Source organism: Papio anubis, chromosome 7, assembly GCF_008728515.1.
Source record: "Papio anubis isolate 15944 chromosome 7, Panubis1.0, whole genome shotgun sequence".
Taxonomy (NCBI): domain Eukaryota; kingdom Metazoa; phylum Chordata; class Mammalia; order Primates; family Cercopithecidae; genus Papio; species Papio anubis.
This window is the reverse complement of record NC_044982.1, coordinates 124,108,035-124,179,941: the sequence shown is the minus strand read 5'-3', so window position 1 is coordinate 124,179,941 and position 71,907 is coordinate 124,108,035. Positions and strand designations below refer to the sequence as shown.

The 71,907-nt window shown below is 44.0% G+C and overlaps 2 protein-coding genes across 3 annotated transcripts in view; both read right to left on the bottom strand.

Moving 5' to 3' along the window:
• Positions 1-6,026, bottom strand: part of PDCD7 (programmed cell death 7) — a 17,609-nt gene extending 11,583 nt beyond the window's left edge. The window contains exons 1-2 of the mRNA XM_003901067.5: positions 5,004-6,026; positions 917-1,055 (exon numbers count right to left, since the gene is read on the bottom strand). Of these exons, the coding sequence (XP_003901116.2) occupies positions 917-1,055; positions 5,004-5,876 (1,012 nt within the window). The 5' untranslated portion in view covers positions 5,877-6,026. The remainder of the gene's footprint in view (positions 1-916; positions 1,056-5,003) is intronic.
• Positions 6,027-28,156: 22,130 nt separating this feature from the next.
• Positions 28,157-70,002, bottom strand: CLPX (caseinolytic mitochondrial matrix peptidase chaperone subunit X). 2 transcript variants are annotated; one of them, XM_003901068.5, is made up of 14 exons: positions 69,538-70,002; positions 63,981-64,141; positions 62,873-62,990; positions 49,324-49,478; positions 47,016-47,175; positions 44,476-44,517; positions 40,261-40,437; positions 39,114-39,278; positions 38,217-38,305; positions 37,059-37,223; positions 32,747-33,046; positions 31,519-31,611; positions 30,386-30,492; positions 28,157-28,611 (listed from the first exon to the last, which is right to left on the bottom strand). In XM_003901068.5, the coding sequence occupies exons 1-14, from the start codon at positions 69,614-69,616 to the stop codon at positions 28,452-28,454; spliced, it is 1,971 nt and encodes a 656-aa protein (XP_003901117.2). In that variant the 5' UTR covers positions 69,617-70,002; the 3' UTR covers positions 28,157-28,451. The 2 variants fall into 2 exon arrangements, with proteins under 2 accessions (XP_003901117.2, XP_009208675.2); XM_009210411.2 differs by lacking the exon at positions 44,476-44,517 and having other exon boundaries at positions 28,405-28,611.
• Positions 70,003-71,907: the final 1,905 nt, after the last annotated feature.

The following is a 71,907-nucleotide window of genomic DNA, read 5'->3' as shown; positions in this document are numbered from 1 at the left end:
AGTTTTCATTTATATTTTAAACAACACAGGAGAAATCATTTGTTAAAGTGGCATTTGCTAATTTGTACACTCTCAAATACCTCTGGTGAATACCAAAGGCCTACAATCTACTAAATAAATCAGCATGTGGTCCAAAGCAGGTGCAAGTGAGAAGCAACAGGAGGTTACTTCAGTCCAGATCAGGGAAGGATGAAGGATGCTGCACGTGTATTTGGTTTTGAATAGTGAGATCCTAAAATGGCGAAGATGGGACTGAGGGCCCTCCAGATGAACAGAATGACAACAGCTAAGATCCAGACAGGCAAATGGAAAGCACAACTGGGTAACTTCTAGAAAGCCAGAATGATTGGAACAAATTTCTGTGGAGAAGCTTGAACTGCCTGGCTATAGTGTCTGGTGCTTCCTCCAGAGGCAAGAAGAGACCAGTTACATGCAGGGAAGGTGGGGAAATCCACACAGTCTGCAATCCCTGCCCTGTCCAATCATTCATACCTCTTCAACTAGAAATAATTCATATTTAAAATGTATCTGAAGAAGCATGCCAAGTTTTCAACACTTTCTGGAGCACCCAGTAAGGGTGAAAAGCTTTCACTTCGGCACAAGGCAAAGTTGACTAGCCATGACAAGCCCACTAGGAAGAGTGTGGCCAGAAATGCCCGGGGTAGGAATGATAAGTCAACAGAAAGACAGTGCAGTGGGTTCCCACACTTGCCTCTCTTTTCAACCTGGGCTACCAAAAGCTAAACATCTTCTGAGGCTTCCTCCTTCAGAAGTTATGACTTACTGCTGACAAACCCAGCTACCCTACAAGGTGAAAATCATGAAGTTTCAAGTATTTTTCCCTCAATAATATTTGGGGTGGAAGGCACTAAAGAAGGGGAAGGGAACAAGGAAAAAAATGCAAAGTCACAGTTACCTTTCCTTGCTGCAGCCTCTTTCCTCAATTTCCTCAATTTCTCCAAAGCCCGAAGAATGTCCACCATTCTTTTGGTATCTGCTTGTTTTTTCCTCACTTCAGATAGTACGCCATCAGCGGCTGCTTTGAGTTCCTGCTCCTGGAGGAGAAACAAAGCCCATGAGATCTCGTATTAGGAACAAACTTAGAGCAGAGAATAGGTGCCCAGTGGTTAGATTTTAAAGGATCAGACAGTTTCCAGGTTAAGAGAGACTCTACTGAATCTACATCCCAATTTCCTAGGCCTTGCACAACTCCTCTCTAGCTAAGAGGTTATCCCCCTCCACTGACGGTACAACCTTCATCTTAAAGAGGAACCTCTCCTCTCTGTATCTTCCACATAGCACTGGTTTTGTTTCTTCCTCAGTGTTTCTCAAAGTGCAGTGCAGGGAGCAGGTGTCCAACTTACCTTGTTAAGCTTAGACTCTTGTTAAAAATGCAGACTCCCTAGACTTGAAGATTCAGATTCCCAGGGAGGATAAGGAATGTGGCTGGAAAGGCTGAGACCTCTACAAAGGTCTCTTAGTGACAACCTATGTTTGTGCTCCACTGCTCTGAAGTCCTAGGAATCTCTTCCACGTGACAGCTTTTCAAATATCAAAGATTGCTATCCTACTCTTGACTTAGTTCACATACAGACTAAACAACCCCAGTTCCTCAAGCCACTCCTCATTAAGACTCTGTCTCCAACATCCTCATCATGGAAGCTGGGCATAATAACTTGTGTCCCTAGCTATTCCTACTCAGGAGGCTAAGGCGAGAGGATCACTTTGAGACCAGGAGTTCAAAGCTACAGGCTATGACAAACCTACTGCACTCCAGCCTGGGCAACAGAGTGAAACTTTGTATTTTTTTTGAGACAGGGTCTCATTCTGTTGCCCAGGCTGGAGTGCAATAGTGTCATTACAGCATCACCATGCCCAGTTAATTGTTGTTTTTTGTAGAGACGAGGTTTCTCCATTTTGCCCAGGCTGGTCTGGAACTCCTGGGCTCAAGTAATCTGCCTGCCTCAGCCTCCCAAAATGCTAGGATTATAGGTGTGAGCCACCGCACCCACCCCCAACCCTTTTTTTTTTTTTTTGAGATGGAGTCTGTCTGTCGTCCAGGTTGGAGTATAATGGCGCCATCTCGGCTCACTGCAACCTCTGCCTCCTGGGTTCAAGCGATTCCCTGCCTCAGCCTCCTAAGTAGCTAGGATTACAGGCACCCGCCACCATACCCGGCTAATTTTTTGTATTTTTAGTATAGACAGGGTTTCACCATGTTGGCCAGGCTCGTCTCCAGCTCCTGACCTCAGGTGATCCATCCACCTTGGCCTCCCAAAGTGCTGGGATTACAGGCGTGAGCCACCGTGCCCGGCCCTAACCCTGTCTCTTTAAAAAAATAAAATAAATAAAATAAAAAATCCCCACTGTGGGTGGTGGAGAGAATCCTCCTGCCTAAAGTGCTCTCCCCCATCTGTCAAATAAGTGCCTGTAATTCCACCACTACAGCCAACACCAAGCTGTTTCACTTCTCTGTTTGGATTACTCTGTTTCCCTGGAACTGCATCTATTACCTTCACCTGGTTGATTTTTCCTTTAAGACTCAGCTTATAGCCAGGAGTGGTGGGTGTGCGCCTGTAATCCCAGCTACTCAGGAGGCTGAGGCAGGATAATCACTTGAACCTGGGAGGCGGAGATTGCAGTAAGCCGAGACCACACTACTGCACTCCAGTCCGGGCAACAGTGCGAGACTCTGTCTCAAAAAAAAAAAAAAGAGGCCGGGCGCGGTGGCTTAAGCCTGTAATCCCAGGACTTTGGGAGGCCGAGACAGGCGGATCACGAGGTCAGGAGATCCAGACCATCCTGGCTAACACAGTGAAACCCCGTCTCTACTAAAAAATACAAAAAACTAGCCGGGCGAGGTGGTGGGCGCCTGTTGTCCCAGCTACTCGGGAGGCTGAGGCAGGAGAATCACTTGAACCCGGGAGGCGGAGCTTGCAGTGAGCTGACATCCAGCCACTGCACTCCAGCCTGGGCGACAGAGTGAGACTCCGTCTCAAAAAAAAAAAAAAAAAAAAGACTCAGCTTAGTGTCATTACATCATTTGGGAAGCATTCCCTCAGTAAATTACATGTCCTTTCTTGGGCTTTTACAGCACCTACAGTTGAATTCCTAACACACACCACGCTATACTGACATGATCTCCCGCAGATCTCTAAGCCAGGGGTCAACAAACCCCAGGTCAAGGATGGAAACCAGTCCATGGCCTGTTAGGAACCAGATCACACAGCAAAAGATGAGGCAGGTGAGCAAGTGAAGTTTCATCTCTATTTACAGCCACTTCCCATTGCTTGTATTACCGCCTGAGCTCCGCCTCCTGTAACGGGAGCATAAGATGCTCATAGCAGCACAAAAAGGTGAACTGCGCATGGGAGGGATCTAGGTTGTGGGCTCCTTATGGAGAATCTAAAGCCTGATGATCTGTCACTGTCTCCTATCACTCCCAGATGTGACTGTCTAGTTGCAGGAAAAAAAGCTCAGGGCTCCCACTGTTTCTACATTATGGTGAGTTGTATAATTATTTCATTATGTATTACAATGTAATAATAATAGAAATAATGAGGAGGAGGGAAGGGAAACCCAGAGGCACTCAAAGGTAATGAAAATGCCTTAGACTGCCGGGTGCAGTGGCTCATGCCTATAATCCCAGCACTCTGGGAGGCAGAGGCAGGTGGATCACCTGAGGTCAGGAGTTCAAGACCAGTCTGACCAACATGGAGAAACCCTGTCTCTACTAAAAATATACAATTAGCTGGGGTGTAGTGGCGCATGCCTGTAAGTCTAGCTACTCAGGAGGCTGAAGCAGGAGAATCGCTTGAACATGGGAGGTGGAGGTTGTGGTGAGCCTAGATTGTGCCATTGCACTCCAGCCTGGGCAACAAGAGCAAAACTCTGTCTCAAAAAAATAAAAAAAGAAAAAATTTTAAAAAAGAAAATGCCTTAGAGAACTATCTGAACAATTTTCAGTTTTACCCTGGCCCTAAAGAGGCTGAGATCAACACGCTTTGAAATTAGACAACTTGGGATCAAATATGGGAAACTGCCACAAACTGGTTGTGTGACCGTTGGCAAGTTAACCTCTCTATGCCTCAACTTCCTAACCTGTAAAATTAGCATAATACTTCCTACTTCTCAAGGCTGTTATAAAGATTCAAGATCTGGTATATGTAACGACCTTAGCACAGCTCCTAGTATATATAGTAAATGCTCCGAAACACTATTGCTGAACCTGGGGATACATGGTTTGAAACTTGTAAACAAAGGAATCCTCGGGGAATCACTATTGCCCCATCAGCTAATTAGAGTATATATATATTCCTTGAGGTAGGGTCCCAAAGCTCTCTTTTTATTTTTTTTGAGACAGTCTTGCTCTGTCGCCCAGGCTGGAGTGCAGTGGTGTGATCTCAGCTTACTGCAATCTCCACCTCCCGAGTTCAAGCGATTCTCCTGTCTCGGCCTCCCGAGTAGCTGGGATTTCAGGCGCCCGCTACCAGGCATGGCTAATTTTTATATATTTAGTAGAGACGGGGTTTCACCATCTTGGCCAGGCTGGCCTTGAACTCCTGACCTCGTGATCCACCCGCCTCAGCCTCCCAAAGTGCTGGGATTACAGGCGTGGGCCACCGCGCCCGGCCTATATTTTGTATTCTTAAAATCACCTAGGGCAGCACAAGACACAAGGAACTAGACACTTACTGGTTTTGAAAGTAAGTGGACAATGTTGGAGCAGGATAGAGGAGACCCGTCATTCGTGCAATGCCACTGTGTAATCCTATACTTTGTGTTTACAGGACTTTACAGTGCACCTGAACTTTTGTGTACATCATTAACACAAAATTAACACGGTGGTATGAGGTGGGAAGGTTAGCTGTCGCTTCATTTTGCGCCTAAGGACAGAGCCTTAGCCCTGAGAAATGGAAGTTTAAAGCCTCCTGGTGCTCCAGGTTCCAACCACCACCACTCCCACCACCACTCCCACCCCCATGCGCGGCCGCTGCTCTCACCCGCTTCTTCTCCTCCACCTCCTGCACACACTTCACCCTCCAGCGGTCAATCTCCTGCTCGCGTTCCACTGCCCGCGCGGCCTCTGCCTCCCGCTCGGCCTCGCGTTCCCGGGCCCTCTCGCGAAGCCGCAGCCGGCGGCGCCGGACCCTCTCCAGCCTCCTCCGCGCCTCGCCCACATAGGCAGCCTGGCTCAACGGCTGTAGCCGCTCGGCCAGTTCCGCGCGCAGCGGCCCCGCCTGGGAATACAACAAGGCCCAGGCCGCGCCGTCGGCTTCGGCCTCGCGCAGGGCCTGGCTCAGGCCGCGCAGCCGTCGCACCAGGCGCAGAGCCCCGCGCAATCGCGCTCGCACTTCGCCAAGGCTGGGCCCAGCGTGCGTGCGCTGGGGCACCGGACAGCCCGCCCGCCGCGGGGTCCCGAACACCGCCTCCAGCCACTGCCGGTCGCGCAGGCGCTGGAGGGCCGCATCCCCGAGCACGTCGGCCGGCGGCGGCGGCGCCTCAGGCCAGCGCGAGCTCCAAGGCGGCCCCGGGCCGGGAGGCGGCGGCCGCGGTCGCTCGCCGGCGTCGGTCCCCGGGAAGGGCCGGCACTGGGGCGGCGGAGGAGGCAGCGGCGGTGGTGGCACCGGGTAGAAGGCGCCAGCGCCGCCGCCGCCGCCGCGGGAGGCTTCCGCGGAGGCTCGGGGCTGCAGAGCCAGCGGAGGCTGAAGGAAGGGGGCGGAGGTCCCCGGAAAAGGGCCGGGCCGCTGGGGGAGAGGAGGCGGGAAAGCCGGGGAGGGCAGCGGCGGTGGCGGACAGCCGAAAGGAGCAGGAGGCGGCGGCTGCGGGGGCGGTGGGCCTGGGCGACCCTGGCCGAAAAAGGGTGGCAGAGCCATGTTTTCGACGGAGATGCTTTGAGAAGTGATAGGAATCTGAGTGGTTCCTCATGAGAACCTTCCGGCGGAAGTGACGTTGTTACGACGCGCGGCGTCTGTAGACTTGTCCCTCCGGAAGGCTTCTTGCGTAAGTGGGCAGTGGTTAAACATTCGGTCGTTCAGTTCATAAATACTGTTCTTACTGAGGATCGTAGGTGCAGAGCTACCCGCTGCGCATACAGTGAGACTGAGAGATACAGATCTTCTCTTCATGGAACTACCTGCCTAGTATAACATACTAATCAATCATGGTGAGTATCTTCGAGAAGTTGGAGGTTATCCTGAGGAACTGCAGCTGCAGCTGAGATCTGGAAGATAAATAGTTAAATAGAAAAAGAGAGGGAAGCACAGTGCAGATGGGAACATGTGCAAAGGCCCTAGTAGATAGTAGATTTTTCTTAGAAAAATGAACTATTTTTACCTTTCTCGTTTCCCCCCACCTCCGACTTAGCTCTTTAGGAATGCAATTATAGGGTGGGCGCTGTGGCTCACGCCTGTAATCCCAGCACTTTGGGAGGCCAAGGCAGGCAGGATCCTTGAGAACTGGAGTTTGAGACCAGTCTGGGCAACATAGCGAAACCCTGTCTCTACTAAAAATATTAAAAAGTAGCCGGGCATGGTAGCGTGCGCCTGTAGTCCCAGCCACTGGGGAGGCAGAGGTGGGAGGATCACCTGAGCCCTGGGAGGTAAAGACTGCAATGAGCCACGATAGCGCCACTGCACTCCACCCTGGGCGACAGAGTGACACCTGTCTCAAAAAAAAAAAAAAAAGGAATCCAATTAACCTTCACCTTCTCTGCACCACAACTCTCTACACTGTAAGCTTATCTAATGTGTTTGCTTATTAGTTCCAAGGACTGAAGCTTAAACCAGGCACCTCTGGAACTTTCCCATACCAGGGGATTGCCTGGGGACAATTGTCAATTTACAACCTAGCTCTGTCCCCCTCCCCCCCACCCCTGCCTTCCCCCCCCCCCCCCATGCCCCCACCCAATCACCAATCCATACATCAGACCCAGTCCCCATAGTCCTAGCACCTCCTCGGTTTCCCCTCCCGCCCCCCCGCCAACCCCCTTACATGCCATCCAGGTCAACCAAGTCCTGCGCCCCCCCACCCTCTTTTTTTGAGACAGAGTCCCTCTGCCACCCAGGCTGGAGTGCAATGATGCGATCTTCACCCACTGCAACCACTGCATCATGACTTCAAGTTATTCTTGGTGCCTCAGCCTCCCTAGTTGCTGGGATTACAGGCCCCCGCTGCCACTCCCGACTAATTTTTATATTTTTAGTGGTTTTGTATTTTTAGTAGAGATGGGGCTTCGCAGTGTTGGCCAGGCTGGTCTCGAACTCCTGGCTTCAGGTGATCTGCCCACCTCGGCCCCCCAAAGTGCTGGGGTTACAGGTGTGAGCCACTGCGCCTGGCCCTAAGTCCCCTTTTAAGCCTTCACTTTCTGCTGAGAAAGCTGAAGCGGTTTCCTTAAGGCAGGAGACTGTACTGCTTCTCCTCAGCTAAGCTCTGGAATAGTCTTTTTTTTTTTTTTTTTTTTTTTTTGAGGTGGAGCTTTGCTCTTGTCATCCAGGCTGGAATGCAGTGGCGCGATCTCAGCTCATTGCAACCTCTGCCTCCCAGGTTCAAGTAGTTCTCTTGCCTCAGCCTCCCAAGTAGCTGGAATTACAGGCGCACACCACCATGCCTGGCTGATTTTTATATTTTTAGTAGAGACAGAGTTTCACAACGTTGGCTAGGCTGGTCTTAAACTCCTTACCTCAGGTGATCCATCCACCTTGGCCTCCCAAAGTGCTGGGGTTACAGGCATGAGCCACCGCACCTGGCCAGTCACATTTTCGTTTGTTTGTTTGAGACAGTCTCCCTCTGTTGCCCAGACTGGAGTGCAGTGACGCGATCTCTGCTCACTGCAAGGTCTGCCTCCCAGGTTCATGCCATTCTCCTGCCTCAGCCTCCAGAGTAGCTGGGAGTACAGGCACCCACCACCACGACCGGCTATTTTTTTTGTATTTTTAGTAGAGACGGTGTTTTCACCATGTTAGCCAGGATGGTCTTGATCACCTGACCTCATGATTCACCCGCCTCGGCCTCCCGAAGTGCTGGGATTACAGTCGTGAGCCACCGTGCCTGTGGCCAGTCACTTTCTTTTTGCCTCTTTCGTGCTTATTTGAATTTGCAAGCTACAGGGGACTGGACCTGCCTTAGGTTACAGGACCGTGTCTAGCGGGAAGACTGATAGAATGCCTGTTTTGGCCTGTAATCCCAGCACTTTGGGAGGCCGAGGCGGGTGGATTGCCTGAGCTTAGGAGTTCAAGGCCAGTCTGGGCAATATGGTGAATCCCTGTCTCTACTAAAATACAAAAATTAGCCAGGCATGGTGGTGCGTGCCTATAATCCCAGCTACTAGGGAGGCTGAGGCAGGAGAACTGCTTGAACCCAGGTGGTAGAGGTTGCAGTGAGCTGAGATCACACCACTGCACTCTGGGTGACAGAGTGAGACCTTGTCTCCAAAAAAAAAAAAAAAAAAAAAGTGCCAGTTATGGAACTCTGAGAGGAGTCTGGTGATCCTGTGGAAGTGAAGTCCTAATGTCTGGGGTCTCATATCTTATGAACAATCGGAAGCAATTGGTTTTATTTATTTATTTTATTTTATTTTATTTTTTTTGAGACGGAGTCTGGCTCTGTTGCCCAGGCTGGAGTGCAGTGGCCGGATCTCAGCTCACTGCAAGCCCCGCCTCCCGGGTTCACGCCATTCTCCTGCCTCAGCCTCCCGAGTAGCTGGGACTACAGGCGCCCGCCACCTCGCCCGGCTAATTTTTTTTTTGTATTTTAGTAGAGACGGGGTTTCACCGTGTTAGCCAGGATGGTCTCGATCTCCTGAACTCGTGATCCGCCCGTCTCGGCCTCCCAAAGTGCTGGGATTACAGGCTTGAGCCACCGCGCCCGGCCAGCAATTGGTTTTAAACAAGAGGTAAAGAGAAGGCTGTGCCACATGATTAGATTTTTTAAATTAAACTATTTTGAGACAATTGTAGATTCATATGGAATATGAGAAGTAGTAATACAGGGAGATCCTGTGTACCCTTTACCCAGTTTCCCCTAATGGTGACATCTTGTAAAACTGTAGTACAAAATTGTCATTGTCAGAGGTGTTTGAACCAGAGCGACTCCATCTTGAGTGAGGGCTAGGAAAAGTGAAGCTGGGACTTGCTTGGCTGCATTCCCAGGAAGTTAGGTATTCCTAGCCTCTAGATGTTTATGGTTAAGGGAACAGGCTAATAACGTTTACTAAACAAACCCATACTTAGGAGTGTCCTGATACCCTGATATTTTGAGAATAGAAGCGTTCCTAATTTTGCTTTAAAGATAGTAATACTGATTCTTGCAAAATACAGTAATTTCAAAAATTAGGCTGGGCGCGGTGGCTCATGCCTATAATCCCAGCACTTTGGGAGGCCGAGGCGGGCAGATCACGAGGTCAGGAGATCGAGACCATCCTGGCTAACACGGTGAAACACCATCTCTACTAAACAAAAATACAAAAAATTAGCCAGGCGTGGTGGTGGGCACCTGTAGTCCCAGCTACTCGGGAGGCTGAGGCAGGAGAATGACATGAACCTGGGAGGCAGAGCTTGCAGTGAGCCAAGATCGTGCCACTGCACTCCAGCCTGGACCACAGAGTGAGACTCCATCTCAAAAAAAAAAAAAAAAAAATTCTTTATCACAAACCCTTGTGGCAGAGCACATATCCCCATGATCTTTTTTTATCCTATATGTAAACAAGCATTGTACCTAGGTCCTCCTCTTACTTTCGGGAACGCCCTACTGTCTATGGAGTAGATATTCTTTCACCACTTTACTTTCTTAATAAACTTGCTTTTGCTTTGTACTGTGGACTTGCCCTGAAATCTTTCTTGCACAAGATCCAAGGACCTTCTGTATTAGCCTGTTTTCATGCTGCTAACAAGACATGCCACCTGTGAGGGGCCAGGCCCGGTGGCTCAAGCCTGCAAATCCCAGCACTTTGGGAGGCCGAGGCGGGGTGGATCCGAGGTCAGGAGATGAGACCATCCTGGCTAACATGGTGAAACCCGTCTCTACTAAAATACAAAAACTAGCGAGTGGTGGCCCGAGCGCCTGTAGTCCCAACTACTGGGAGGCTGGCCGAATGGCGTGAACCGGGGAGGCCGAGGCTTTGCAGTGAGCGAGATCGGCACTACGCTCTCCAGCCTGGGCTGACAGAAGCGAGACTCCCGTCTCAAAAAAAAAAAAAAGAACATACCTGGGGGCTGGGTAATTTTATACAGGAAAAAGGTTTAATGGATTTACACTTCCACATGGTTGAGGAGTCCTCACAATCATTGGGAATGCTGGGATTACAGGCGTGAGCCAGTGTACCCGCCCCCAGACCTCATTTCTTGACTTCTATGCACCCGCAGGCTCAACACCACGTGGAAACTGTCAAGGCTTGGGCCTTGCACCCTCTGAAGCCACAGCCCAAGCTGTACCTTGGTCCCTTTTAGTCATGACTGGAGTGGCTGGGATGCAGGGCACCAAGTCCCTAGACTGCACACAGCAGAGGGACCCTGGGCCTGGCCCATGAAACTATTTTTCCCTCCTAGGCCTGTGGGCCTGTGTTGGGAGGGGCTGCTGCAAAGGTCTCTGACATGCCCTGGAGACATTTTCCCCATTGTCTTGGAGATTAACATTCAACTCCTTGTTACTTATGCAAATTTCTGCAGCCCGCTTGAATTTCTCCTCAGAACATGGGATTTTCTTTTCTAGTGCATTGTCAGGCTGCCAATTTTCTGAACTTTTATGTTCTGTTTCCCTTTTAAAATTTAATGCCTTTAACAGCACCCAAGTCACTTCTTGAATGCTTTGCTGCTTAAAAATTTCTTCTGCCAGATACCCTAAATCATCTCTCCTAAGTTCAAAGTTCCACAGATCTCTAAGGCAGAAGCAAAATGCTGCCAGTCTCTTTGCTAAAACATAACAAGAGTCACCCTTGCACCACTTCCTAATGAGTTACTCATCTCCATCTGAGACCACCTCAGCCTGGATTTCATCGTCCATATCATTATCAGCATTTTGGTCAAAGCCGTTCAACAAGTCTCTAGGGAGTTCCAAACTTTCCAACATTTTCCTATCTTCTTCTGAGCCCTCTAAACTGTTCCAACCTCTGCCTGTTACCCAGTTCCAAAGTCGCTTCCACGTTTTTAGGTATCTTTTTAGCAGTGCCATGCTCTACTGGTACCAATTTACTGTAGTAGTCTGCTTTCATGCTGCTGATAAAGACATATTCAAGACTGGGCAATTTACAAACGAAAGTGGTTTAATGGACTTACAGTTCCCCATGGCTGGGGAGGCCTCACAATCATGGCAGAAGGCAAGGAGGAGCAAGTCACATCTTACAGGGATGGCAGCAGGCAAAAAGACAGAGCTTGTGGAAGGAAACTCCTCTTTATAAAACCATCATATCTCATGAGACTTATTCACTACCATGAGAACAATATGAGGGGAACCACCCCCATGATTTAATTATCTCCCATTGGGTCCCTCCCGCAACACATGGGAATTATGAGAGTACAATTCAAGATGAGATTTGAGTGGGGACACAGACCCAAATCATATCACCCTCTCTCAAGATCTGGATTGGGACCCCTTTTTAGTAACAGTATTGAAACTGTAAACCCCCCAAATTTGAGCCAGGTCTCAGTTAATTTAGAAAGTTTATTTTGCTGGCTGGGTGTGGTGGTTCATGTCTGTAATCCCAGCACTTTGGGAGGCTGAGGTGGGTGGATCATTGTAGCAGGATAAGCCGCAGACAAAACCCCTCAGACACCAAGATAGTGAAGGGACTGGCTTTAATCAGCTGGAAGCATTGGCAGACTAGCGTCTTAAAATCTGGGCTTCTCAGGTGCACAATTTCTGTCTCTTTTAAGGGCTCACAATGCTAAGGGTTTCACATGAAAGGGTTGTGATTGATTGAGCAAGCCAGGGGGTACGTGACAGGGGCTGCATGCACAGACCAGGAAGTTTCACCATGTCTTTCTATACAATGTCTGAAATCTACAGATAGCATCAGTTGCTGCCGAGACCAGCTCAGTCGGGGAGACCCTAATCCAGCAGTGCTAGAGGAATTAAAGACACACACACAGAAATATAGAAGTGTGAAGTAGGAAATCAGGGATCTCACAGCCTTTAGAGCTGAGAGCCCCAAACAGAGATTTACCCACATATTTATTAACAGCAAACCAGTCATTAGCATTGCTTCTATAGATATTAAATTAACTACAAGTATCCCTTATGGGAAACAAAGGGATGGGCCGAATTAAATGAATAGGTTGGGCTAGTTAACTGCAGCAGGAACATACCCTTAAAGACACAGATCGCTCATGCTTTTGTTTGTGGCTTAAGAATGCCTTTAAGCGGTTTTCTGCCCTGGGCAGGCCAGGTGTTCCTTGCCCTCATTCCTGTAAACTCACAACCTTCCAGCTTGGGCGTTACGGCCATTATGGACATATCACAGTACTGCAGAGATTTTGTTTATGGCCAGTTTTGGGGCCAGTTTATGGCCAGATTTTGGGGGGCTTGCTCCCAACAAGTTGCTAGGTCAGGGGTCGAATTTTAACTACCAGGCTTAGGTCAGGCAGGCCCAGGCCTGGTTTCGGGTCTGGTTCCTAGGCGCTGGGCTACCTGCCTTTAGTTTCACTTCTCTTTTCTGAGTATAAAACAATATAAAACAATATGAGAGGGTCTCACTTCTCTCATCATGAGGTCAGGAGTTTGAGACTAGCCTGGTCAACATGGTGAAACCTCATCCCTAATAAAAAAAATACAAAAATTAGCTGGCTGTGGTGGCATACACCTGTAATCCCAGTTACTTGGGAGGCTGAGGCAGGAAAATCACGTGAACTTGGGAGGTGGATGTTGTAATGAGCCAAGATCACACCACTGCACTCCAGCCTGGGTGACAGAGCAAGACTCCATCTCCGGGGAAGGAGGAAAAAAAAAAGGTTGAGGATGCACCTGTCATATGCATCCGTGTGAAGAGACCACCAAACAGGCTTTGTGTGAGCAATAAAGCTTCTTAATCACCTGGATGCAGGCGGGCTGAGTCCAAAAAGAGAGTCAGGGAAGGGAGATAAGGGTGGGGCCGTTTTATAGGATTTGGGTAGGTAAAGGAAAATTACAGTCAAAGGGGGGTTGTTCTCTGGCAGGCAGGAGTGGGGGTCACTGTTTTAATTTAATTTAATTTGGCACTAACTGTTTTGATTTAATTTAATGTAACTTAATTTAGGAGAGCTAAGTAATTAAACATGAGGCCAAAGCATAAGAGTGGCAGTCTTTATCAAGAAATATGCACACACACTCGGATCAGGTTCTGGTCCTCAGGTGTAAATAGAGTCGCTGGCCGGGCGCCTGGGTGATGTTCTCCGTCCACAAATGCGGGTCAAGAAGTCAGCTAATCAGCGCCACTGCCGCGGACTTTATGCCTGGGAGCTGAAGGGGAGGAGTTCAGGGCGTGTGTAGGAGTGGCTTCTGAATTTCGTGTCCTCGACTCTGACGCTATTCCCATGACATGCTCAGTTGATTTGGTTCTTTCCTGGCTGCAGAAAATCAGAAGAAGAAACCCAGAAAACAACAGGGACTGCTCCATCTTGTTCACCTTTCCTCCATCTTGTCCCTTTCTCTTCACTCCAAACAGTCCAACCTCTTATTGATTATAAGAATTTAGGGTGCCGTGGTCTGTCTGGCTGCTTCCTGCTGCTTAGGGCGTAGTTAGGGTCTGAGGCTGGCAGCTGGTGGCAGGGATGCAGGAGCATTTGGCTGAAGGTGACTCGGGTGATCTCTTGGACCTTGGCTCGAAAAAATTTTATTAGAATGGGAGCAAGACATAACATAAGCAGAGGATTAGTATGGGAATTAGAATGGAAGCATCTGCTGTACTACAGGCGTAGCCATACCGGTGGTCCGGGGTTAAGGGGGCTTAAATTGAAGCTAGAGAAACCCGACACTATGGGAAGAAAAACAGCCCGCTTTTGATGCTATTGCTGGAGCTGAGCTGGAAGCTAGTTCAGACAATTCTCCTTCGCTATATAGCTGCTTAGGCACTAAAGATACCGGAACGCAAAGGACTGGGTGACGGAGGTATGGTTATGAGTTTTTAGATAGAGTTTGGTTACACCAGCAGCCTCCAACAGGCCGCCTGTCCTGCCATTTATGTGCAATTACACCATGAAGAGTTTAAGCGAGTATAAAGGAATTTGTCTCAATTCTTGTCTCTTTCATCTCTCTCTGTCTCTTCTTCATCTCTGTCATCTCTGTCTCTCCCCATCTCTGTTCTTTTTGTCTCTCTCCACCTCTGTCTCTCTCTATCTCTGTCTGTATCTCTTTTTGTCTCCATCTCCATCTCCTCCGCTTCCTCACTACCTCCGCTTTCCACCTCCCGCCATCAGCTGCCTCACCAACTCCCCCTACCTCCTGGCTTCTCCCTATCTCTGACTCAACAGGGACTGAGTGCAGCAGAGGCCCTGGGGAGGTCTGGGCTTTCTACTGCCTTCTGCTATAGCCTCCTTCCCCTGTATCTGTCCTTCATCCTGGCCTAATGAGTCCACATTTTATTTAGGAGAGGGCAGAGTGACAACCCTGGGTGGGGGTGGGGACACCTGCAGTGCCCTGCATGACTGAGGTGTATCTGGTTGTCTGTAGACCAGGCTTAGAATTCCATACAGTTAGGATTAGTAGGAGTAACTAGGGAATTAGGAGGAACCATAATAATGATGACAAAGGTGTAGAGGGTAAAGTTCAACATTGCCAAATCACAAAGGGGCACCCTGCCAAGCCAGGTCTCTATGAGAGTAAAAAGCTGGGAAACCTACCAAGGGAGATGGGTCGGGAAGGAGGGTATCTATGGGGTTTATGAAGGAAAAGTCAGTTACATGAAGGAATGGTGAGGAATGAGAATTTGGAGGAGGGTGTTGATCCTGAGCAGAACCTGGCCACCTGGAGAAAGGGAAGGGGAATAGATATGTGGATAGGGTTAAGATGTTTTATCCCAAGAGGGGGTGGGACAAGAGGGCATGATGAGGAAAGAGGGCAAAGCATGCATAGTCCAGGCAGTAATTTACAATGGAAGCTCAAGGTGGGTTAGATTTGCTTACCGCTCACCCCAACTAATGAGATAGTGGATGTGGTATTGGCTAGGACCTCCATAGGTTGGCAAAAACAGAATAGGTAGCCTCCTGCATTGATGAGAAAAAGAAATTGGCTTACTCATCTGTAGAGCTACTCCTAGGCTCGGCGAGGGTGACCAGGGTCTCTGAGGGCACTGGCCAGTCGCCTCCAGGTGTAGGAGCTGGAAGGAGCCTTCCGGGCCTTGAGGAGAGGTACCAACAAGAGGCACAATGCCTGCCCTGCTGGGCGGGGCAATCAGGATCTCCAGTGTCCTTCCTGCTGGCAGGTTGGGCATGGTGTGGTAGGCGGCATGAGACAATTTTTCCTCATCGCCCAGTCAAGCCACACTTAAAGCATGGACGACAGAGTGGCCGCTTGGCCTGGGGACACTGGTTTGCCCAGTGTCCTGGTCTCCTCGTGATTTATAGCAGGAGCCCCTGGACTTGTCTCTGTCTCCTGCCGGGCAGAGGGTAACGCTTAGCTGAGGGCAGCCACTAGAGCTTACCAAGCACAGCCCTCTTTTTTCCTTTGTCAGCCTATGCCTCAGCTGCTGCTTTCTCTGAGTTAAAAACTTTAAAGGCCAATTTTCCTGTATGTATGAGGGCCCATTCAACCTTTTTTTTTTGCTTTTTTGAATATGTGAGGCTGACTGGGAGATAAAATAGGCTAGGGACAGCCGTCTCGGCTGTAGGCCCAAATGGCGTAACAATAGTGCTCTGTAAGGGCGATTTAGGAAGGAAGCCGGGTTCTCATCTGCGCTGATGATTTCCTTTTAGCCATCAAAATTGACCACTTTGTTAGAGGCTGCCTGCATACCGGCCAAGAGACATTGAACTATGCTAATGTCCTTCCCACGCGTGCCAGGCTGCTGTGGCTGGTAACTTCAATCTGGTTCTATGGACGGACAGCCATCTCCTAACAGGACGGTGGCGTGGATTAAATGCCATTGATCTGCATGTTGCCTACGGCTGCGAATACACTCTCTTTCCTCTCTGGGTTAAGAGGGAAGTAAGAATGACATGTAAGTCATGCCAGGTAAGGTTATATGCTCTGGGCTTGTGCACGTAAACTCTTTGGAATATTAGGTGGGGTTGGCTGAGAAGTCGCCAAGCCTGCCTTCAGTCTTGAAAGGCCAGCCGGGCTGAAAAGGGATGTGGACTCTAACTTCATGCCTTGGCTCCAGCAACTCTTGGGGTGGGGAGGGGCAACAAACTAGCAGGGAGGTTGAAACAGACTGGACCAGTAGGGTAGGTTAAGACAGGCTGACTGGTGAGGGGTTGGGGCAGGCTGGGACTGGCAGAAGGCTGGGACTAATGGGCAAGCAATGTCTTGGATGTAGTGTGGATGGAAATGGGAGAGGGGTGAGGAGGGGAAGGAGGGAGGAGGTCATGGTGGAGTTCATAGGGAGGGGTGGAGGGAAGGAAGGAGGAAAATGGGGTGGTGGAAAGTCCATAGGGGGTCGGAAGGAGGCCGCTGTTGCCGGGCCTATCTGGAAATGGTGGAGTTCAGTTAAGAAGGGCCGGTTTAGGGTTTAGGCTAACAAGACCTGGGCCATTTAACACCGGCGCATAGGTCTGGGCGAGCGCAAGTCCTAAAAGCCTTGGACATAGATACTTTGACCACTTTCCGAAACTCCTGGCAGAAATTAGAGAGATCTAATTAAAATGTTGCCTGCGCCTTCAGGGCCGTTGAGACTGGTCAGTCTCAATGTTGAGACTGGCCATGCCACAGTGGGAGGTAAAATCAGTCGCCATTTAAGATCTTGCTGTAATTGTAAAGTTGTTAGAAGACACCCTAAAAGGGGTGTTCTAGGTATTTTGGATTGGGGATTTCCCATTGCCTTTCTCTCTCACCCATAGGCGGAAACCGAACTCTACCTGGCTACAAAGCCCTTTGAGCTAGAGAGACCGAGGCTCCTGGAGCCGAATGGGAGATTACCTCCAGGCGGACGCCTCCGCCCTGGACGGTCTCACATGGATTGGAATGGGAGTCTCTTTGGGCAGACGCCTCTACCTTTGGGAATCCCTGTGGGTCACCTGGTGACCAAACCTTGGGCCTGCGCAGGACTTCTGGCCAAGGAGTATGAGAGGGAGGCAAGAGATACTCACCCCTAGGAGACTTGGAGGTGTGGAAAGCGATGTCTAGGTCCTGGTCTGTCCGCGGCGTGAAGGAGGAGGCTCCTCGGACCTTAGGGGGCCCTGAGGAGGGGTCTCCTCCCGGGTTTTTGGCATGCCACAGTGGAGAGGAAAATTAGCCGCTTTCGTTGTAAATCTTGAGCTAGATGTAAGGCTTCCAAGTTTTGGAGGAGACACCGTAAAGGGGTGTTCGTAGGGATTTTCAATTGTGAGGTTCCTATTGTTTAACCACCAGAAATGGAAACCGACCTCATGCAGTGGCAAAGCGTCCTTTGCCGCTGCTGGGGACCGGGGGCTCCTGGAGCCACTAACGGAGAATTGAGGAACTTCAAGACGGACGTCTCCGGGTTGAAGGCCTCACTGCGCCACAGGGTGGCTACGTCCTTGGGCGTACGTATGACTCTAGGCCAAGGACACGGAAACGGACGGAGATGGTTAACAAAGGGGAGTACTCACCAAAGAAGAAATTCTCAGAGCGGCACCAGTGGAAAGCTGGAACACTTGTTTGGTGTTTGTGGCTGGTTGGGTTGGGAGCCGGTTCGCTGGGGAGGAGGTTCATTAGACCCCTAGGGGATGTTGAGGAAGGGTCTCCTCCTGGGTTGGGTTTCTGCACCAACTGTTTTAATTTAAATTAATTTGGCACTAACTGTTTTGATTTAATTTAATGTAACTTAATTTAGGAGAGCTAAGTAATTAAACATGAGGCCAAAGTACATAAGAAAGTGGCAGTCTTTTATCGCAAATATGCACACACTCTCGGACGAGGTTCTCTGGTCCTCAGGTGTGGGGGGCCAGGGAAGTCGCGCCGGCGCTCTTGGGTGATGTTCTCCGGTCCACAAATGCGGGGCCGAAGAAGTCACACCGGCGCTTACCAGCTGCGGACTTTTATGCCTGGGAGCTGGAAGGGGAGGAGTTCGGGGCGTGTGTGTAGGAGTGGCTTCTTGAATTTCGGTGTCCTCGGCTTGACGTCATTCTGCGCATGCTCAGTTGATTTGGTTCTTTTCCCGGGCGCGGGAAAATCTGTGAAGAAGAACCCGGAAACAACAGGGACTGCTCCATCTTGTTCACCTTCCTCCATCTTGTCCCTTTTCCTTCACCCAAACAGTCACAAGGTGCTCATGGGGGAGCTTTTTGAGCCAGGATGAGCCAGGAAAAGGAATTTCACAAGATAATATCATTGCTTAAGGCAAGGACCGGCCATTTTCACTTCTTTTGTGGTGGAATGTCATCAGTTAAGGCGAGGCAGGGCATTTGCACTTCTTTTGTGATTCTTCAGTTACTTCAGGCCATCTAGGCATATACGTGCAAGTCACAGGAGATGCGATGGCTTGGCTTGGGCTCAGGCCTGACAGCACCTGTGAGACAGCTTCAGGGAAGTCCTGATGACATGTGCCAAAAGCGGTCAGGGCACAGTTGGTTTTATACATTTAGGGAGACAAAAGACATCAGTCAGTATTTGTAAGAAGCACATTGGTTCAGTCTGGAAAGGTGGGGCAACTTGAAGCAAAGGTAGGAATACTTGAAGCCGGGAGGGAGCTTCCAGGTCACAGGTTATACACAAATGGTTACATTCTGTTGAATTTCTGATTAGCCTTTCCTAAGGAGGCAAATCAGATATGCATCTGTCTCAGTGAGCAGGTAAGTGATTTTGAATAGAATGGAGCAGTTTTGCCCTAAGCAGTTTCTAGCCTGAGTTTTCCTTGGTGATCTTGGGGGCCCAATATATTTTCCTGTCATAAAACCATCCCTAAAAAAACTTCCTGTGGAATTTAGGGAAAAGGAGTGGGGCTGGCAGGACTGAGGAAGAGCAAAAAGGAAAGGCAGATAGCTACAAGTCTGCCTTTCTTCATGGTCCAGGACACATAGCCCTCCTGTGCTAATAACTCACTATATTCCTGTGCCCAGCTATCACCAGACCCTTGGCTTATAAAAAAAAATGCAAGTTAGCTCACTGCAGCCTTGGTTGCAGTTATCAGTACTGCACAAAGCCCTCTTCGGCATACAGCACAAACACCATTCTATAAAATCCCTGGCAAGCCTTTGTCTCCTCACAATTAGCTCCTCTCTTGCTAACCTGCCCCTTGCACTCTTGCAATGTATTTTCATACTTTCTTTCATAAATCTGCCTTTCTTTACCTACAACTGTCTTGGTAAATTCTTCTTACTGCCCACACTGATACTGGCCTCAGATAGTCACTGCTCACCTGCAACACTTTATAAAATCAATAGGGGGAAAAATAAGTAGGCTGATAGCACAATCAATGACAATCATTAAGCCGGCTTGCCTTCTGTCCCAGTTCCTTGTGTTTGGTCACTACTCTTACTACCCAAGGATAACTAGCCCTTGTCACAAAAGTCTTTGTTCTTTTCCTGTTCTATAGATAAAATCTAAGACATTGTTAGATACGTTTTCCATTGAGCATCTTATTTTTTTTTTTTTGAGACGGAGTCTCGCGCTGTCGCCCAGGCTGGAGTGCAGTGGCGCGATCTCGGCTCACTGCAAGCTCCGCCTCCCGGGTTCACGCCATTCTCCTGCCTCAGCCTCCTGAGTAGCTGGGACTACAGGCGCCCACCACCGCGCCCGGCTAATTTTTTGTATTTTTAGTAATACCATGCCAGCTGGTCTGAAGGACCCAGCAAAAAGCTGACTAATGAAATAATAATTTCCACATCCTGATTTTATCCTCTGTATTAGTTCATTTTCTTTTTTTTTTTTTTTTTTTTTTTTTGAGACGGAGTCTCGCTCTGTCACCCAGGCTGGAGTGCAGTGGCCGGATCTCAGCTCACTGCAAGCTCCACCTCCCGGGTTCACGCCATTCTCCTGCCTCAGCCTCCCGAGTAGCTGGGACTACAGGCGCCTGCCACCTCGCCCGGCTAAGTTTTTTTTGTATTTTTAGTAGAGACGGGGTTTCACTGTGTTAGCCAGGATGGTCTCGATCTCCTGACCTCGTGATCCGCCCGCCTCAGCCTCCCAAAGTGCTGGGATTACAGGCTTGAGCCACCGCGCCCGGCCATAGTTCATTTTCTTTTCTTTTTCTTTTTTTTTTTTTGAGACGGAGTTTCATTCTCATTGCCCAGGCTGGAGTGCAATGGTGTAGTCTTCACTCACTGCAATCTCTGCCTCCCAGGTTCAAGCAATTCTCCTGCCTCAGCCTCCCAAGTAGCTGAGATTACATGCACCCGCCAACCATGTGCGGCTAATTTTTGTATCTTTAGTAGAGATGGGGTTTCACCATGTTGGCCAGGCTGGTTGCAAACTCCTGACCTCAGGTGATCCACCCACCTCGGCCTCCCAAAGTGCTGGATTACAGGCACGAACCACTGCCCCTGGCCTATTAGTTCTATAGTTCTATTATTTTACACTGCTATAAAGAACTACTGGAGACTGGGTAACTTATAAAGAGGTTTAATTGACTCACAGTTCTGCATGGCTGGGGAGGCCTCAGGAAACTTATAATCATGGCAGAAGGCAAAAGAGAAGCAAGCACCTTCTTCACAAGGTGGCAGGAGAGAGGGTGAGCAAGGAGGGGAACTGCCAAACACTTTTAAACCATCAAATCTCGTGAGAATTCACTATCAGAACAGCATGCAGGAAACTGCCCCCATGATCCAATCACCTCTTACCAGGTTCCTCTCTTGACATGTGGGGTCTATTGTAATTCAAGATGAAATTTGGATGGAGACAGAGCAAAACCGTATCATCCACCTTACTCAACCAATCGATGACTCCAACTTTTCTAGTCCCTCACCCTCCACAACCCCCTTAAAAACCATTGCCCAGAACCCTTTGAGGAAACAGATTTTAATCTTGAGAATTCCTCCTGCTTCCTTGTTTGACATCTTGAGATTATTAAACTCTTTCTTAACTACATGAGCAAAGTTGTGCGTTGCAAATTATTTTTAATTTTTAAAAAAGGAAAAAAATTTAACTCTCCAGTTCAAACCCAGATGTCAGTGTATGTCAGATGTCTATTGCTGTGTAACTGGCATACAAACCTGGCAGTCCTGTTACAATATCAAAGTCAGGATATTGACATGGATACAGAACATGTCCATCACTACCAATATTCCTCATTTGCCCTTTTATAGCCACACTCAATTCTCTTCCTTAATCCACCTTCTCCTTAACCATGAATCTACATGAATCTATCCTCTACTTTTATAATTCTTTTTTTTTTTTTTTTGAAGATGGAGTCTCACTCTGTCACCTAGGCTGGAGTACAGTGGCGTGATCTTGGCTCACTGCAAACTCTGCCTCCTGGGTTCAAGCGATTCTCCTGTCTCAGCCTCCCGAGTAGCTGGGATTACAGGCATGTGCCACCATGCCAGGCTAATTTTGTATTTTTAGTAGAGACGGGGTTTTACCATGTTGATCAGGCTTGTCTCCAACTCCTGACCTCAGGTGATCCACGTGCCTCAGCCTCACAAACTGCTGGGATTACAGGTGTGAGCCACTGCACTCGGCCCCCACCTTAACTTCTAGGGTAACTAGGACTGCAAGCAGACATCACGATACCCTGCTAATTAAAAAAAATTTTGGTAGAGATTGGGGGTCTTGCCCAGGCTGATCTCAAACTCCTGGCCTCAAGCTATTCTTCCACCTTTGCCTCCCAAAGGCCGGGATTACAGACATGAGCTACTGAACCTGGCCAGGGTTTTTCTTTTGGCATAGCAAAAGTTCTTAATTTTGGTGAAGTCCAATTTATCAGTTTTCCCTTTCTGGATTGTGCTTTTGGTGTCAAGTCCAAGAACTCGATGCTTATCCTTAGATCCTGAAGATTTTCTCCTGTTTAAGTTTTGTAGGTTTACTTTTTTTTTCTTTTTTGAGACAGTCTGGCTCTGTCCCCCAGGCTGGAGTGCAGTGGTGCAATCTTGGCTCACTGCAACCTTCACCTTCTGGGTTCAAGCGAATTCTCCTGCCTCAGCCTCCTGAGTAGCTGGGACTACAGGCACCCACCACCACACTTGCCCCAGTTCCTAATGAGTTTCTCATCTCCATCTGAGGCCACCTCAGCCTGGATTTCGTTGTCCCTGTCATTTTTTTTTTTTTTAGACAGTCTTGCCTTATCTCCCAGGCTGGAGTGCAGTGGCATGATCTAGGCTCACTGCAACCTTCACCTCCTGGGTTCAAGCAATTCTCCTGCCTCGGGAAAATATACAGGGTCTCACTCTGTCACTCAGGCTGGAGTGCAGGGCACGATCACTTGACCTCCCTGTGCTCAGGTGATTATCACCTCAGCCTCCCGAGTAGCTGGGAATACAGGTGTGAACGAGCTACCACACCTGGCTAATTTTTATTTTTTATAGAGATGGTGTCTTGCCATGTTGCCCAGGCTGATCTGGAACTCGTGGGCTCAATCAATCCACCTGCCTCAGCCTCCCAAAGTGCTGGGATTACAGGCACGAGCCACTGCACCTGGCCCATTCTTTTCTATTAGTCTGTCTGCCCATTCATGCACTGGTACAAACTTAAATTTTTAAAGCTTTAAAAATACATACATACACACACACACACACATATTTGAGACAGGGTCTAGCCCTATTGCCCAAGCTGGAGTACAGTGGTATGATCCAGCTCACTGTGACTTCCGGGACTCAAGGGGTCCTCCCACCTCAGCCTCCCAAGGAGCTGGGACTACAGGTGCATGCCACCATGCCTGGCCAATTTTTTACATACTTTGTAGCGGCAGGATCTCACCATGTTGCCCAGGCTGGTCTCAAACTCTTGGGCTCAATCTTCCTGCCTCGGCCTCCCAAATTGCTGGGATTACAGGTGTGAGTCACCACACCTAGTTATAGCTTTGTATTTTAAACATAGCTAGTAGAAGGGGCAATGGGAGGGATAGCATTAGGACAAACACCTAATGTATGCAGGGCTTAAAACCTAGATGATGGGTTGATGGGTGCAGCAAACCACCATGGCACATGTATACCTATGTAACCTGCGCGTTCTCCACATGTATCCCAGTATAAAGTTACAAAAAAAAAAAAAAGGGCCGGGCGTGGTGGCTCACACCTGTAATCCCAGCACTTTGGGAGGCCGAGACGGGCGGATCACGAGGTCAGAAGATCGAGACCATCCTGGCTAACACAGTGAAACCCCGTCTCCACTAAAAATACAAAACATTAGCCAGGTGCAGTGGCAGGCGCCTGAGGCAGGAGAATGGCGTGAACCTGTAAGACGGCTGAGATCGCGCCACTGCACTGCAGCCTGGGAGACAAGAGACTCGTCTCAAAAAAAAAAAAAAAAAAAAAAAAAGGTAGTAGAGGCAGTCCCTCCTCCTTCTTCATTGTTACCTGTAGGATTCTAGAACCAGTCTATCTAGGGTTAAACCGTGGCTGTTTCTTTGTGTGAGCTTGGGGAAGCTACTTAACCCCTCTGGGCTTCAGTTTCTTTATGAGCATAAAGACTTGATTGTAGTATCCACCTTAGAGTTGTTGCATTAAGCACTACATGAGTGTACTTTTTCATTTTGCTTGTTCACCATTCTCCCATATGAACTTGAGAATCAACTTGCCTGACTTCAATGTAAAATTTTGACATTTTATATATATTTATAATTTATAAAAATATATATTGCTTATAAAATATTGGCATTTACTTGAACTATTAAATTTATAAATTTAGGGATAAGACATTTTTATAATAATGAGTTTCCCCACTGAACACAGGATAACGCTTTTCATCAGATTTGCAAAAATACCTACCTATTCACTTCTTCCACTTCCACTACCTTAGCCCAAGCCATCATGTATCTTTTCCTTGTCCTCTTAAGTCTGTTCTCTCACACTGTAACCAAGTATCACTTCTTTGTGCAAAACCTTCTGACAGCTTCTCATTTAATAGTCAAAGCCTGGAGCCAGGTGCGGTGGCTCATGCCTGTAATCCCAACACTTTGGAAGGCCAATGTGGGAGGATGGCTTGAGCCCAGGAGTTGAAGGATGTTGTGGTCCATGATAGTGCCATTGCACTCCAGCCTGGGTGAGAGTGAGACCCCTCCATCCCTTAAAAAGAAGAGTCAAATCCTGGAAGGGAATCGGAAAATGCAAGACCATCTTTTACTTGTGCTGCAGAAGAGAAGCAGCTGGGCAACAGGTGGAGAGGATGTGGGTTCAAGAAAGTTGTTTTGTTTGTATGCTGATGAGAACTAACCTGAAAAAGTGGAGGAAATTGTTGAGCTAGGAGATAGAAGGGCAAGTGCTGGAGAAATATTCTTAAGTAGGCCTCCAGTCACGTTTCCTTCCATTCATTTTCCTGAGCCTGTCCCCAACAATTTAAAATGCATATCTGATCATGTTCAACTCCACTGCTAAAACTCTTTCAATAATCCCCCACTAACTTCTGTAAAAACTTACAATTTAACCTGGCATACAAGACATTCCATTATTGTTTTTTTGAGATGGAGTCTCGCTCTTGTCACTCAGGCTGGAGTGCAGTGGTGCGATCTCAGCTCACTCAAACTCCACCTCCCAGGCTCAAGTGATCCTCCATCCTCAGCCTCCTGAGTAGCTGGAATTACAGGTGCCCGCCACCACGCCCGGCTAATTTTTGTACTTTTAGTAGAGATGGGGTTTTACCATGTTTGGCCAGGCTGGTCTTGAACTCCTGACCTCAGGTGATACACCTGCCTCGTCCTCCCAAAGTGCTGGGATTACAGGCATGAGCCACTATGCGTGGCCATTCCATTATTTCTTTAAAAATGTATGGGGTACCAGATATATGTAGCACTATGGTAGGTGCTGGTTATAGTTAATAAAACAGTTTGGGTCACCATCCTTGTGGAATTTATGGTGTAGTTAAAAAGATACGTGAATAAGCTTGGGAGATTTGCTATAGGACAGGAAATACTAAGCAGTGTTTGGATGCCACTGGGAATAATTCAGAAGGAAGGACACAGATACTATAGGAGAGACATGATCAAAAGAACTAAAGGCCTTGAGAAACGAGAGGGGATGATGAGACCCTAAGCATATGTGGAGTAACTGAGTTTTGTAGGAGGGATACTTCAGTTGTAACTAGGGAGAAAGGTTGAGTGATGGAGTAGATAGCTTATAGGGGGTGGGATGATGAATTCCATCAATGGTTTTTCAATGAAATGTGAAGCAAGGTCCTTAGCTACACGGAGAGAGAATATTAAATGGTCATTTCAGAGTATTAACAAGAAGTTACAGTTGTTGCTTATTTCTTACCTCCTACAGCTTCCAAGTTGTTGTTTTACACTTCTGAGATTTTGATTTAGTTCTCATTATTCTTTTCTGGCAAATTTCTACTTGTTCTTCCAGACCTATCTGGGCCATCACTTTCTATGTCACCACACCTGGTACCTATCTCACTTCCACTATTAAAATACACTTTAGTTTGTATTTGTTTCCCCTACAAGACTAGTAAGATTCCTGAAAAGCTTGGTCTGTGTCCCTAGTGTGAAGTACCGTGCAGGACATTTAAGTAAGGGTTTTCGATAAATGTTTAACAAACATTGTCTGTGGAATCTACAGCTAGAATTTATCTGATATGGAAGTGCCAAGGATTAACCAATCCCTAAAATGAAGCAGCTCATATGACATCTGTGCCCCTTTAAATTTGGCACTGTTTGGCTGTGCTTGTTGTTGTCAATGCAGTGTTCCTGCACCATTGCAGGATGGACACACCACCACGTTGCCTTTTCATTTAGTCTTTTTGTTTTATTCAAATGTCAAAATGTAAGTTCCAAGATACAAATTGCGTTTGATTTAAAAACATCGATTATGCTTTGTTAACAACTTCCAAAGTCAAATGTAAGTTGTTGTGACTAAAATGCCTCCCAGTCCATTTCTGGAGGATTACCCTTAATATGTTTAGCAGCTAGTCTGATTTCCACTCTACAAAAAGGAAAATGATGCTATAAGGGAAAGATAATGAACAAAGTTATAATACGTTAAGACTTCCTGGGGAGAACTTGAACCATTACTAGGGAGACCAAGGAGAGGTGTTTCTGTTCCATACTATAGCAACCAGCCTTAACACTGTAATACAAAGTGCATTTCTGGTCCTACCCAGCCATAAATACCACACATTCCTTTTATTAATTATATCATAGAAAGCCCAAATCTTCATCAACAAGATTTAGAATTTCCTAATAGCTTCAATTTTTCAAAAAAAAACCCCCAAAAAACAAAAAACAAAAAAACAGTGTAAAAGGAAAGCTCAACAGTCTATAAACCAAAAAATAAGGACAAATATTTACATGTACTCTGATTTAAACAATTTCGAATGAGATTAAACTGAATGAATATAGAACTTGTACCACCATTATAGAAGGAAAGAAAAAAAAGCTTAAAAGATACCCAAATATTTTAATATTTATGGAGTTAAATGATACAATTTTCATTAAGACCCCAAATATCCCACCACTTTTTACCTTTGCTGTATAATGAAGGTTAGTAACTTATATGTTAGTGTGAACACATTTACTTTGGCTAATAGCAAAACATAGATTTTTTTTTAAATGTTCTAAGAAGCCAAAGAATTAGACCAAAATGTTCAGCACCAAAAACAAAACAAAAAAACTAGCTCAGTACTTCAGGTTAAGTACACAGTATCAGGAAATTTTATTTAGGTCAGCACATGGCTGTTACCATGACTGACACTGCATGCTATTTATAGAATTAGGTATGTATCTTTCTGGCTGGATGCGGTGGCTCATGCCTGTAATCCTAGCACTGTCAGAGGCCAAGGTGGCCAGATTGCCTGAGCTCAGGAGAGACAGCCTGGGCAACATAGCGAAACCCCATCACTACTAAAAATACAAAAAATTAGCCAGGTGTGGTGGTGCACACCTGTAGTCCCAGCTACTTAGGAGGCTGAGACATGAGAATCGCTTGAACCCGGGAGGCAGAGGTTGCAGTGAGCCAAGATCGTGCCACTGCACTCCAGCCTGGGTGACACAGCGAGACTCTGTCTCAATAAAATAAAATAAAGTAATATAAATATATAACTTTCTGAAGATTTAAGCCAGACTTCAATTCCATTTACTCACCCCATAGTACTAAAATGGATTAAAGATGGTAATTAAGGCTGGGTGCGGTGGCTCATGCCTGTAATCCCAGCACTTTGGGAGGCCGAGGCCAGCAGATCACAAGGTCAGGAGTTAGAGACTAGCCTGGCCAAAATGGTGAAACCCTGTCTCTACTAAAAATACAAAAATTAGCCAGGTATGGTGGTGTGCACCTGTAATCCTAGCTACTCGGAAGGCTGAGGCAGGAAAATTGCTTGAACCTGGGAGACGGAGGCTGCAGTGAGCCAAGCTCGCACCACTGCACTCCAGCTTGGGACAGAGCGAGTCTTTTTTTTTTTAAAAAAAAAAAAAAAAAAAAAAGATGGTAAATCAGACAACTTGGTAAGAAAATCGCCTTTTTTACAGAACCAATTGGGAAGTTAGTGTCATGCTGTCATGCGTTAGCAGATAAGACTAGGAATACAGCTAAACCAATTATCAAAATATAGTTCTCTTCAGGGTATTTTTCAATGAAATTTTTAACTACCTGGTCCAATTTTTTTTTTCCCCCCTGAGACGGAGTCTCACTCTGTTGCCCAGGCTGGAGAGAAGTGGCGCGATCTCAGCTCACTGTAACCTCTGCCCTCCGAGTTCAAGCGATTCCCCTGCCTCAGCCTCCAGAGTAGCTGGGATTACAGGCGCCTGCCACCACGCCCGGTTAATTTTTTGTATTTTTAGTAGAGATGGGGTTCCACCATCTTGGCCAGCTGGTCTTGAACTCCTGACCTCGTGATCCACCTGCCTTGGCCTCCCAAAGTGCTGGGATTACAGGCATGAGCCACCGTGCCTGGCCTACCTGGTCCAATTTTCAAGATGAATATAATTCCAATATTTTCAGAAACACATGTGGGTAAAAAAGTAACACTAAAGAATGGTATCGCAATATTCAATTTTAAAGAATTTATTTTCCCATTTGTAGAGTAACATTATTGTAACATCTACAGTTATTGCAATACCTGCACTGCTTAAAAGAATTCCTAAGAATTTTGTTAAAGCATAGTTTTTTTTTAAAAACTGAACCAAAATAATGTACATTTATCTCTAAACACTGTGTCATTAAAGTCACATAAAATTATACAGCAAAATCAATGTGATGTTACAATAATATACATGATCTGGTTCTTATCCTAAAGGCTTCTCTGACCATGTATGATATCAAGACCGATCCAATGCTGCAATATCAGACTGTAGGAACAGTTATGATCCTAAACAAAAGAAGGAAAAGCTGTATATACAGGACAGCAATATGACAGTTCTTTGTTGCAGCATCTGGCCGGGGCCATCCTTCTTCATACGACTCCAGAGTCATACTCCTCTTCAGAAGTTCTTTTATTGGAGCCCTACAATGAAAAGCCATGTTTGTTTTTTTAAATAAAAAGCGAGTGCTTCGTGATCTTTAAAATCCAAAACAGCAAAGTAACCTCCCCTAGCTAAAGAAGCCAGATAATAGAAAATACTAGGAGCACTTTTAATATTAAGATTGCTTAGACCAGACACAGTGGCTCACACCTGTAATCCCAGCACTTTGGGAGGCCAAGGAGGGCTGATCACTTGAAATCAGGAGTTCAAGACCTGCCTAGCCAACATGGTGAAACCCCATCTCTACTAAAAATACAAAAATTAGCCCGGGTGTGGTGGCATGCCTGTAGTCCCAGCTACTCAGGAGGCTGAGGCAGAGAATCACTTGAACCCAGGAGGTGGAGGTTGCAGTGAGCCGAAATCATACCACTGCACTCCAGCCTGGGTGACCATGAACCGTCTCAAAAAAAAAAAAGATTGCTTAGTAATAGGAAACAGCCTATACAACCAAGTAAAATAAACTTGTATTTTCCTGACAAATTTATTACTGAAAAAAAAAGGACAATATGGCCTTCAATTGTGAAGGCTTAAAATATCCTTTTTCTCCAAGAAGCATCATCTGTTATTTCAACAAATGCTTGAATTTAGCATATGTATATGGTAAAGCTACTTCTGACCAAATCATCTTGTCTCAAACTAGTAAGAATAATTCAGATCCACCACAATTACTTTAAAGCCACATGTCCAACATCATTAAACAATAAAATAGAGATTATATCTCTCTGGATAACTAAGGTGTTCAAAAAAATCAACTGCCTCTAAAGTTATCCTGGAACATAAACAAACATAAAACATAACATACCTTATGATTGAGTTAAACAGAAACCTAGTTTTTGTGTAGTAACATTGATGTCAAACATTGTATAGTAAGCATTTATTGAATATAAATCGGGGGTTGGAAACTATAGCTTGCTAGCCAAATCCAGCCCATTGCCTTTTTATATATTTTTGGGGCCGAGTCTCACTCTGTTGCCCAGGCTGGAGTGCAGTGGTGTGATTTGGTTCATTGCAACCTCTGCCTCCCAGGTTCAAGTGATTCTCCTGCCTCAGCCTCCCGTAGCTGGGACTACAGACACGCACCACCACACCCAGCTAATTTTTGTATTTTCAGTAGAAACAGAGTTTCACCATGTTGGCCAGGATGGTCTCTATTTCTTTTTTTTTTTTTTTTTTTTTTTTTGAGGCCGAGTCTTGCTCCTGTTGCCCAGGCGCTGGAGTGCAGTGGGGCGCCAATCTCGGCTCACTGCAAGCTCCGCCTCCGGGGTTCACGCCATTCTCCTGCCTCAGCCTCCGGAGTAGCTGGGACTACAGAGGCATGCCGCTGCGCCGGCTAATTTTTTTCTATTTTAGTAGAAGCCGGGGTTTTCACCATGGTCTCGATCTCCTGACAACCCAGCCCGATCCCACCCGCCTCGGCCTCCCAAAGTGCTGGGATTACAGGCGTGAGCCACCGCGCCCGGCCGATGGTCTCTATTTCTTGACCTCATGATCCGCCCGCCTCCACCTCCCGAAGTGCTGGGATTACAGGCGTGAGCCACCACACTGGCCTGAAGATCAACTTTCAAAGACTCACAAAATACTATTTTTTTATAATACCCAAATTAGATTTTTCTACAGAAAACCTGATTACTGCTTCCCTTACAAATACACAATATAACAATTTTTATGTAATTTTAAAATGACAAACCAATAAACATAGCAATGAGGAGATGATCTTAAATTTTATATCTGTTCTGGCTTGAAAATGCACTTTACCGGATGTATCCTGGTTCCTTTTTTCCTTCTACTACTTCTTTGTCAACCTCCACACATACGATATCAGAATTAGGGACTTCAAACATTGGTTCTAGTAACAGCTTTTCCTAAAGAAATAAAAAGTAATGAATCACATTGAAAACTGATTACACACAAGTGCTTTTATTCTATATATCACAAATTGGAATCCATTCACTCAAGGAAAAAGAAACAAAACAAATAAACATATATGTTTATATATATTTGGGATTATAGCTGGGATTACAGGCATAAGCCACCACATCTGGCTTTTTTGTATTTTTAGTAGAGATGGGGTTTCGCCATGTTGCCCAGGCTGGTCTTGAACTCCTGAGCTCAGGCAATCCGCCTGCCTCAGCCTCCCAAAGTGCTAGGATTATGGGCATGAGCCACCATGCCCGGCCTCTTGTTTTTTTTAATTTTTATTTATTTATCTTTTTTTGAGAGATGAAGGTCTATGTTGCCAGGCTGGTCTCAAACTCCTGGGCTCAAGCAATCCTCCTGCCTCAGCCTCCCAAAGTGTTGGGATTTATAGATGTGAGTTACGAGGCCCAATCCCGATTTTCTGTTTCATTAATCATATTATGTCCATGTCCTTTGTTGCAAACACCTTGAAGTTCCTTTTTGAGAAAAAGCAAAATATAATCTACTGTGATTTAAAAAAAAAACATTTCAGGCCAGGCGTGGTGGCTCATGCCTGTAATCCCAGCACTTTGGGAGGCCGAGGCAGGCAGATCACCTGAGATCAGGAGTTCGAGACCAGAATGGCCAACATGGTGAAACCCCATCTCCACTAAAAATACAAAAATTAGCCAGGTGTGGTGGTTCTTGCCTATAGTCCCAGCTACTTGGGAGGCTAAGGTGGGAAGACCGCTTGAGCCTCAGCCTGGGAGGTAGAGATTGCAGCGAGCCAAGATCGTACCACTGCACTCCTTTGAGACTCTGTCTGTCTGTCGGTGTCTGTCTCTCTCTCTCTCTCTAGATAGACAGATAGATAGATAGATAGATTTTCCAAAAGAAAATGTATCTGTTTTCCAAAAGAAAAACAAGGAAGCTTAATATACTCAAAACTCAGACCAAGAAATAATTGTTTTTAGAAAATAATGCCAACTCACCATTATGGACCGAAGGCCTCGTGCACCTGTTTTTCGTTCTAGTGCCAATCTGGCTATAGCTTTCAAAGCATCCTCAGTAACATTCAGTTCACACTACAAATACATTAAAAATAAATTATAACTTTTATTGTTAATTTCTACCTCCAGAAAATGTACCATTAAGTGAGGGCACAATTCATGGTGTTTTGGAACCCTGCCTTCAAGAAGCACTTGTTTCTATCAATTAACCCATGACAGTATCAGTATTATGAATTGCAAGTTTGTTCTGAAGATGTTTTCTAGATTAACACAGACTCCCTAGGATTTTTTTCAACATTTACCAAACCTCTGTGTGTTACCTACTAGGGATTTAATGATGAATAAACATCATCTTTGCCAAGCAACTTACAGTCTATTGTGTGATGACAGATGACAGATTAGCAAACTAGCACTTATAGTCCAGTGTATGCACATGGAGCTAAGGGAGCAGCAAAGGGGGAGGCATCTAAATAAGACTAGGGAACCACTGGAGGATTTTAAGCAAGGGAGTAAAAACATTAGCCTTGTCTTTAATTATTCAATAAATATTTAAGAACTTAATATCTATTTGTTGGGCACTGTGCTCAATGATCCATTCTAGAAGTAAAGAGGAAGATAATGATATTTTGGTGGTGGTAGTCACAGACAGACGTGAGACAGGCAGACCAATTAGGAATTAAATGCATGAGTCAAGGTGAATAACAAATGGGCTTGACTTGAGGCAGTGGCAATAGAGAAGAGGAGACTGATATTTAGAGACACAAAGTTCACAAAACCCAAACCATTTGTTATCTAATTGGATATGTGGGCTAGGTGTTTGCTACAGAGACGTATATGTGGGATTAATAAAACTCTATTTTGGCAAAAGAATATAAAAATACACACAGTATGTCACAACAAAAGCATTTAGAATATCAAGACTGAAAGGACAATCCAGTATGTCTGGCTTGGAGGTGTTGAGGTAGGCTAATGGCATTATTTTTCTTGGGCTTTAGGCTATAATGATGGTTTTAATTCAGAAGAAATAAAAACAACTCCTAAATTCTAACATAATACAATATGCCTTCCTTGATTCCTAGATCCATATTTAGTAAGGAATAGGCTGGTATTCTAGATGAGCAGAATTTGTTTTTGTTGTTAGGTTACTTTATGTAGAATTTCAATAGCAAGAAAATAAAAAATAACTAAGTACAAAAAATAAAAATCTAACCTTATCCATGCTGAATAAGGCCTGGTACTGAGGAATAACAGCATTTCGTGGCTCAGTTAGTATTTGTACAAGTGTTTTCTCATCTAGGCTATGCAATGGAACCACCACAGGCAACCGTCCCACAAACTCAGGAATCATGCCAAACTCAATCAGATCTCTGGCTTCCACATGACGCAATAACCGATCTTTTTCTTCAATGTCTTGGTGAGTATTTGATTCCCCACTTCGATTAGCAAGGTCTGCAGCAGCTGCAGCCCTTCTGCCTTTTCCCAGATTAGATGGTGTTCCAAATCCAAGATACTGCCAAAGAAATGATGCATATTATAAATAGTAGAATCAAATGATAGTGTATTAAGTACTTTTCATACATATTTCATATGATCTTTGTAACAACTCTATGAAGAAGGTTTTATTATCATTTACATTTTACAAAGGAAAAAAAGAGGCTGAGAGGTTAAATATCTTGACCAAAATCTTATTGCTGTAAGTGGCAAAGCCAGAATTTGAACTCAGGTCTGCCCTGTCTGCCTTCAGAATTGAGAACGTAACCGCTATGTAATAACCAACCCTCAAAGAATGAATTCTAATAAAAGCATATAATAACTACAAAGGGAGTCCCTTAGAACTCAGATAATAAGGTTGCAGGGTTTATTCAAGACTTCTAGATGAGTGTGGTTTTTCCAAAAGGTATAAAAACTATAAATATGGAGGTACAAGCAGCCTAATGAGAAAATTATCTGTAAGTGTCTTAAGTCACTGCTAAATCATGATTCTTCTAAAATTATGATTTGGTCTGCATACATAGTTAGAATAATTTAGATTTTACAAAAAAATGTAAGAATGACATCAAACAAGAATGCTAACTTTTGCAAAGCTAGAGTCCTCAAAAACATAAAAAATAAAATGAACGCTAACTTTGCTGAACAAGGTTGGGTATATAAAGGCATATGGATCTCATTTCAGTCAACATAAACGAACTGTACTCCAGGCAATTCTCAGAAAGCTTAATTTTGTCATGTCATATAGCTTTTGTCAAAAGAACAAGAGAAGTACATGATATGTGCAAACATAGCCTAAGCTAAAAATCTGTTTGCAGGCTGGACACGGTGGCTCATGCCTGTAATCTCAGCACTTTGGGAGGCTGAGGCAGGCTAATCAGTTGAGGTCAGGAGCTTGAGACCAGCCTGGCCAACATGGTGAAACCATGTCTCTACTAAAAATACAAAAAGTAGCTGGGCGTGGTGGTGTTCACCTATAATCCTGGCTGCTCGGGAGGCCGAGGTAGAAGGATTGCTTGAACCTCAGAGTCGTGGAGGTTGCAATGAGCTGAGATCACGCCACTGCACTCCAGCCTGGGCGACAGAGCAAGACTCTGTCTGCAATGGACTGAATATTTAAGTGTCCCCAAATTTGTATGTTGAAATCCTGTGTATTATTAGGAGGTGGGGCCAGGTAATAAGAACTAGAGCATATGGAAGGCATATAGAGCTTGCTTCAGTCAAAGTAATAAGAATTAGAGCCTATGACTGCTCCCCTAATTTTCATTAATAAAGTTCACAGCTAAATGGAGTGACCTAATTCTCAACAAATCAGAATTACAACTTAAACCTTCCTTCTGTGTACTTCTGATTCTTTTTCTGACATTACTTTCAAACCTTCTGTCCTACATGTTTCTAGCTTCAAATCCTTTTTGGAAGTATGAAATATTAATTATAAATAAACATCAGAACATGGTCTTTGCTTTTAGTTACAGAGTTTCAAATACAAGGTTAGCGCTCTCACACACACACCCCCAAATAAATAATTTCTTTCTAATTTGTTAGGCTAATTTATGCAGTATTTCAATGACACAAAAAAACAAATTTTCATATTATGTTTTGGCTGCTACTGAAATTTTCCATAAATTAGCAGAAAAACAAAAATCTAACCATATCCATGCTGAAAAAGGCCTGGTACTGAGGAATAACAGTAATTACGTAGCACAGTTAGTATTTTTAAAAGTGTTTCCTCACCTAGGCTAGGCAAAGAAACTACCATGGACAACCGCACCATTAGCAGCATTACGATTATTATTTTTTACTACTACTAACCTATTACTTTTTTTTTTTTTTTTTTTTTTTTTTTTTTTTTTTTTGAGACGGAGTCTCGCTCTGTCGCCCAGGCTGGAGTGCAGTGGCCGGATCTCAGCTCACTGCAAGCTCCGCCTCCCGGGTTCACGCCATTCTCCTGCCTCAGCCTCCCGAGTAGCTGGGACTACAGGCGCCCGCCACCTCGCCCGGCTAGTTTTTTGTATTTTTTAGTAGAGACGAGGTTTCACCGTGTCAGCCAGGATGGTCTCGATCTCCTGACCTCGTGATCCGCCCGTCTCGGCCTCCCAAAGTGCTGGGATTACAGGCTTGAGCCACCGCGCCCGGCCTAACCTATTACTTAAACTAGTACATTCAAGGCCAAGAAGACTTACATCAAGCAATATAGCACACAGCTGATCTATGACATGAAGATTTCAAATAGAATGTTATGTAATATAAATGCGATCACTTGTGCTATTATGCAAACTACAAAACCATGGAAAATACAGGTGTTTTCTGGGCTTCCTGCCACTATGCTGACATTACATTTTGTTGTACTCAATCAAAAAATAAGTACTGGGCATGTACTATGAGGATATGAAGAAACAAGTCCCAGTCCCAATTAAAAGCAGGGGTTATAAGAAGAAACACCTATAACACTAGATGGGATCATAATCCTTCCTGTATCTGCCAAAATGCTCCCCTCCACTGGTGAACGTCAGCAGTGATCTATGGTAAACTCTATGAGCAAGGGCAACGGAGATAAACTTTACTGGGCACCAGTGAATTGGGCAGGGGGAATGAATAGAAATTGTACTGATACAGTAACTACCTTCAATAATGAACTCCCCAGATAAAATATTAAGTTGAACTCATTAAGTTACACTTTTAAAATGCCCATACAGGCTGGGTGTGGTGGCTCATGCCTGTAATCCTAGAATTTTGGGAGGCCGAGGTGGGTGGATCATGAGGTCAGGAGATCAACACCATCCTTGCCAACATGGTGAAACCTCGTCTCTACTAAAAATACAAAAATTGGCTGGGTGTGGTGGCGTGTGCCTGTAATCCCAGCTACTTACGAAGCAGAGACACAAGAATCGCTTGAACCCAGGAGACGGAGGTTGCAGTGAGCCGAGATCGCACCACTGCTCTCCAACCTGGTGACAAGCGAGATTCCGTCTCCAAAAAAAAAAGCAAAGTCCATATACAGATGATATTTAGTTAGAAATCTTTCCATTTACTACTCTGAAGTTATTTGATTTTTTTTTTTTAATTTTTGAAACAGTCTTGCTCTGTCACCCAGGCTGGAGTGCAGTGGCTCAGTGGCACAATCGCGGCTCACTGCAACCTCTGCCTCCTGGGTTTTAAGTGACTCCCCTGCCTCAGCCTCCCGAGTAGCTGGGATTACAGGCGCCTGCCACCATGCCCACCTAATATTTGTATTTTTAGTGGAGACAGGGTTTCACCATATTAGCCAGGATGGTCTCGATCTCCTGACCTCATGATCCACCCACCTCAGCCTCCCAAAGTGTTAGGATGATAGGCATGAGCCACCGCGCCCAGCCTACTCTGAAGTTTTAAAAAACTAGAAATACACTAAGTCCTCATTTAACATCGTTGATAGGTTCTTGGAAACTGCAACTTTAAATGAAACATACAACATGTCCTCCAATAATGTCATTTTGTTCAACATAATTTCCTTATTAAATTGATGAGGAAAAATTAGTCTGTTACATGTCATTTCACTTAAAGTTGCAGTTTCCAAGAACCTATGGGATGACGTTAAGTGAGGACTTACTGTATACTTCTTTTTTTTTTTTTTTTTTGAGATGGAGTCTCCCTCTATCACCCAGGCTGGAGTGCAGTGGCGTGATCTCAGCTCACTGCAACCTCCAGCTCCCAGGTTCAAGTGATTCTCCTGCCTCAGCCTTCTGAGTAGCTGGGATTACAGGTGCCCACTACAGGCTAATTTTTTGTATCTTTAGTAGAGACAGGGTTTCATGTTGGTCGGGCTGGTCTTGAACTCCTAAGCTCAGGCAATCTGCCCGCCTTGGCCTCCCAAAGAACTGGGATTACAGGTGTGAGTCACTGCACCCTTCCCTGTATATTTCTGATATGCTCTAAGAAAACTCAACTCTTATAATTAAAACTGTGACTGGTAGCCCGCAGATATGAGAATGGAAACTGAGTGTACCTCCTTTAAATGCTCTCTATCCTTCTAGTAACCCCTCAGAAAAACTTACCTTTTCATTTTTCCTCCTGCTGATAATTCTGTCTAAACCATTGAAAGCACCAGATGCAACAAACAGGATGTTTGTTGTATCAACTTGTACTGTTTCTCCACGGAGCTTTCGGGAATTCTTTTCTGGAACATTGACTATTGTGCCTTCTAGTAGTTTTAATAAGCCCTAAATAAAAAACAAATGATTTATAGCATCACCATATCAAGTGCATTATTTATTATACTTTAGACAATGGGATTCAATGGGGAAAACAACATGTGATTATGGTCAATGAACATAACTAATGAACCTCCCACATTTCTATAACAAGAAAATCTAATGCATTTATCACATTAATAATTAATACATTTATTTGAAATGGTTATAATACTTGATGCAATTCAGGAAAACAGTCAACCTAACAGGTTGTTTTTGATAGTAAAGACGTAATTCTGACATAAACACAGAATTATGACTGTATAAAATGGTGTTCAAACACGGTGGGAACATTCAAAATTAGAAAATAGTTCAAGATGTCTTTCACATAAATTATAATTCTATTCCACTTACAGTATTAAACTTTGAGACTACCTGTATTTGGAGATGCTTTTATAAAAAAAAATTTCCAGCACCTAAGTGTGATTATACCTTTCTATGTCTCTGTCAAAAAGTGAAACAATTTTCCTTACTCTTTAATAGTTTATGTCATAATTAGTTACCATTAAAAGGTCAAGTTGGCCAACAGATCATTGTGACTTCAATTATGGCTCTGCAAGGAATTAAACATTATTTTATACCTATCTTCTAACTAAGTGGAAGGAATAAGAAGCATGTACATAGTTCATTCATGTCTAGTTAGAATCATAACTTTCTTCAAGAGTCTTCTAGAAATATTTAACTGGGCCTTTGAGGAATTAAAAAAAAAACCACAAAGATTAAATTTCATTTTTTCTGTTCTTCAAAATATTTTAAATTTCCTAACAAGGTAATTTGCTATTTCAAATTGTCAACAACTTTCTTTTAGGATCTAAACTACTTTAAAATGATATGTGGAGTTTGGGGGTGGAAGAAATAAACAAAACAGAATCTAATTGAATGTGAAACCAAACGTACAATATTTGGGAGGTTGATGTATTCCCTTCCTTTTAGTGGGCTTGAACAAAATATTCAACTGCTTACTTGCTGAACGCCTTCTCCACCTACATCCCGTAACTGATGAATGCCTGGCACACTGCCAATCTTATCTACTTCATCCAGAAAGACAATTCCTATAATTTAAGGAGGATTCTATTTATAATATGGAAAAGATATACACAAGATAGCCTCAGCTTTAAAAGACTTAGGTAGCTAGAGAGCAAAGTTACTTGAGCTTTCATACTTAACATATGCAATAGCTTGACATTATAAAAATGCACTTTTATTTCTCCCATCCATCATTTTGTACAACTGCTTTGTAATCTGCTCTACAGAATAACATTTATGTATGGTAACAAAATCTCCTTGACAACAGTGATTTGCCCCACTAATGTATACGAATTCTTTATAGTATGGAAGCGGGAGGTATCTGCAGTGCTAGTATTAGTAAAACTTTAGCTTACTCTTTCCCACCTATATTCTTGTCTTAAAGAAATTTGAAAAGGAAGCGGTCATGCTCTTCATGTAAACAAGAACAGATGATAGATGAAGGAGCAATGCAGCATCCATGACATCCTGTAGGTCAACAGGCTAAACTGTTTCTACAGTCATCTGGTACCGTCCTCCCTTGCCCCTGCCCTGTCCTATCTTAATCTAAGTATTAGAAGTCTTGAGGGGAGTTAAGAAAAGCAATGATAGTATTAAGGATCTAATGGGATAGTAATTTGGCTTGTTTTTAACCCTACCAGCCAGCTTAGTGACAATAAGGCAAAGCAGACTATGTGGCCCTTAATCAGTATGCTAGAAATTATGTAACAAAGGTACTTTTACATAATTCCAGAATTTTAGTCCTTGACTCAAAACAAGAATTGTATTGTCTCTTAATATTAGACTGATTCCCCAATATACTAAATCTGGGGACAGACCATGCTGAAAACATACCTTGTTGTGCTTTCTCCACATTATAATTGGCATCTTGGAGTAGTTTGGCAATCACAGATTCAATATCCTCGCCCACATATCCAGCCTGAGTCAAAGTTGTACAGTCACAGATAGCAAAAGGGACATCAAGGCATTTAGCTAGGGTTTGTGCCAGCAGAGTTTTACCTACAAATAGAAACATTAACTAAAAGTTTACTAAACATATATTGGCACACAATTTTTCAATAAAAATGCAAAATAAATTTTAGTAGTATATAATAAAAAGTTGTCAATTGCTACATTTTCTTCTGCTATTATTTTTTTTAGAGACAGGGTCTTGCTCTCTCACCCAGGCTGGAGTGCAGCCTGTGATCATGGCTCACCCCAGCCTCAATCTCCTGGGCTTAGGTGATCCTCCTGCCTCAGCCTCCCAAGTCCTCGGAGTACAGGCACGTGCTACCACACCCAGCTAATACTTTATTTATTATTATTATTTTTTGAGACAGGAGTCTGGCTCTGTGGCCCAGGCTGGAGTGCAGTGGCATGATCTTGGCTCACTGCAAGCTCCGCCTCCCAGGTTCATGCCATTCTTCTGCCTCAGCCTCCCGAGTAGCCGGGACTACAGGCGCCCGCCACCACGCCCGGCTAGTTTTTTGTATTTTTTAGTAGAGACGGGGTTTCACCGTGTTAGCCAGGATGGTCTCAATCTTCTGACCTCATCATCCGCCCGCCTCGGCCTCCCAAAGTGCTGGGATTACAGGCTTGAGCCACCGCGCCCGGCTACTTAATTTTTTTATAGAGATAAGAGTCTTGCTATGTTGCCTAGGCTGGTCTCAAACTCCTGGTCTCAAGTGATCCTCCTACCTTTGTCTCCCAAAACGCTGGGATTACACGTGTGAGCCACCACATCTGGTCTATTATTTTTTAGATATAGCTGTTTTTTATTTTATTATTCCTGTTAAGATGTTAGGGACTGGTCTGAAGGGGAACACCAATGCCTCAAATTCAGTTTGTATTCTATGCAGGAATACTGATAGTGTATCTAGGCAACTGGCCTTAGATTTTCTTCTCAAGAGTCATAATACTTCAATCACAAGATATAGGTTACAGAATCATTTATATTCTGATTTTTAAAATGAGTAGTAAATTTTCTCAGCAAGTTATTTACCTGACCCAGTTGGTCCAAGCAGCAAAATATTACTTTTTTCAAGTTTTATGTCATCATGAGAAGAATCCAATACTTCACCTCCTCGTTTTTCCTGAGGTATTTGTTGATTTACCTGTTGCTGCATTGATGCTCCTAAAGCATTACCATGTGGGCTAATTCCAGCAATCTGAAGCAATTCTGAAAAAAATGCCAAAGGAATTACTTGAGATTCATTTGAATTTACTTGAAGAAAATGTCCCATAAAAACTTTTATCTAAAACTGAACATCTACATAGAAAAATTTAAGTATTTTGACATTCTGTCTTACCTACAAAGGAGAAAAATCTCAAATTACCTAATGACAAACATATAGCACACAATGATTATATAAAGAACCTCAAGCAAAGGCAATTGATTTTTTTCCCTGTCTTTATTTACATAAATATGTAAGAATACTCCTTTACCCAAGGGAAGGCAATGCAATGGAAGAGCAGAGCCAGGAGTTAGAAAGCTTTAGCTCTGGACCTTCGTTTGTCTCTAAGTAGAAGCCATATGATCAAGGGCAAGTCATATAAATTTTATGTTCCTGTTTCTTAATCAATAAAATCTACTAGAGAAACCAAATATGGTAGACCTCACTATCTCTGGCCCTATCTAAATCTCTAATTTTATTGGACCTGTACTGGATCTTTCTAGTTCCTTTATTAGAGACATAACTCTTAACTAGATGTGACTGACATTGCTAATGACTACATGGGACTGACACTGCTAGTGAAGTATCATTTGATCAGCCAGGTTCCTACAAAAATAAATCTTTAGGGTGGGCATGGTGGCTCAGCCTGTAATCCCAGCACTTTGGGAGGCAAGGCTGGTGGATCACCTGAGGTCAGGAGTTCAAGAACAGCCTGGCCAACACAGTGAAACCCTATCCCTACTAAAAATACAAAAATTAACCAGATGTACTGGTACACGCCTATAGTCCCAGCTACTTGGGAAGTCGAGGCAGGAGAATAGCTTGAACCCGGGAGGCGGGGGTTGCAGTGAGCCAAGATCACGCCATTGCACTCCAGCCTGGGCAACAGAGTAAGACGCTATCTCAAAAAAATAAAATAAAAATAAAACAAAACAAAACAAAATAAATAAATCTTTATTCTTACTTTCTCTTGGCTAAAGGAAAGATTATCCAGATTTGTAAATATTCAGATTGTTCTTGGTTCTTAGCATTTGAGTACCTGTCATCATAACATACTTGTTTATATTTTCTGAATTTATTTTTACATTTTTTTTTTTGTTTTTGAGACAGAGTCTCTCTCTGTTGTCCAGGCTGGAGTGCAGTGGTGCAATCTCAGCTCACTGCAACCTCCACCTCCTTGGTTCAAGTGATTCTCCTGCCTCAGCCTCCTGAGTAGTTGGGATTACAGGCACATGCCACCACACCTGGCTAATTTTTATATTATTAGTAGGGATGGGGTTTTGCCATGTTGCCCAGGCTGATCTCGAACTGCTGACTTCAGGTGATCCACCTGCCTCAGCCTCTCCAAGTGCTGAGATTACAAGCGTGAGTCACCGTACCTGGCCTAAATTTTATTTTCTAAGAAATTGATTAAGAAAATCAAATTAGCCGGGCGTGGTGGCGGCGCCTGTAGTCCCAGCTACTTGGGAGGCTGAGGCAGGAGAATGGCGGGAACCCGGGAGGCGGAGCTTGCAGTAAGCCGAGATCGCGCCACTGCACTCCAGCCTGGGCGACAGAGCGAGACTCCGCCTCAAAAAAAAAAAAAAAAAAAAAAAAGAAAATCAAGACTTTCCAATGCATTATTATTTTAATTAAACTGACAGAATAATAGTTCAGTAGACATATCTATTATCATGGTCCTATTCCATCTGGCTGTCACTTTCAAACTATCTTCACACTTAAGGTAAAGCATTATTCTATTCATCAAAAACAATAAGCATTCCATAAACATCTGGATTAAACTGTGCTACCTTTGAGGGTTAATAATTAGGGAATAATTCACAATGTTGTGCCTCATTATAATCCACATCAGTCAAGAAAACCCAGTCTGCTGTATGGGGTTAGTTAAATTGTCACTAGCAAAGTACTTTTAAAAATTTCAGCAAAATCTGGTTAGCAATTATGATAACATAGGAAGGAGCTTGGGTTAAGTTTAGCTCTGCCCAAAGGGGAAAAATGATTTAGATGTAGCTTCGAATAAGCGAGGCCAGCAGGTGCTTGTCATTCACTCATTCTCTATCTCCCTCCCTCTCTCTCTCTCTCTCTCTCTCTCACACACACACACACACACACACACGATTTAGACGAATAACTGAACAAAATTGCAAGAGGCATATTAATTACAGTGGAACCACGTAATCTATATATTTAACTTAATGATTTAAGTTAAAAAAATAATAATTTAAATGATGTCTATCATCCCATTTTATGAGTATATGCCTTACAGTAAACTTGAGATAACTCTCCGATTCTTTCAGTTAGTCCCTGTTTGTGCATCTCTCACTTTGTAAGCATAGCTCTCTAAAATGAGGACCATGAGCAAGCAGGCTAGTGTAGTACTTAGCTGCACAGAGCTCACCAGCTGTGTGGCCATGGATAAATTACTTAAAATTTATGTGTTTCAGTTTTCTTATTTCAAAAATGGAGACAAAAATAATAGTTTCTGTCTCATGGGTTTAGGGGAGATTAAATGAATATATGCAAAACACTTAAGAACAATACCTGGCAGATAGTTTTATAAGTGTTACAGAAGAATCTGCTATTATTATTACCATTTCCCTAGTGTTTAATTATTCACACAACATAGCCCTTAAACGCAAACAAAGTATTTCATCTGGTGCTCAACTTAAACAACATTATATTCCAAAGATGGAGAAAAAAAGCCAATTGTGTCAGTCCTCCTAAAAGCTGTATGTTGGTCTCTAAAATGTTACTTCCAAAGGGACTTACAAGAATTAATCTTATTGTACATGATTTTGGTCTAAAACCCTAGATCAGTGTTAGGGTCTAACACCCCCAGCCGGTGTTAGTTAACAACCTAACTTTAGAACTTAAAATCCCACATAAAACACAACAAAACTGCACATGACAATAAATTTAAGCTTTTGAAGTATTTGTTTCTAAGTCAGTCAATCTTTTACATAAGTTCTTAAATACTGTTACTTGTTAACATTTAAATAACATTAAATCACTACATATATTACATGACATGTCTTTCAAAATATGGACTACAGACTTTCTTTACTAATTTAGTATAGTTTCACTAGCCATCAACACAATTTATGAGTATGGTATTGACTGCATATCAGAATATATTTTTTCATTACGAAATATAAATTACATATATACCTAAAGGTTATTATTTAGATCTTACATTCTTATATATAATCTAATTCTATTGCACTTACTGTATTTCTTAATTTTACCATGCATGGTATAATCAGTATTTCCACAAATTTAAAAGTAACTGGGGATAATGTAATGTTATTACATGTGATAAATGTCATGCCCAAGTTGGTACACAAGTTATATTCTCATGGCTCATCCTATATACAGTACACTTCAAATAGTGGATATATAATATTAGTTGGTTCAAAGGCAAATGTAAAAGTATCAAACTTAGCTAATTTTCTTTATTTCAATTACTAAAACAAAAGGCCATGTGAATCTTTCTATGACACCCCTGGAACCTCTACCCTCAATGCAGCAACTAACTACATCCACCTCCAAAGGAATAGGTGGAAGACATCAGCAGGGCCAGTCTCCTTGGTCTATCAAGTCCTTCCACACCCTCCATCGGACCATCTGATGCTTTTAGGGGCAATCCAGGGCTAGAAACAGTGAACTAAGGCTTACTCATAATTTGTAAGACTGTAAGTTTCATAAATACCAAAAAAGAAACAGTGTGGTTTCTGGCAAAGAGTAGCTAGAAAATAATCTGCCTCCCCCAAATTCCTGTGACCCACAAGAAGCAGGCCAACTCTAATTTTAGTTTGATAGAAAAAATAAAAAATAACCAAACATACAGAAATTAAAATTAGCTATGAAAAACTATTCCAAAGTTATTTATACCATGTATGATAAACACATTTAGATAATATGTATCTTTCTTGGTAATACACAAGCAAATACATACATGTCTATCACTGTTACTGCTAAAACACTTCACTGAAATAAATGTCAAAAGGAAGAATGATTACAGAGGAGGATCTGAAGTCACTTACTTGTAAATCTGTACTCATCCTCCCGTCTTCTTATTTCTAACTCTAAGAAAGAGGATGAAAATATTACATATTTGTTTACCTTGGGGGAACAAACAATGAGTATCCCACCTCCTGTCCTCTTTCAAATATATTTATTTATTTATTTATTTATTTATTTTTTATTTTTTTTTTTTTGAGGCGAGTCACCAGGCTGGAGTGCAGTGGCTGATCTCGACTCACTGCAAGCTCCATACTCCCGGGTTCCACGCCATTCTCCCGCTCAGCCTCCGGTAGCTGGGACTGCAGAGCCGCCACCGCCCGGCTAGACACTTGGCCTTATTTTTAGTAGAGGCAGGGTTTCACCATGTTAGCCAGGATGGTCTGATCTCTCCTGACCTCGTGATCCACCGCCTCGGCCTCCCAAAGTGCAGGATTACGGGCTTTGAGCCACGCCCGGCCCAAATATATTTAAAGGGATGTGTTCACTAGCATTTTTCAGCTTTTCATATTAGAATCTATGCAGCTATGCGGTGGCGGTGGCTCAGCCTGTAATCAGCACTGGGAAGGCAGAACGAAGATCACGAGGTCAGAATCGAACCCTGGCTAGCTGCGGTGAAACCCGTCTACTAAAAATACAAAATCTAGCGGTGGCGAGGCGCCTAACAATCCAACCACCGAACTGAACTAGTAATTTCAGGCTTTTACAGTGTCCGACAGCAACAACCTGGCAACTTCCGTCTCAAAAAGAATCTATACGCTATATCTTTTCTATATTAAAACAAAACCATGCATAAAGATGGCTGTCCAGTTGCTAATATTCATATTTGTCAAATATATAATTGATATCTACTGTAAGGGTATAAGTCTTTAATAAGAGTTTAAGCCCCTCATGCTATACATATTATAACCATTTGCTCCTCCAGCACTTAGAATAGCTTAAATATTTATTTATTGACTGAAGAAAACAAAAAAGTTTTGCCACATAACTATCAGTGCTATTTGGATCTTATAAAAATGAAGATTTCAGGCCAGGCGCAGGAGTTCAAGCCTATTAATCCCAGCACATTGGGAGGCTGAGGCAGGTGGACTGCTTGGGAGGTTAGGTGGGAGGGTCACTGGAGCCTGGGAAGTTGAGGCTGCAGTGAGTTGCAATCTAGCCTGGGTGACAGAGCAAGACCTTGTCTCGAAAAAAAAGAAAAAAGGTTCTGAGTCTTCCATTAGTTATGACTTATACTTTCTAAAAATAACTGATACCATTACATAACTATTTTGCAGTTATGTGATGTAAGTTCAACAAGTGAACAAGTGTCTTCATTTAAATAAATTATACATTTAGTTGCTACTAAAGGCTATCAAAGATAATGTAGATTTATAAATTTAAGTACTTAGCAGAACTCCTTCACACTGTACAGTGATAATTAAAAGAATCTAAAATGATGGAATGTAGGCCTAAATCAGAAATCAGGGCTGTCTGGCCAACAAAACAGAAAATTAAATATTTATATTTACTCTATTCATAATTGTTTTAAATAAAATCATTCTATTAATATACATTATTGTCCATAGTAAATTGAGATTACACAGTATATTCTCAGTAAACTGTCCATAGTATATCTCATTATTGTCCATAGTAAATTGAGATTATACAGTACTGGTATATTAGAATCTACCCTTAATAGAAACTGTACTTTGAATCACTCACAGATTTGCCCTTAACCTTATACACTCTGTAGCTAGGGCCCAAAGAAAAATGAGTGCTGGATATATTAACAGTTATCATCTCCACATATCTCTGACACAGGCAAATGAAATTCTGTATCCTGAACCCAAGAGAACTGAGTTGTACAGAGCATTGCTAAGATCCATCCATGGGGAACTAGTTGTGGTGAAAATGATGTCTCAATCTCTACCCCAGTGGCTTTCAAACATTTTTTACTAAGACCCTCAATAAGTAGTATAATTTTCTTTGTGACTCAGAACCTATGCACATATAACTGAAAACGTAAGTTGTTTTTTTTTTCCTTTTTTTTTTTTGAGATGGAGTCTTGTTGCCCAGGCTGGAGTGCAGTGGCGTGACCTCAGCTCACCACAACCTCTGCCTCCCAGGTTCAAGCAATTCTCCTGTCTCAGCCTCTCAAGTAGCTGGGATGACAGGCATATGCCACCCTACCCAGCTAATTTTTGTATTTTTGGTAGAGACGGGGTTTCACCATGCTGGCCAGGCAGGTCTCGAACTCCTGACCTCAAGTGATCCCCCCACCTCAGCCTCCAAACGTGTGGGATTACCAGCATAAGTCACCATGCCAGGCCTAAGAAATAATATTTACCTTAACTATAAGTTAATATATTCTGATATTTTCTATTCACATCTATCAGATTTTTTAAAAATGCTGTTGGCAACCTACCAAAATGATTTCATGACCCACTAATGGGGAGTAACCTGCACTTTGAAAAATGCTCCACTATATAAAAAACATTTTAAGAAGAAAGTGAGGAGTTACAAATAAAGATTACTTTTAAGCATAGCAATCTCTATTTAGGTCAATTATCAAAAACGCTACCTCTTGGTGTTAATGATGTCTGCTTCTCAACCTCTGCTTGCTGTCTCAGATTAGCTGGGATATTATTATATATTCTCTTATAATGATTGTACACAGCAACTGAAAGCACCTTCTTAGCAAATGACTGGCCAACAACATACTTGTCGAGGTAGTTATAAATCTGAAAAATGATTAGGTATGAATAATTTAATATGAGCTATTATAAGAGCACACACATTAAAAAGTTATATACTAAGCATACTTGCTTACAGTTTTAAATCTGACAAAGACTCTCATTAAAAACAAAATGACAATACATTATATAGCAATGATTCAGAGGCCCTAAACACTAAATGAACAAAAACACAATTCATTTGTTCTCTAGCTTAACAAAGTATCACTGTGTTATGCTAATTTCTATTCTATAAACAATGCTATCAATCTTTATTTTTTAATAAACAATTAAATTTAAAGTAACTTAGAATACATACACATGCCACCATGGGTCTAAAAGTCTCAACATTAATGTAAATCATTAAAATAAATCTATACCTCTCAATCAAATGAATAATATTCTTCACAAAGATAACATATTATAAAACTACCCTTTTCAGAAACAGGCATTATATAATCAAAAGCCATTATACTATCAGTATCCATGTGTTTTAATACATTTAGTTTTTTCTCAGATATTAACTTTAAAGCTACTCATTTATCTAAATGAGACCCTAAAAACTGTATTCTTATTATTTTTTAAAATTTTCTAAAGATACATTTTTTTCTTTTTTTGAGACAGGGTCTCACTGTGTTGCCCAGGCTGGTCTTGAACTCCTGGGGTTCAAGCGATCCTCCTACCTTGGCTTCCCAAAGTGCTGGGATTACAGGCATGAGCCACCAGGCTGAACCCTAAAAACTTTACTCTTAATAGTAGCTAAAGCTCTGTTCTACAGTTGGTTATTGCCAACAGCTTGGAACCTGGGGTAAATTTTTTATTCACTAAAAAGTGAATAGAAATGAAATAGTTGGTGAATTAATATTCAACAACTCCTGCCGGGCATGGTGGTTCACGCCTGGAATCCCTGTACTTTGGGAGGCTGAGGTGGGTGGATCACTTGAGCCCAGGAGGTGCAGACCAGCCTGGACAACAAGGCGAAACCCTGTCTCTACAGAAATTAGCTGGGCATGGTGGCACACACCTGCACCCAGCTACTGTGGAGGCTGAAGTGGGAGGATCACTTGAGCCCAGGGAGGTTAAGGCTGCAGTGAACCATGAGTGTGCCATTGCACTCCAGCCTGGGCAAGAGAGTGAAACCCTGATTAAAAAATAAATAATTCAATATTTATATATTATTTATACTATTTTCAGCAGTATAACTCCTGAAAATAAACTGCCTGGAATTTTAACTCAGATGTCTGAAGTCTACACAAATTCGTATAGAATATATTTTCCATTTTTTTAATGACAAATTATTTAGTTGACCATATACATTTTTTTATAGTTTTAAACATCTTTATTCCTTACAAATTATACCAATGACATTAAACCTGTCACAGCACATTTGGAAGTAGAGACAAATGCACTGCTATCTAAACACAGTAGAAGAAAGATACATTGAGGCAATGAGAAATAATCTAAATGTGCAAACATCTGAGACACAGCCAGAACAGAAGGCACACAGCCAGGGTCAAGGGTTTCCAGTTCTCAAAAAGCACACACCAAGTACCCAATGGAGCTGGTGGTACATTCTGTTATGTTTCACAGGACCAAATCATACTCGGCCTGAGGCTTCTAAAGAGTCCACACTACCAAAGCCACAGTGCTATACAGAGCAGCCCTGGCACACTGGCTATGAAAAAACTACTTGCTTATATTATTAGACTGAAGGCTGTTTTACCATAAAATAGACCAATTTAAGGGAGATAATTATAGGGTTTTTTTTTTTGTTTTTTTTTTTTAAGGCTAGTCAAGTGGACCAGCCTAGGCTGGTATTATTTAAGGGTCCAAACGAACAAAAATAAATCAAAAGTTGCTTGCTCTATGGTAAAGATATTATTTCAGATTAACTTGGTATTAACAAGTTAACATTTTAATAATTATCTAGCTACATTTCACTGCTACTAAATACAGTAATCATAACATGGGAAAAAGCAACGGACCCCATATTTAAATTCCAAAAGGCAATAACAATTTAGCCACATATGGTCCATATTATGAACCTGTAATACTTGTTCAGATACTAGTACTAGGATTCAATATAAACTTGGGAAAGGGAAGCAATGGAATGTTTTCAAGATAAAATACTTGTAAGACTGAGCTTAAGACTTATACCTTCTTAGGGGGAGGTGGTGGTTTCTGTTGGAATGCCAATTTTACAGCTTCTGCTGCTGATTCAGGTTCTTTAATTATGCTTTTCTTTGAGTCTGCTTCAGATAGCACAACAAAAAAATGATGACATTTTTCACACTTGACAAAACGGGTGGATGCTGTAAAAGAAAACAGAGGTAAGTAGAAGGAAATAAAAAATAATTCCAATAGTGTTTAGCCTTAAAGACTCCACTGTAAATGAAAGCTATGCCCCTGACAAAAAGTAGACTCACTATTCCATCTACTTGCCACACAAAAAGCCTCATTTATATATGAAGTATTCTACAAAGATAGATGAGTTCAGTCAACTACCTTTTGTTCATTTCTATTACGTTCTTTCATTTTGTGATACACTTCATTAAAAGATTGGGTGAAATTTTTCCAATCTTCCATTCATTAAAAAAGATTTTTTTTCTTTTGGAGATGGAGTCTCGCTCTGTCGCCAGGCTGGAGTGCAGTGGTGCGATCTCGGCTCACTGCAACCTCTGCCTCCCGAGTTCAAGCGATTCTCCTGCCTCAGCCTCCCGAGTAGCTGAGATTATAGGGGTGCATCATCACCCCCAGCTAATTTTTTCATTTTTAGAAAAGACAGGATTTCATCATATTGAGCAGGATAGTCTCGGTATCTTGACCTTGTTATCTGCCTGCCTCGGCCTCCCAAAGTGTTGGGATTACAGGCATGAGCCACCACGCCTGGCCCACTAAAAAAGATTTTTAAACCTCTTTGAGAATATGGAGTAATCATCTATTTTATTGAAATACTTGAATGAACAAACTAAAATACAAGATTCATATATTTTTCCAACATTATAAAAAGTTTCAAACATACACAAAAGTTGAAAGAGAAATCTATTTTAACTCCTAAAAATGTAAAAAATGTATATTCTTTACATTCTTTTAAACCCATTAGCGTTTTTTGGGCATGGTGGCTCATGCCTGTAATCCCAGCACTTTGGGAGACCAAGGCAGGAGGATCACAAGGTCAGGAGTTCGAGACCAGCCTGGCCAACATGGCGAAACCCCGTCTCTACTAAAAATACAAAAATTAGCTGGGCGTGGTGGCAGACAACTGTAATCCCAGCTACTCAGGAGGCTGAGCCAGGAGAATCGCTTGAACCCGGGAGATGGAGGTTGTAGTGAGCTGAGATTGTGCCACTGCACTCCAGGCCTGGGAGATAGAGCAACACTCCATCTCAAAAAAAAAAAAATATATATATATATATATAAAAAATTATTTCATATCTTTATTTTATCTTTACTCCACTAGTTCCCATTTCTCTGATCAAAAAAATCACTAAGAAACTAACAAAATACTGCTTTCTCAGTCATACTGATTTGATTTAAAGATAATCAAGCAGCCTTTGAAAGCAATACAAAGGCAGTTTAAAGTGAGGATAAAAAGAGTTTCTCTTTTTTCTTTAAAAAATTTTTGGCTGGGGCCGGGCGCGGTGGCTCAAGCCTGTAATCCCAGCACTTTGGGAGGCCGAGACGGGCGGATCACGAGGTCAGGAGATCGAGACCATCCTGGCTAACACGGTGAAACCCCGTCTCTACTAAAAAAAATACAAAAAACTAGCCGGGCGAGGTGGCGGGCGCCTGTAGTCCCAGCTACTCGGGAGGCTGAGGCAGGAGAATGGCATGAACCCGGGAGGCGGAGCTTGCAGTGAGCTGAGATCCGGCCACTGCACTCCAGCCTGGGCGACAGAGCGAGACTCCGTCTCAAAAAAAAAAAAAAAATTTTTGGCTGGGTGCAGTGGCTCACGCCTATAATCCCAGAACTTTGGGAGGCCAAGGCTGGCGGATCACGAGGTCAGGAGATCGAGACCATCCCGGCTAACACAGTGAAATCTCGTCTCTACTACAAGTACAAAAAATTAGCCGGGCGTGGTGGCACATGCCTGTAGTCCCAGCTACTCAGGAGAATGGTGTGAACCCAGGAGGCGGAGTTTGCAGTTAGCTGAGATCACACCACTGCACTACAGTCTGGGCGATAGAGTGAGACTCCGTCTCAAAAAAAATAATAATAATATGTGGATACACAGTGATGAGTTCATGTCCTTTGTAGGGACACGGATGAAGCTAGAAACCATCATTCTGAGCAAGCTATCGCAAGGACAGAAAACCAAACACCACATGTTCTCACTCATAGGTGGGAACTGAGCAATGAGAACACTTGGACACAGGAAGGGAAACATCACACACCGGGGACTGTGATGGGATTGCAGGAGAGGGGAGGGATAGCATTAGGAGATATACCTAATGTAAATGACAAGTTAACAGGTGTAGCACACTAACATGGCACACGTATACATATGTAACAAACCTGCAGGTTGTGCACATATATCATGGAACTTAAAGCATAAAAAAAAAAATTTGTGGATACACAGGAGATGAATACATTTATAAGGATTTCTCAATTCCAATGGATCAGCTACAGAATATCCTGTGTTAAAGGTGATTTCTTTTTCTTTTCTTTTCTTTTTTTTTTTTGGAGACAGGGTTTTGCTCTGTTGCCCAGGTTGAAATGCAGTGGCATGATCACTGCTCACTGCAGTCTTGACCTCCTAAGCTCAAGCAATCCTCCCACCTCAGCCTCCTTGAGTATCCAGGACTACAGGCACGCGCCACCATGCCTGCCTTTTTTTTTTTTTTTTTGAGACGGAGTCTCTCTCTGTTGCCTAGACTGGAGTGCAGTGGCGTGACAGTGGCTCACTGCAAGCTCCGCCTCCCAGGTTCACGCCATTCTCCTGCCTCAGCCTCCCAAGTAGCTGGGACTATAGGCACCTCTCGATCTCCTGACGTCGATCCGCCCTCCCTGGCCTCCCAAAGTGCTGGGATTACAGGAGTGAGCCACTGTGCCCGGCCGATGCCTGTCTACTTTCTAAAATCTTCTGTAGAGACAGGGTCTCATGATGTTGCTCAGGCGGGTCTCAAACTCCTGGACTCAAGTAACCCTCCCACCTTGGCCTCCCAAAGTGCTTGGGATTACAGGCGTGACCCACTGAGGCCAGCCTACTCTTTCTTTTCAAAACATGGTTATAGGATGTTGGTGGGGCCTAGTGGCTCACGCCTGTAATCTCAGCACTTTGAGGGGCCAAGACGGGTGGATCATTTAAGCTCAGGAGTTCAAGACCAGCCTGGCCAACATGGTGAAACCCTGTCTCTACTAAAAATACAAAAACTAGCTGGGCATGGTAAGTGCCTGTAAACCCCGCTACTCAGCAGGCTGAAGCAGGAGAACTGCTTGAACCTGGGAGGCAGAGGTTGCAGTGAGCCAAGATAGTGCCCATCGTGCCCTCTTATAATAAACAAAATAAAAATAAACAACATAAGGTTACAGGATGTAGACATATGGATATACACTTTTGTTTTTTGAGACAGAGTTTTGCTCTTGTTGCCCAGGCTGGAGCGCAATGGCACAATCTCAGCTCACTGCAACCTTCGCCTCCCGGGTTCAAGCAATTCTCTTGCCTCAGCCTCCCTAGTAGCTGGGACTACAGGCATGTGCCACCACGCCCGGCTAACTTTATATTTTTTAGTAGAGGTGGGGTTTGACCATATTGGTCAGGCTGGTCTCAAACTCCTGACCTCAGGTGATCTGCCTGCCTCAGCTTCCCAAAGTGCTGGGGTTACAGGCGTGAGCCACCGCACCCAGCCACTCTTTTTTTTTTTTTAAGAGCTGGCATCTTGCTGTGTTGTCCAGGATGGCCTCAAACTTCTGTTCTCAAGGGATCCTCCCACCTCCCAGGTAGCTGGGTTTGGACATACATGCTTAACTCAGCCTAACCCTACTAATGGTAACCAGGGACCTCAGAAAGCAATTTGGTAGAGAATCTCTTATAGATACAGGTTGCAAATACAAAGCTAGTATGTCTAAGTAATACATTTTTGTGTAATCCAACTAGAAAGAGAGAACTGCAGAGAAAAATTTCATGGAATTTTTTTTCCTTTGGGAAAATTTTAAATATAAATTTATATCTATCCACAGATTATAGGAAAAACTGCACTAGCAAGCACACCTACGTCCTTACAAACTAAATGAAAGAAGCAGACAATTCCATATTAAAAAAACAACTTTAGGCCGGGTGTGGTGGCTCAGGCCTGTAATCCCAGCATAGTGGAAGGCCGAGGCAGGTGGATCACCTGAGGTCAGGAGTTCGAGACCACCCTGGCCAACATGGCAAAACCCCCTCTCTACTAAAAATACAAAAATCAGCCGGGTGTGGTGGCAGGTGCCTGTAATCCCAGCCACCCAGGAGGCTGAGGCAGAAGAATCACTTGAGGGTTACCCGGGACACAGAGGTTGCAGTGAGCTGAGACCAGGTCACTATTCTCCAGCCTAGGCAACAGAGTGAGACTCTGTCTCAAAAACAAACAAAACCACTTCATTATCAATTCAATCAATTCTTGTGTTTCTGTTCTTTTTTTTTTTTTTTTTTTTTTGAGACGGAGTCTTGCTCTGTCGCCCAGGCTGGAAGTGGCGCGATCTCGGCTCACCGCAAGCTCCACCTCCTGGGTTCACACCATTCTCCTGCCTCAGCCTCCCGAGTAGCTGGGACTACAGGCGCCCGCCACCTCGCCCGGCTAGTTTTTTGTATTTTTTTTAGTAGAGACGGGGTTTCACCGTGTTAGCCAGGATAGTCTCGATCTCCTGACCTCGTGATCCGCCTGTCTCGGCCTCCCAAAGTGCTGGGATTACAGGCTTGAGCCACCGCGCCCGGCTCTTTTTTTTTTTTGAGACGGAGTCTCACTCTGTTGCCCAGGCTGGAATGCAGTGGTGCAATCTGGGCTCACTGCAAATTCTGCCTCCTGGGTCCAAGCAATTCTCCTGCCTCGGCCTCAGTAGCTGGGTGCACGCCACTACACCCAGCTAATTTTTGTACTTTTAGTAGAGACGGAGTTTCACCACGTTGGCCAGGATGGTCTTGATCTTCTGACGACGTGATCTGCCCGCCTTAGCCTCCCAAAGTGCTGGGATTACAGGCGTGAGCCACCACGCCTGGCCATATTTCTGTTCTTAAACACAAGACTAATTAAAAACACATTCTGGGCCGGAGGTGGCTCACATCTATAATCCTAGCACTTTGGGAGGCTGAGGCAGGTAGATCACTTGAGGTAAGGAGTTCAAGACCAGCCTGGCCAACATAGTGAAACCCTGTTGTTACTAAAAATACACAAATTAGCCGGGCATGTTGGCTCGTGCCTGTAATCCTAGCAACTGGGGAGGCTGAGGCACGAGAATTGCTTGACCCTGGGAGGCAGAGGTTGTAGTGAGCTGGGATCACACCACTGCACTTCAGTCTGGGCAACAGAGCGAAACTCGGTCTCAAAAAAAAAAATTTTTTTGGATAAATTCTAATAGCAAATTTTAAGGAGAGGTTTCATCCATGTTTCCTATTTACTGATCCCGTGTAAATGCTTACCTAAAGAAAAAGATCAAGCTATTTGAAGCATCTGTGACTAACACAAGCCTAAGTAAATAATCACCACTTCTCATCAATGGGAAAGATAGTCACTGCCTTTATAATGATGAGGAACTAGTTTACAATTGTTACTGATGGAAAACAGGGCAAGGATTAAAGGGCAGAGAAGCCTCTGATCTAGTTCAGGCAGTGTGACAGGAAAATCTGGCCTGAGAGCACAAGTTCAAAATATTTCTCTAAGGAAATTAGGTCAAAAGGAAAAGGATTAAACACCAACAAATCACATTCCTCTTTGCTTATTGTTGAAAGGTTGCTTAAATTTGACTTGAATATTTGCAATACAATTTTACATTGACATATTTTCAACATATCCCTAAAATTCAAGGATTCGATGTTATTTATCAAAATGCTATTTTGGGGTTTAATACAAGCATTGCAATGCACTTTTTTTTTTGAGATGGGGTTTCGCTCTTGTTGCCCAGGTTGGAGTGCAATGGCACGATCTCAGCTCACCGCAACCTCCGCCTCCTGGGTTCAAGTGGTTCTCCTCCCTTAGTCTCCGAAGTAGCTGGGATTACAGGCATGCACCACCACGTCTAGCTAATTTTATATTTTTAGTAGAGACGGGGTTTCTCCATGTTGGTCAGGCTGGTCTCGAACTCCTGACCTCAGGTGATCCACCCTCCTCGGCCTTCCAAACTGCTGGGATTACAGGCATGAGCCCCCACCGTGCCTGGCCAATTTTCACTGTGCATTTTCACTCCAAAAACAACGGCAAAAATCTAATTTTATTAAGTTACCAGGAGACAAATTCTTTCCTTTAAACAGCTACTACAAGTATCCTATATTGCTTTATGTAAAATTTTGTTGGTTTGGGAAGCTGAGGTGGGCGGATCACAAGGTCACAGGTGTTCAAGACCAGTCTGGCCAAGATGGTGAAACCCCATCTCTACTAAAAATACAAAAAATTAGCCAGGTGTGGTGGTGGGCGCCTGTAATCCCAGCTACTCAGGAGTCTGAGGCAGAGAACTGCTTGAACCCGGGAGGTGAAAATTGCAGTGAGCCAAGATCGTGCCACTGCACTCCAGCCTGGGCAATAAGCGAAACTCCGCCTGGGGTTGGGGGCGGGGAGGAAGAAAGACAAAGGATTTAAATAGACACTTCTCCAAAGAAGACAGACAAATGACCAAAAAACTTAAGAAAAGATTAACATCATTAGTCATTAGGGAAATGCAAATCAAAACTACAGTGAATCCCCGGAGGTAGCACAAAATCCCAGCACTTTGGGAAGCCAAGGCAGGAGAATTACTTGAGCCCAGGAGTTTGCGACCAGCCTGGGCAACATAAATGAGACCCTGTCTCTGCGGTGGCATGTGCCTATAGTCCCAGCTATTCAAGATGCTGACGTGGGAGGACAACTTGAACAGAGAAGGTGAGGCTACTATGAGCTATGACTGCGCCACTGCATTGTAGCCTGGGCGACAGAGCAAGACCCTGTTTCTAAAAACAAAATAAAATCAAAAGAAGCCCATGATGAGATACCACTTCATGTCCACTATGAATAAAGAAAGACAGGCTGGGCGCAGTGGCTCATGCCTGTAATCTCAGCATTCTGGGAGTCTGAGGCAGGAAGATCACCTGAGGTCAGGAGTTCGAGATCAGCCTGATCAATATGGTGAAACCCCTTCTCTACTAAAAATACAAAAATTAGCTGCGTGTGGTGGTGGGCACCTATAATCCCAGCTACTTGGGAGGCTGAGACAGGAGAATTGCTTGAACCTGGGAGGTGGAGGTTGCAGTGAGCTGAGATCATGCCACTGTACTCCAACCTGGTGACAGAGTGAGATTCTGTCTCAAAAAAAACAAACAAAAAAAAAGAAAGACAAGTGGTAAAAAGGATGTGGAGAAACTGGAACCCTCATATTGCTGGTCGGATTGTAGAATGGTACAGCTGCTATGGAAAACAGTTTGGCAATTCTGCAGAAACTAAACAGTTAACACATGACCCAGCAATTCCACTACTAAATATATACCCAAGAGAATTAGAAACATATGTCCACACAAAAACTGGTACACAGATGTTCACAGGAGCATTATTCAGAACAGCCAACAAGTAGAAACAATCTAAATGTCCATCACCTGATGAATGTCTAAACAATGAAATATTATTCAGCCATAAAAAGCAAGGAAATACTGATATATACTGCAACCTGGATAAACCTTGAAAACATTAAGCTAAAGAAAAGAAGGCTGGGGCTGGGCGCGGTGGCTTAAGCCTGTAATCCCAGCACTTTGGGAGGCCGAGATGGGCGGATCACGAGGTCAGGAGATCGAGACCATCCTGGCAAACACGGTGAAACCCCGTCTCTACTAAAAAATACGAAAAAACTAGCCGGGCGAGGTGGCGGGAGCCTGTAGTCCCAGCTACTCCGGAGGCTGAGGCAGGAGAATGGCGTGAACCCGGGAGGCGGAGCTTGTAGTGAGCTGAGATCCGGCCACTGCACTCCAGCCTGGGCGACAGAGCGAGACTCCGTCTCAAAAAAAAAAAAAAAAAAAAAAAAAAAGAAGGCTGATATGAAATGCCACATAGCATATAATTACATTGTATGAGATATACGGAGTAGACAAATCCATTGATAGAGAAAGTAGTTAATAGTTAACAGGGCTAGGAGGGGAGAAGGGTGGAGAGTGACTAAGGGCTATGGAGTTTCTTTCTGGGATGATGAAAAATGTTCTGGAATTAGATAGTGGAGATGATCATTCAACCTGGTAAATATCTTTTTTTTCTTTTTGAGACAAGACGAAGTCTTTCTCTGTCACCCAGGCTGGAGTGCAGTGGTGTGATCTCGGCTCACTGCAGCCTCCGCCTCCTGGGTTCAAGAGATTCTCCTGCCTCAGCCTCCTGAGTAGTTGGGACTACAGGCGTCGCTACCACGCCAGGCTAATTTTGTGCTGAAGTAAGAGGCGGTGTCAGGATGGTCACCGATCTTCACACCTTGTCTCCATGCTCCCAAAGTCTGGGATTGGGCCCATGAAACCACCACTCACAACTTTTTTTTTTTTTGAGATGGAGTCTGGCTGTGTGGCCCAGGCTGGAGTGCAGTGGGCTGATCCTGGGCTCACTGCAAGCTCCGCCTCCCGGGTTCCGCGCCATTCTCCGCCTCAGCCTCCGTGCTGGGACTACAGGCACCCGCCACCAGCCGGCTAGTGCTGGCCAGAGGCGGGGTTTCACCATGTTATGGGATGGTCTCGATCTCCTGACCTCGTGATCCACCGCCTCGGCCTCCCAAAGTGCTGGGATTACAGGCTTGAGCCACGGCGCCGGCTTTTTTTTTTTTGGGGCAGAGTCTTGCTCTGTCACCCAGGCTGGAGTGCAGTGGCATGATCTAGGTTCACTGCAACCTCTGCCTCCCGGGTTCAAGCAATTCTCCTGTCTCAGCCTCCCAAGCAGCTGGGATTACAAGTGGTTGCTACCAAGCCCGGCTAATTTTTGTATTTTTAGTAGAGATGGGGTTTCACTATGTTGGTCAGGCTGGTCTCGAACTCCTGACCTCGTGATCTGCCCGCCTCGGCCTCTCAAAGTGCTGGGATTACAGGTGTGAGCCACCGTGCCGGGCCACAACTTGGTAAATATTTTAAAACCACTGAAGATGAATTGCATGGTATATGAATGATGATATCTCAAATTTTTAAAAGGAAAGGACTAGGCCCACATGTACAGCTGTCCCATGGCACACGTAGGAGACTAGTTCTAGGACCACCCACATATAACCAAATCCATGCATACTCAGGTCCTGCAGTTGGCCCTGTGGAACCCACATATATGAAGTTAGCTCCTCATATATGCTGGCCATATGTGTCTGGCCAAAAAAAAGCTAGGTATAAGTGGGCCCGAGCAATTCAAACCCACAGTTCAAGAGTCAACTGCATTAACATACACAGCTCTCAAAACATTGCATAATGAAAACAAGCAATTTGCGAAAATATGAATATGCTATTTATACTTTAAAAAAAAAAATCACATGTTCAATGAAGATATGTTATAGAACTTTAGCTCCATCTATAAGGGTCTATTCTTTTCTCATAAAGGAGGATGGATATATGCATTCCTCAAGTAATTAAAAATACAAAAAAGTAGGCCGGGCACAGTGGCTCAAGCCTGTAATCCCAGCACTTTGGGAGGCTGAGACGGGCGGATCACGAGGTCAGGAGATCGAGACCATCCTGGCTAACATGGTGAAACCCCATCTCTACTAAAAAATACAAAAAAAAAAAAAAAAAAAAAAAAAATTACAAAAAACTAGACAATTACCTAAACAGGCCATTCATGAAAGAATCACAAGTGACCAAAAAGCATAGATGTTTACGAACTAGTATCCAAATAAATGCAGACTTAAACAAAATGCAGGCCGGGCATGGTGGCTCACACCTGTAATGCCAGCACTTTGGGAGGCTGAGGCGGCTGAATCACCTGAGGTCAGGAATTCCAGACCAGCCTGGTCAACAAGGTGAAACCCTATCTCTACCAAAAACACAAAAATTAGCCTGGCATGGTGGTGGGCACCTGTAATCCCAGCTACTTGGGAGGCTGAGGCTGAGGCACCTGGGGCTGGCACTTGAATCCAGGTGGCAGAAGTTGCAGTGAGCCGAGATCGTGCCACTGCACTCCAGCCTGGGTGAGAACAGCAAAACTCTGTCTCAAAAAAATAATAAAAACAAAAAACAAACAAAAAAGCAGGCTGAGTATCCCTTAACCAAAATGCATGGGACCAGAAGTGTTTCAGAGTTCAAATGTTTTCAAGTTTTGGAATATTTGCAGAAATACACTGGTTAAGCACCCCTACATGAAATCTGAAATCTGAAATGCTCCAATGGAGCATTTCCTTTAAGCATCATGATGCACTCACAAGTTTAAGATTTTGGAGCATTTTGAACTCCAGATTTTCAGACTATGGAAGCTCAACCTGTTAGTAACCTGAGATCAAATAAAACTCTCTTTAGTACTGTGAAGACCCAACTTTTAATGATCAGACACAGAAGGATTCAAAAGGATGCATTCTGAAAAGACTTTTAATATGGGTATGCAAAACTAAGGGAGGAGGGGCTTACTGCACTGCTAGGGCCTACAAATAGTTACAGAGGACAGGGACGGTGTCATGATCATCTGCATATTTTCTGAGCCTAGCGACGTCTGAATCAACACATTTGCTTATTAATTTTGTAAGTTTAAGTGTGTGCTCTTTTTTTTCTTCCCTTCCACATTTTCTACTCCCATATCACCACCCCCAATTAGAATTCTCAAAGCAAACAGGCCTCAGCCTTGAACTGATTACACTATAGTATTTCCACACTTGGTCTAACTAATAATATACAGATACTACTAATATACAGATTCTAGGACCCCATCCCACATCTACAGAATCTTAATCTCTAGGGAAGGATTTTGGAAATCTCTAAGTTTAACAATCACCTTTAGTGACTAATACAACCTGGCAAGTTTTGGAAAGAATGCATAGAAGAAAAATAAATTTAATCCCAAGAGGAGCTAGTTTACCCCTAAAGAATCTCCAGATGGTAGAAATGTACGATATAGGAATTTCTGAATAGCAAATCTTCACTGCTATGTGACCTTGAATGAGTTACTTAAACTTGCTAAATCTCAGTTTCTTCATTTATAAAAAGGAGAATACTCTTTGTTCTGGCAAAATTAAGGTTCCAAGAACAAAACTATATATATTGGCATTTATTAAATATTAGTTTCTTTCCTTTTCTACTCTAAGAAATTATTCTTTTTTCTTTTTTGGAGACAGAGTTTCACTCGTTTCCCAGGCTAGAGTACAGTGGTGTGATCTCGGCTCACTGCAGCCTCTGCCTCCTGGGTTCAAGCAATTCTCATGCCTCAGCTTCCCAAGTAGCTGGGATTATAGGTGCCCATCACCACGCCCAGCTAATTTTGTATTTTTAGTAGAGATGGGGTTTCACCACATTGGCCAGGCTGGTCTCAAACGCCTGACCTCAGGTGATCCGCCTACCTCAGGCTCCCAAAGTGCTGGGATTACAGGCGTAAGCCACCATGCCTGGCAAGAAAGTATTCTTTAGGTCTGTAAACGTTGAAATGTTTCTTTGAAGAAAAAAAAGGAGGAAAATTTCTTGGTTAAAATAGGAGACACTGACCTCATAAATTAAGCAATTTTCAGCCTCTGTATAATTTTATTGTATCACATCAAATTTGTTTAGAAGGTTTTATCATCCAGTTCTACCTTTTTTTTTTTTTTTTGAGATGGAGTTCTGCTCTGTTGCCCAGGCTGGAGGAGTGCAGTGGTGTGATTTTGGCTCACCAGGACCTCCACCTCCCAGGTTCAAGCGATTCTCCGGTCTCAGCCTCCCAAACAGCTGGGACTTCAGATGCACGCCACTATGCCCGGCTAATTTTTGTATTTTTAGTAGAGATGGGGTTTCACCATGTTGAGCAGGCTGGTCTCAAACTCCTGACCTCAAGTGAGCAGCCTGCTTCGGACTCCCAAAGTCCTGTGATTACTGGTGTGAGTCACCGTGCCCAGCCCACTTTCATTTTACGTTGTGATCCAAATTAAGTTTTGTTCAGAACCCCTAATATTCCAGCTATGGGATGGAGCTACTTTAAGTCTTTCCAGTACATAAAAACATACTACATCTAGTACCTTTTCATACGGTGGCCAATTACTGTTAATGGTAAGTGTGAAATTGTAACCAAAGTCTCAATATTAGGATTAGAAGATAGAGAATACCCCCTAGCCAACCATCAGACACTGAAGTCTTATAATCTTAAAGTTTTCTTCAATTGGATTGTAGAGGAAGGCTGACATGGTGGTACAATTCATTATCACTAACTCTAAGTCATGTAAGTAATGAGTTTTTTGATTATTTGATTCATTGATGAAAATATCTGTAGGAGAATCTTTGCATTTCAGAGAGTTACTGACACTAACAGCAAAAGTAGGACAGTTGATTTTTTCCCTTTTTTTTTTCTTTTTTTGAGACAGGGTCTTGCTTTGTCACCAAGCTGGAGTTCAATGGCTGGCTCGCTGCAGCCTCACCTCCCGGACTCAAGCGATCTTCATTATCTCAGTCCCTAAGTAGCTGGAACTATAGCCATGCACCACCAGGCCTGGCTAATTTTTAAATTTTTTTTAATACATATGGAGTTTTGCCATGTTGCTCAGGCTGGTTTTGAACTTCTGGGCTCAAGCAATCTGCCTACCTCAGACTCCAAAAGTGCTGGGATTACAGGTGTGAGTCACAGTGCCCAGCCCTGATTTCTTCCTTCTCCGAGTGTCTGAATCATTAATAATTATCAGATGCTTCCCAGAATTGAGGGCTTACCTCCTTTAGGAAGTACTAAGGGAATTTACCTTAATATATGAATGACTAGCCTTCCCAGCCATGTGATACTCAATATGTATTTGAAGAATGTAGTAATAAATACAGAATAAATAAGTCCTGGTTCTCCTATAGCCTAATGATCACACCCAGAAATTCACAAAATCCAATCTGAAATAAACACAATTAAGCAAAATAAAGAAGCAAATATTTTTCTTAAATTATCTCTTACACAACAGCGCAAAGTATTACCAGTCCTGAGAATTTTCTAGTATACGGTGAACATAAGAGAGAATCAGGTGAGCTCATACAATTTATATATAATTCATATAACATACAAAGTCACATTAATTTATCTATTTCATATAATCCATATTTCTACACATTTAATACAATTTATATATATATATATTTTTTGGAGACAGGGTCTCTGTCACCCAGGATGGGGTACAGTGGCATGATTATGACTACAGGTATGCACCACCAGATATCTGGCCTTTTTTTTTTTTTTTTGTAAAGACAGGTGTCTCAACATGTTGCCCAGGCAGGTCTTGAACTCCTAGGCTCAAGGGATCCTCCCATCTCCACCTTCCAAAGTGCTGGGATTATAGGCATGAGCCATTTGTGCCTGGCCTGTATTTATAAATTTTACATAATTTACATATTTTTATACATTTAATAATTCATAGAAAATGTAGGGAAAAAAGAGCAGAAGAAGATGTAATACTTACACACAAAGGTCTCTACATGTGTGCACAAGCTGCCACATTTAGGACAGCGCAGCTGGTTTCCACCTTTCCCAGAATTCCCAGAGCCTGATTTCTTACTACTTCCCTCACTTGCTGATTTCTAATGTTTATGAAGGAGAAAAAAGGAAGAGTGTCAATTATTAGTTTCAGGCAACCAACTTAAATATAAACAATATTGTTTGTAATTAATTTTATAATTTTCTAAATTTCTAGGATGAAATTATTAATATAATTCTACTATTTCTGGTGTCAGAAGATCTATTTACTTCAAAAATCAAATCAGTTCTAGTAAATGCATGTATATCTGTAGTCTTTTATATAACATGTGTCAACATATATAATAAAGAGTTTTCATTCAATGACTCAGGCACTAGAAAATTTACTAAGAGAAAAAAACTGCATTTCAATGAAATTGAATCAGGAGTTATTATCATGGTAGGTAGTGACTCTGATTATTCTTAGATCCAACTTTTCTCATCTCTAAAATGGGAATAATTTTACCCACATCAGAGAGTCACTGTTAAGATTAAGTACGGATATGTAAGTGCCTCACATTTTGTCTAACATATAAGATTAACTCAAGTGTTAGTCAAATTCACATCATGAAAAAAACTGGTAAGTCACTGACTCAATACAACCACCAATCATCTACTTGCTAGCTACAACATAAAGTTGTACCAGAAATCTGAAATTTTTAGGCTACCAGAGTAGCCCAACATTTAAGTTATACCACGAATCTGAAATTTTTAGATAAGAGGATAAAGTGAGGTTTATACTGTCACAAGTTGTAAGAGTTATATGAAAGCAGGAAATTATGGCTATTCCTAATTCAATCCTACTGACCAACAGTCATTTAATGACACTTCTTTACTACTTTGGGGTGTTAGAAATTTTAATTACTGCTTACTATGTGCAATGCTTATAAAAGTATTTTAAGGTTCAAAATGAAACATCTAATTACGTAAAATTCTTCAGATCATTTTAGCTATCTCATATTGCCTACAGAAAACATATAAGCCAGTAACAGACAGTACTATTACATTTTTTTAAAGGAGGGAACTCACAGGTGCCAATAAGATAAAATAATTACCTTATTTCCATCTCCAGAACCATCTTTACTTATCCCATCTTTTGAGGCAAAGTATGCTGGCGTTTCTGTAAAGGATCTAAGAGGAGCTCTTCGCAGAATCTGAGTTTCAAATGTCCCAAGCCTTCCTAAAACTGATATATGAACACGACCACCAGAAATACCTGAAAATAAAAGGAAATCTACATCAAATATAGATATGCCTCAATAAATCCCCTGGAAACAAAAATTCCTTGAGCATAAAGGAGGTTGAAAAAAAGCTATCATTTTCACAGCAGTAGTATAAACTGAGAGAAAATAATGACACCAACAGAGGCAAAGTCCTTTCAAAAACAGGCCAGGTCTGAGCCTCTGAAAGATTCTAGATAAATAAAGGTGTTTCTTTCAGTATGTGTCCTTTAGAAGTAAGGTAAGATTAACCACGTCATAACAATATGTGGCTTTTTCAAAGTTTGAAGGGAGTTCAACACCTGCCTCACCTGTACGATTTTTTAAAAGGCCATTTATGCCCTATATTCTTATTATTTCTACCAATGAGAATAAACATCTGACAGCAACTCGTCTGTTATTATATAAGAATACTATCTGGGCCAGGTGTGGTGGCTCACCACTGTAATCCTGGCATTTTGGGAGGCTGAGGTTGGCGGATCACTTGAGGTCAGGAGTTCAAAACCAGCCTGGCCAACATGGTGAAACCCCGTCTCTACTAAAAATAATAAAAAAAAAAAAATTAGCCAGGCGTGGTGGTGGGTTCCTGTAATCCCAGCTATTCTGGAGGCTGAGGCAGGAGAATCGCTTGAACTCAGGAGGCAAAGGTTGCAGCAAACTGAGGTTGTGCCACCACACTCCAGCCTAGGTGACAGAGCAAGACTCCATCTCAAAAAAAAAAAAAATCTATAACAATGGAAACAAACTTCAAATGTTCTTTAAGGCAAGGTGTGGTGGCTCATGCCTATAATCCCAGAGTTCGAGACCAGCCTGGCTAGCCAACATGGTGAAACCCTGTCTACTAAAAACACAAAAATTAGCTGGGTGTGCTGGCAGGTGTCTGTAATCCCAGCTACTCAGGAGGCTGAGGCAGGCGAATTGCTTGAACCCAGGAGGTGGAGGTTGCAGTGAGCCAAGATCGTGCCACCGCACTCCAGCCTGGGCAACAAAGGAAGACTCTGTCTCCAAAAAAAAAAAAAAAAAAAAAGTTATTTAAAAAATTGTGTTGGCGGTATGGCTCAAGCCTGTAATCCCAAACTTTGGGAGGCTGAGCGAGGATCACGAGGTCAGGGTCGAGACCATCTAGCTGGCTTGGTGAAACCCGTCTCTACTAAAAAATACAAAAAACTAGCGAGGCCCGAGGTGGCGGGCCTGTAGTCCCAGCTACCGGGAGGCTGAGGCAGGGAGAATAAGCGTGAACCTGGGGCCGGAGCACGGTGAGCTGAGATCCGGCCACTGCACTCTCCCAGCCTGGGGCGACAGAAGCGAGACTCCGTCTCAAAAAAAAAAAAAAAAAAAAAAAAAAAAAGTTATTTAAAAAATTGTGTTATCGGCTGGGCGCGGTGGCTCAAGCCTGTAATCCCAGCACTTTGGGAGGCCGAGACAGGCAGATCACGAGGTCAGGAGTTTGAGACCATCCTGGCTAACACGGTGAAACCCCGTCTCTACTAAAAAACACAAAAACTAGCCGGGCGAGGTGGCGGGCGCCTGTAGTCCCGGCTACTCGGGAGGCTGAGGCAGGAGAATGGTGTAAAAACCCGGGAGGCGGAGCTTGCAGTGAGCTGAGATCCGGCCACTGCACTCCACCCTGGGCGACACAGCGAGACTCCGTCTCAAAAAAAAAAAAAAAAATTGTGGTACTTAGAAGGCAAAATCATAGACAGTGAGTAGAATGGCGGTTCCTGGGGGTTGGGGAAAATGGAGAGTTATTGTTTTAATGGGTACAGAGCTTTAGTTTTACAAGGTGATGGCAATGGTTGCACAATATCAATGTACCTAATACTACCGAACTATACACTAAAAATAGTTAAGTCATGTAAATCTTACATGTATCTTGCCACAATAAAAAAAATTGAAGGAGCCAGGTGCAGTGCTTCACACCTGTAATCCCACCCAGCACTTTGGGAGGTTGAGGTGGGTGGATCACTTGAGGTCAGGAGTTTAAGACCAGCCTGGCCAACATGGTGAAACCCCGTCTCTACTAAAAATACAAAAAGTAGCCAGGCGTGGTGACAGGCACCTGTAATCCCAGCTATTCGAGAAGCTGAGGCAGGAGAATCGCTTGAACGAGGCAGAGGTTGCAGTGAGCGGAGATTGTGCCACCGTATGCCAGCCTGGGCAACAGAGCAAGGCTCCATCTCAAAATAAATAAATAAATAAATAAAGTATCAATCTCAAAAGTTGGCTTAGAAAAAGTAATTGAGGGGGCCAGGTGCAGTGGCTCATGCCTGTAATCCCAGCACTTTGGGAGGCCAAGGCGGGAGGATCACGAGGTCAGGAGATCAAGACCATCCTGGCTAATATGGTGAAACCTCATCTCTACCAAAAATACAAAAAATTAGCTGGGCATGGTGGCACGCACCTGTAGTCCCAGCTACCCGGGAGGTTGAAGCAGGAGAATCGCTTGAACCCGGGAAGCGGAGGTTGCAGCAAGCAAAGATGGCACCACTGCACTCCAGCCTGAGCAACAGCGTGAGACTCCGTCTCAAAAAAAAAAAAAAAAAAAATTGACGGAGAGTGACAGATGCAATCAAAATGACCATTCACCAATCATAAAATTCTCATAAAAATGATAAAGCTCTGTAGCAAACTAATTGGGGTTTCTAACACTTTTTGTGACATGAACCACTTGGGCAGTCTGGTGAAGCCTCCGAATAGATCTCTTCTCAGAATATTTTTAAATGTATAAAAAAAATACATAACAAAACAAATTATAAAGAGGTAGTTATCAAAAAAATTTTTTAAATATTTCTCTTTATTAACAAGCAAAATTAAATAAGATCTAACAGTTTTTTAAATAATTACTATGATTTCAAAGTAGCAAAAAGTATGAACAATATTCTGAAATATCAACAACTATAACGTGGTATGAAAATATTTCTGATTTTGATTGATGACAAAGTCACAGACACTTCTAAGACTACTGTGGATGTGTTGTGAACATTCATAGGCCAAGGAAATCTTATGTTTCAGCTAGAGCTTAGTGAAAATAAAGTTCACAGAACCTCTGAATTCTATGCAAAGACCCTTTGGGGGCCTGTAAACCTCAGGTGAAGAAGCTCTGAAAGCCAAAAAAGAGAAGTATTTCTGTAAAGTGTATTTCACCAGATTACCTGGCAGCAACCAGAAAACACAATTTAAGTTTCACTGTTTACAGAACTTTATCATACAGACAAAGCTTTCTAAATTTCAGAACAACTGTTTTTAAAAAGAAATACTAGTCCAGGTGCGGTGGCTCACGCCTGTAATCCCAGCACTTTGGGAGGCCGAGGCAGGTGGATCACCTGCGGTCCAGGAGTTGGAGATCAGCCTGACAAACATGGCAAAACCCCGTCTCTACTAAAAATATAAAAATTAGTTGGGCGTGGTAGTGCACGCCTGTAATCCCAGTTTACTCGGGAGGCTGAGGCAGGAGAACCGCTTGAACCCAGGAGGCGGGGGTTGTGGTGAGCCCAGATCACGCTACTGCACTCCAGCCTGGGTAACAGAGCAGATTCCATCAAGACAGACAGACAGAGGCCAGGGGCGGTGGCTCACACCTGTAATCCCAGCACTTTGGGAGGCAGAGGCGGGCGGATCACAAGGTCAGGAGATCGAGACCATCCTGGCTAACACGGTGAAACCCCGTCTCTACTAAAAATACAAAAAATTAGCCGGACGTGGTGGTGGGCGCCTGTAGTCCCAGCTACTTGGGAGGCTGCGGCAGGAGAATGGCGTGAACCCGGGAGGTGGAGCTCGCAGTGAGCCAAGATTGCGCCACTGCACTCCTGCTTGGGCGACAGAGCGAGACTCTGTCTCAAAAAGAAAAAAAAAAAAAAAAAAGAAACAAGACGGAAAGAAAGGAAAGAAAGACAGGAAGGAGGGAAGGAAAAGAAGAAAAGAAAGAAACCAGTCGTTTTGAAAGTAAAAAAAAATAACTGCTTATCTCCTATGATTCAAAAGTGTTCACGGACTCTTGGCTAGAACAGATCAAGAACACTTTCAAAGAAGCCGTCCCTGCCCAAAGAGAACACACACATACTTCATCCAACCACTGTCAACTGTATTATTCTTTGTCTACTCCACTAGATTTAAACATGAGGGTGAGGACTTACTCTCCACTCTTACCTCCAGCACTAAAAGACCTGGCACATAGTGGGCCCTCGACAAATATTAATGTATGTCACATAAATGGATTAAAAAAACACTTTAAAGTGTTTGCAAATCGAATTCCTGGAATCGGGACATCTACTGGTTGAGGCTTAACAATGATTTAGGATTAAATTCACTCTCTTACATTTATGTATCATTTTACAAAATGCTTCTGCCCACATTACCTCATTCAATCCCTCCTTGTGTAGTAAAGAAACTGGAAGATATATTTAGTAAACAATAAGGATTTTATAATTGGTTTAAAAGTTAGACAAAAGGGACCTTTTCAGAAATCCATCCAAGGGTCATGAACCGGTAAGTCAAAATAAAAAGAATTTGTCTAGAAGTCAGTGATTATAACAGGATCTAGCCTCGTGGTCTGACATCCATAGATTTGAGGAAGAGAAAAAAAGTTTATTTTCCAGACTCTCTTGGCTGGGGCGCCATTCTTTCACAGCTTCAGATAAACAGAAAGGAAAGGTAAACAACATGCGCCACTCTTAGGAAACTACCTCCCGGTCAAGTTGGGAAAGCCAGCAAAGGACTGCTGAAACACCCAAGGACTTCCGAACCAACTCCTGCGGGACCTCTCCCCATCTCCCCCGCCGCTGTCCTGCGTGCCCCGGGGCTTGCCTGACGCCGCGAAATATTGTGAACCTTGTTTATGTCCCAGTGTCTGGGCCGCACAGTGATAGTAACATCTCTGGTATCGCGCGGCTTGCGTCCGGGACGGTCAGCTGGGTGCCCTGAGTCCTAGGGGACCCTAGCAGGGACAGCCCCTCAGCCGAGCCCCTCCTGGAGCCCTCAACGGGCCCGAGAGGGATCCCGGCCAGGCTGCGGAAGAAGAGCCGCGGCCGGGGCAGGCGGCGGTCCCCGGCAGGGCTGAGTGGGATCTGGAGGCATTTTTTAATAAGAGGAACATTTTGTGCCTCTTTCAGGGTTTCTACGAAGTGGCCGCATTCCGGCCCCAAAGTCAGCGGGCCTGAAAGCGCGCAGGAAGACGCGTGGGAAGGAGTTTACTTCCAATTTGAGCAACGGCTGCTCCAGAGGTCGGTAGAGCCCCATTCCACGGGGAAAGCAGTGGGTGCCAGGCGAAGTGCCGCCCATTCCCTCACACTCCCCGGATGCAGCAGGCCTCGTGCCCTCCCCGGGACCCCCACCCACCGGCCAGTCCACCCCCTCCCCCTAGGCTGAGGGCTCAGGAGTGGCACTATTTCGTTACCTCTCTGCGCGGAGGCGAGTGAGGACATGATGAGCCGGGCGGCAGCTGCGCCGCAAGTACAAGCACCGCAGCTGGGCATTTCCGCGAGGCCTAGGCCGGGGCTTCGCCCCCTGAGGACCTCCGGGTCTCAGCTGCGCGAATCCTGCTCGCAAGGCGCGCTGACTCGGTTCCGAACCCTTCAGCGGGCCCTAGACCCCGTGCAGAGTTCACCTGCCCGACAGCCAGGCCTTCGCGCTTCTGTGCCCCACAGCCGTCTACTCACCAGACACCCAACCCCCCTTCCCTTCCCCTCCTTCTTCCCCCACCCCCAGCCTACCGGGCCCGCGGAGCTTGCGCGCGCCTGCGCCGCAGGCCCGGGGAGGGGGCGGAGGGCGTGGGTACGCGCCGCGTATGCGCGCTGGAGAAGCTACGTGAGGCGAAGGCGAGAGGGCGGTGCCGTGGGCGCGCCAATGAGTGCCCTACGGCAAGCGCCTAGCCTCAACTGCGGCGACTACAGGTCCAGATGCGCATGGTTGCCAAAAGCCCTTTTATCCTAAAGTTGAAAGGTTTTGAGATAGACGCGGAGAGATGCATGCCGGGACTTGTAGTCCCTAGTCGTCATAGTCAAGCTCTTCTTCCGGTCACTTTCGGTGGGCGGCAGGGAAGGTCAAGGTGAGGATGGTAGCTTAACCATCCACGGGGGAAGTCTCTAAAGTACCTTGGTAGCCGCTAGATGCTTCAGATTCACTAAGTTTCTTCCCCCGGGATTCCATATCCTGTGTTCCTTGTCTTATCATTCTCCTTAGTTTCATCACTTGTAACATGGAGGTGGTATTGTCAGTTAGTTCCCTAAGCAACAACTGTTAGGTGGTAACAGCTCCCTCTCCTTGTTCTTTCAGGCCTCGTGGTGATAAAGCTTTCAGCTGTTGGTAGTCCGTGGGTGTTTTACAGTCTTGAGGGTTATCTCCCTCCCTCCCTTCCTCCCTGCCTCCCTCCCTCCTTGTTTAGTAAAGATGAGGTCTCCCTATGTTGCCCAGGCTGGTCTCGAACTCCTGGGCTCAAGTCATCCTCTCCCATTGCCCTCCCAAAGTGCTGGGATTACCGACGTAAGCCACCACGCCCGACTGGTTTTCTTAAACCTGAACACACGCTAGTAAATACTCCCTTCATTAAACCCTTTTCTGTTAGGCTTTGTGTAGGCTTTGTGTAGAGGACTCCGTGCAAACAAGACGTTCTGATAAGTCCTGCTCTTGCAAATGAAGCAGGGCGTTCCTTCCCTGTTAACAGGGAGGACAAAGGAGCCAGCTGCAAACAGCAGACCCTGGGGGCTTGTTTATGTGTAAACATCTTGAAAATCCAGAAAGTCAGGGAAAGGTCAGAAAAACAACAATGTGTGTTGAGACTTGGCAACATTCCACAAAGGACTGTATAAAATAAAGCAGAGTGCGCCATTCGAGGTGGCCGCCATGTTTGTCTTGTCTTGTGTGTTCATTCCTTTGTTTAGGAAACACGCGGACCCCAACACTTTGTTGGAGCACTCTTGCAGGGCTTGCTTCTGCACAGCTAAACAGATGGACCAGCTGCACAAGATGGAGGTTGGTGACAAGTGAGTCACGCCCTTGTCCCATCTGGGTTGGTGCCAGACTGAGTATTTACGTTGTGTATGAGATTCTTATTAACTCTGAACCCCAGAGAAATTGCCAAGTGAGCCTAGGTGCGTTTATTTCTGAGCTTTGCAGGTGGGGATGGGGAGGCAGCAAAGGGAGAGGCAAGACCAGGTCACACAAGTCAGTGAGCCCTCATCAATCTCCATCCAGTCCAGAGAAATGTGGCTTCTATGTCCCTGTGTCTAGCTGTGAGAAGGGTCATTGGCCTTGGCCCTGGCCACAATTTTTTCTCTCTCTTTGGATAGGTGACTCCTGGTACTCCCTCAGCATAGTGAGGGAGTACCACTATGATCTTGAGCCACCATAGTTGCAGAGACTAGAAGAGAGCCCACGTCTTCCCTCACCAAGACTTTGGTCTTCCTCCCGAGTCCATTAATAGAATTCTGAGAGAGGAGAGTCTCCAGTATTCCCTCAATCCAGTGTTTCAAACTATATTCGCAAAATTTCTCAGAAGCTATAGCTTTGTAGTAGAGGTGAAGGAACTAAGTAGATGGACCTTCCCTGCCAACTCCACCATGCCACCCCAAAATCAACCAGAGCAGCTCTGCCTTGAACTATTTAATTACTGGGGTTTTTTTTGAAAATAGTTCTGCATTAAGACAATGTATGAAATTCATTGAGTCAAGGACAAACCTTTCCTTTTATAAATGAACTGAGGGCCTCTGACACCCAATTTAAATTCTTTTCATCCCGCACCCACCTTCTTTTTCAATTGTGTCGCATT

Coding starts and splice junctions, on each gene's coding strand:
- CLPX (XM_003901068.5), bottom strand. CDS start 69,616: ATGCCCAGCTGCGGTGCTTGTACTTGCGGCGCAGCTGCCGCCCGGCTC. Junction 33,047..37,058: donor GCAGGAGGAAAAATGAAAAG/GTAAGTTTTTCT, acceptor TTTCTTTGGCAG/TATCTTGGATTTGGAACACC. Junction 30,493..31,518: donor GAGGCCTTCGGTCCATAATG/GTGAGTTGGCAT, acceptor TTATTTCTTTAG/GAAAAGCTGTTACTAGAACC.